Source organism: Uloborus diversus, chromosome 9 (assembly GCF_026930045.1).
Source record: "Uloborus diversus isolate 005 chromosome 9, Udiv.v.3.1, whole genome shotgun sequence".
In the NCBI taxonomy this organism is placed as follows: Eukaryota; Metazoa; Arthropoda; class Arachnida; order Araneae; family Uloboridae; genus Uloborus; species Uloborus diversus.
The window spans coordinates 20,164,598-20,227,863 of record NC_072739.1 but is presented as its reverse complement, the minus strand read 5'-3'; the positions used below and the strand labels follow the sequence as shown (position 1 = coordinate 20,227,863).

The window sequence follows — 63,266 nt, the reverse complement described above, 5'->3', positions numbered from 1 at the left end:
TGTTATACGAGGGACGAATGTACTACAGTAAATTTGTTAAAATCGAACGTCAATTACATTGATTGTATTATAAAATAAAACCTGCTAAGTGTGAAGCATATGCAAAATATAATGCTGTGGTTTTATTTTAATTTAGAAGCAAAATTACCCACTTATAATTGTAATGTGTGTTGTTTAAATGCTAACACTGAAAAACACAATTACAGCATATAACCAAATCCAGAATAAAACATTCTTAAAAATTGGATGGTATGATAAATTGAGGAATGTCTCCACATGCTTTTCAGCACTTATTCAACATGGTGCGAATATTTGTAATGCTCTTGCTCAAATGTTCTTGACATTGAAATATAAATATAGCTTAAAATTACTCCTCTGTTAATTTGAAAGGATGATCTTTTTAAAATCCATACGGAAAATACATGCCTAATGACTATCATACTAAACTTGTTACCAAACTACTATATTATTTTTACCATTAACTACTAATATAGTGCTTTTGTAGAAAACAATAAATTAAAGTACAAGAAAAATATATTTGACCCAAAGAAAGACAATCATTTTCTCTTTTAACTATAGCTTTGATATTTAATATTTAAATACATAATTGAAAAAACTATATATGTCATTGCTTTGACGGGATTTTTGAAACATATCAATAACATAAAGCATATATACCACTACTATTATACACTTAAGTGTTGCTTATACCTTTTACTTAAAATGCAATGTTGATTTAATGCTCATTTTCTTTTGATTCCCCTCACTAGAATACTTTGCTTAATTTCTACTTTCCTCATACCCCTAATTTCTTACACCATAAAATTACAGATAGTGATCTCCAACTTTTAATGCCAGCATGCCAAAGAAGTTTTGTAAATGTTTTTCTTTTGACATTTATGAAACTTTTGCACCAGGAAAAACTTTAGAGTACTGAGCTAACTACAGGAATAACTTAGAGAAGCATATTCATTCTTGGTATAATAACAGCAAGAATTTGTTTTAAAATAGAATAATACACAGATTTTTTTTAAGCCAGCTGTGTTATGAATACAAATTGAACATTCAACTTCGGGCCACATTGAAATAATTATTTTTATACTTATATTCACAGGAAGTTTGTGCATCAGATGAACTTAAAACTGATTTCTGGCTACAAAGCATAGCCCCACCATTTCAAAGATTCTAATGGTTGTTCTTGCTCATTGAAAGGTCCAGTTAAAGCATTATTACCAGCAAAATTAAGACTTTGCAGCAGACTTTAATAAAGTAAATGTCATGCAAAGTCTAAATTCAACTAGTGTCGTGCTTTAAGTTTCCATGAAATCATTCATCTTCTCGCTATTCAGGATCAAACAATTGCCATCTTGGTAAACTAACATGGAGGAACCCTTCTGAAAAATATACAATAAGCAAAAAATGTATTCATAATTCACAATACAAATTCAACATTCAACTTTGAGCACATTGAAATAATTATTTTTATGCTTATCCCACAGGAAGTTTGTGCATCAGATGAACTTAATACTGATTTCTGACTGCAAAGCATAGACCCACCATTTCAAAGATTCTAATGGTTGTTGTTGCTCATTGAAAGGTCCAGTTAAAGCATTATTACCAGCAAAATTACAACTTTGCAGCAGACTTTAATAAAGTAACTGTCATGCGAAGTCTAAATTCAACTAGTGTTGTGCTTTAAGTTTCCATGAAATCATTCATCTTCTCGCTATTCAGGATCAAACAATTGACATCTTGGTAAACTAACATGGAGGAACCCTTCTGAAAAACATACAATAAGCGAAAAATGTATTCATAATTCACAATACAAATTGAACATGCAACTTTGGGCACATTGAAATAATTATTTTTATACTTATCCCAAAGGAAGTTTGTGCATCAGATGAACTTAATACTGATTTCTGACTGCAAAGCATAGACCCAGCATTTCAAAGATTCTAATGGTTGTTCTTGTTCATTGAAAAGTCCAGTTAAAGCATTATTACCAGCAAAATTAAGACTTTGCAGCAGACTTTAATAAAGTAACTGTCATGCAAAGTCTAAATTCAACTAGTGTTGTGCTTTAAGTTTCCATGAAATCATTCATCTTCTCGCTATTCAGGATCAAACAATTGACATCTTTGTAAACTAACATGGAGGAACCCTTCTGAAAAATATACAATAAGCGAAAAATGTATTCATAATACAAATAGAACATTAAACTTTGGGCACACTGAAATAAAGCATTTTTATACACATGTACGCAGGAATTTTGTGCATCAGATGAACTTGGAACTGATGTCTGACCAGTGAAAAACCCACAATCTCAAAGATTTCAATCATTGCTCTAACAATGACTGCTCACTGAAAGGTGAACTTATACTTCAGGTTCTATTGACAAATGTACCAGGTGTCCTACTAATTTAATAGGACAGTGTTTCATGCTTAAATAATTTAGCTCTTAGCAAACTACAAAAATCTTTCATTTGTTGCTAGACAAAGTTCAAGTTCAGTAGAGATTAAAAATCTGGCATATAATTTTAAGTAATGAATTAAACAGCTAAATAGTTTGAATTATGTAAGGATTAGGAAATAAGTATTTTACTCATGATAAACACCTATTTGTTACACATATATAATGCTGGATAAGAATAATACATAAAATGCATGAATTTTGACAGTAAATTAAACAGCATACTGATTTCTGACACCAAGAATATGAAAATTAATAAATGTTCATTTTTGGCACACCCGGGAAGGCTAACAGGGAGAATATTCAACAAGAAGAAAAGATATGATGGTTGAAGGGAAGGGGACTTAACAGGAAGAACCTTTACAGAGTTAATTTTTGAAGGAAATATTTTGCCGGGAAATTGAACAGTCAAAGGGCTATTCCACGGAAAACTGAAATTTTTTCCCGCACGTGACGCTTCGTATATGTCATAAAAAATAATAATTTAAAAGGATAATGAACAAAGTTTTGTTGCTTAAGACATCACAAACGCATGTGTGACTTCTTTAGCCAAAACTTTCTTCAAAAATTATTTCTTTTTTATGAAATACAGAAACCGTCACGGACAAAATGACCATTTTCTATGGAATAGGCATAGACATTTTTTTTTCAATGGTTAAATAATTATTTCTAAACTTATCAGATATGTTTCCTTTACATTGGAACCATAGCTTTCAAAATCTGCAATTTGTTTCGTCATTGTTGTATCAATAGAGCAAAAATATTAGCTTATCCACAAGCAAGTTACCAGAGGTTGACTTTAGATGTCCCGCACGTGACGCATGTAAATAAATTTTAATTTAAATAACAAAATTGTTTCAGAAGTATCTTTGTATCAAATTTAAAGATTAAAAAAATTGCTTACCCCAGTTTCATTAAAATATTAAGAGATATGACGAAATGTTAATGAAATTTAAGCATATTTTTGTCCCACATGTGACGGAGGAATGGCCCTAAATAGTTTCAACTATGCAACAGGAAAAGAAAATAAATGTCAGAATGATGTCATTTGATGCTCAACTACACAGGAGACAGAAAGAATCCTTACTTAAGACTTGATATTTGAAAGAAAGTTAATTTTGGCAGAAAATTAAATTTGCTGCAAAATATTCCTAATTGTTCAAGGAACAAAAATGCTTTACAGTACAATTTTCAATAGCGTTCATTAGAAACACATCTTTGCACCCTAATGGCTAACAGGAGGAATCTGCCCTTAAGAATAGAAGACAAGAATAAATTTAATTCTGGCAGTAATTAAATTAATTATACATCAAAATGGTTTTACTAAATGTAGGAAATTAAACAATTTACTCACGATAACAGATTTCTAGTTGACGCAGATCTACGCACGCTAAAGGCTGACAGGAACAATTCTGACAAAAGTCAACAAGTCTGAGAAAAATGATTGTTAATTTTGGATAATTAAGCAACTCAGTAGCTTTAATTATGCAAGGAAAAGGAAACATCTAAATGTTTCAAAAGATAAACGTTTAATAATGTGAATACATGCACGCTTACAGGAAGAATCCTTAAGGACGTCTTAAAGAAATGGACGTTAATTTAGGCGGGAAATGAAAAGAAGCCTAATAGTTTCGATTATTCAAGGGGGGGGGGGGAAGCAAAAATCTCAAGCACACGAGAAACGTTTATTTAATGCACACCTATGCAAGCTAACGTCTAACAACAATTTCCCATATTATATTAGATAACTGAAAGACGTCTAATTATGGCATAAATAAATATCAATTTTGTCCGGATAGAAAGTACAGATGCACAGAATAATAATCTAGAAAAAAACCTAAGGCCTAGCCATAATAAATCTTAATACATGCTTTTAATTTCATGACCGTTGCCAACCACAGATTGCAAGGAATTTTCAAACGTCCAGATCAACGAATCTATGAATAAGGGGGGAAAGTAAAAATTTGATGCGCGTATTCCGCTCATTTGAATGAGACTCTGCTTCTGCAAAAGCTGACATCGCTAAAAAATAATAAATTTATCTATTTCCGGCTGTAAAATGGTGTTACTCATTCCATACAATCCGTGGTCAGACAGTAAGCATAAATAAAGGAACATGCTCCTTTTCAAAATAAAAAAAACAAAAAGATACAACTTAATATAGTCACATCCAAGAAAATGTTTCACTTACTCTCATGCATATTTAATTGTAAAAATCTCATCATAATAAATACATTAACACATTACTCATTACTACATTCTTCAAGCCATTTTTTAAACCACGCAGGAGGTACAGGAAGAATCCTTGTCGCCAAGTTTGAGAATGATATCATTTAGCGCCAAAATATAGGGTTGCCTCCCGTTTATCTATCAGGATCGTTCCTGCATTGACCGATTTCCAATGATGTCATGTTTGTTGTTGTAGTAACTTCTTTTGGTGGAATCTGATATTTTTTCGTTTCATCCATAAATTTATAAATTATATTTGAAATTTTTTGAATGATTTCCTTGTGTTCTAGCGTCTAGTGAAATATTTCATTTCTCAATATGAATCAGCAAGGTAAATACTACAAAGATAATGCCTTGATGCAAAAATGTTTCTTGTTTAAAGTTTAAAATTTATGGTATGGAATGTCTTCGCTTAAAATGTGCATAATGTTTTAGTTGTATAAATATTTGTTGATAACCCAATGAATTTGATTTTATAATTACTGTATTTTAACTTGTTACTTATTAAACCAAAGTGCTTTTCGTTTCTTTATTTTGACAGAGAGAGAACATAGTCCTTTATGGCTTTTCTTTAAAATTGTATTCAGGATTAGCATGCCCTAGAACAGACAGATCCTGGGTTTCCCTCCACCCCTAAACAGTTCTTACATGCATATAAAAACTACTGTGTTAGGTCATGTGGAGTTGTTTTTACCCCCTTAGCTATGCCACTGTTTGCAAGTATCCTATCATGGGTAAGGTGGCCATACGTCCCATTTTGAGCAGGACAATCCTCTTTTTAAATATAGCCACTTATAGTTGCGGGACATTGAAAGTTCTTGTTTTCTGATGCGACTCATTTGGAATCTCAATATGTTTCAGGGCTAGAAAAATCTTTAAAATTTTACATGCCATTAGGGCATGTTTATCTAAAAAATACATCCCCAAATGAAATATTTACTGTCACAGTTTTATCTATTGTATATTAACAGGGGTCTGGCCAGAGGATATTTGGGTCCGTTAACGGACCCTTCACAAAAATCCGATCAACCAAAACGGACCTTTCACAAAATCCCGATCAAACAAGACGGACCTTTCACAAAATCTCGATCAAACAAAACGGACCCTTCACAAAATTCTGATAAACAAGATCGGATCTGTCACAAATTGTTTATTGAAAGAGCAAATCTGAAAGCAAAATAACGCATATTTCTGTGTATAAACCGATAATTTTTGGAACCTTTTTTTAAGTCAAATTAGAGGAATCAGCTTATACAAAATCGGCTAATTTTGAAAATAAATAAATAAATAAATAAATAAATCGGCACTCTTGCAATGCTCTTGCAAGCGATAAATGATTGCCAAAGCCAAATAAATATAATGGTTGTTTGTTTTATCACAGCTAATTAGCGGTGGTGTTGTAAACTTTTCTGAAAAGGCATTGGTAAGCACTTTTCTCCTCTCCACTCATGATTTAATAAACAATAATAATATATATCTGCGAAAGGAACTTAGAACTGCAAAGGAATAGTAAGGATGAGGAAAAAATATGATCGCTTCAGATAGGGTTACCAACTTCAAAATTATCACCACTTAGGGTCTGGCGTTGAACCTTTATAATGACTTGATTAGAAAATATTCTCATCATTTTGCCAGCTTGTCAATATTTGCGTTTTTAAGGTGCGGTGCGATGTTTAATTGTTATTTTTGGAGAAAATTATATTGGTTTTGATTTTTCGATGCTAACAAGGATGATTAACTTTAAATAAACTCTTTTAATTACCGTTTTTTTTCTTCAGATGTCTACATTTTGAAAAATGTAATCTTTTAACATCCGATATGAGAATCATATTTTGTTCTTTTTTCAAGCTAACTTCGCTTTATTAGGATTCAAATAAATGAAAAGTCTCTTTATTTCTGTTAGAACTCTCATTTCAAGTTTTTAAAGCAAAATTCCATTTTCTGTTATGAGTCAAAAATTAAAAGCTGAATAGATGGTTTATTTTATTATTTTTTGGGTCAACTGTGTCCACAGATATTAATGATATGTTTATCATAGGACTCTAAAATGCAATTTTAAAATAATTTTATCAAAAACATTTCTTTTACAAGCCGTTTTTATACTTTTGATGCCTTCACTTTGAGAATTGCGATCTCTTTGCATCCGCTATTTGAATCCGATTTTACGAAATTTTGATGATTATTACGCTTTGTTAAGAGGTAAACAATTGAAATATCTTTTTATTTTTGTTAAAATCACGGAATTTATAAGTTTTAAACGAAATTCTGTGATTTTAAGAGTGTCTTTGGGTCAAAAAGTTGAATGCTGAACCCTATTCTGAATTTTATTTTATTTATTCATATTTTTGTTACAATTATTTTAAGTACTGTACAGAAATATATCTAGTTTAATTTACACATAATGTAGAATGGTAGATAAATATTGATACTTGAAACAACGATGCCCCCCCCCCCGGCCAAATATCAGAAAAAAAATCCAGAAAGATTTTCTCGGCATAGAAGAGGAAAACACTCAACTTTAAATTTAATTGATGCCGTTTGTGCCATCTCTAAATTCTAAAATTTTGTTTTGACAAAAAAAAATTTTTTTTTGCAAGATTTTTTGATTTTTCACAAAATTAATTCATTTTTCACAAAATTATTCGATTTTTCACAAAAAACGGACCCTGTGAAAAATCCTGGACAGACCCCTGATTAACTGAAACATTTGAATTTGTCTTTTAACACTAATGGAACAAAATATATTTTAAACAGCTTTATATGTTGTCTAATGATTTTATGTTTGTCCAAATATGATTTTAGCGGTACAGTTTGAGATAAATTTTGAGCTCTGGTACATTTTCAATAAAATACAAAACAATAAAGTTTTAGGAAGAAATATTTTAAATGAGCAATTAAATGCCCTCCCGGTAAGTAGGGATAAAAAATTCATGCACGATTAGAATTTTTACATGCCCTAAACATGTCAAGCAATATAATTTTCGAGCCCATCTAAGTTTTCTTGTTTTGATTTAACAAGATTGACAATACACAGTAGCTATTTTGAAACTGTCTTTCAGTGTCCAGCATAAGTAGACATCAAAACATGAACAGATATTACTGCAGGAGCCTCAATTGTCAAAGGTTATGTGGACCCAGAATACTATAGTCGAAAATTCGAAAAATATGAACTGTGTTCAAGTCGAGAGAAAACGTGAAAAAATTGATGAAAAAGTTAATGTTGTCAAAAATGTTATGTAAAAAAGGCATTTACTGTACATTAGGGCGGATCGATTTTAACTTTTTTTAAAAATCCAAATCGCCTGTGTTGCTATAAGTTGTGTATTGGCTTCAAATGTTCGGGCAAAAATGTTTTTGGAAATCAAATTATATTTAGATCCATGGCCAGCCCTTTGAAGTTTCGCAAAGTGTGTAAAAAGTGACATTTTTTAAAAAAACATTTAAAAATTTCGTATGTAAAAATTTTTCAATCTCCTATGGTGCAGGGTTGGCAAGTTTCTGCCAAGGCAGTTAAAACCACTGGTAGAAACCGATTAAAACCGGCATGGCAAAAACCACTTTCTGCCACATTTGTGGCAGAAACTGGCAAAAACTTGGAAAATGAAAAAAAATTAAGTTATTGACATGCAATAGGAAGTGCATGGAAAAAAAAAATCATTAAAAGCACAATTTAATTACGATATTACCACAATTCAAAATCAAATGTTATATTGTTTGGACCCTGCAGTTGCTTCTTATAAAAGGTGGTTTCTAAAATCTAAACAGTTTCTGAATCTAATAAGTACAAATGAGAAACTTTAGAATATTCCTGCAACAGAAGAGCTAGCAGGCAATGCATGAAGGAACAAGCAATGTTCGTGAAACTTTCATCTATTGTATCTTTTTTTTTAACTGGTCCACCATGTAGTAACTGGGGTAGTCGGAGAAATTCAACTGGAAAAATAAGTTTCGAGAGATAGGGCTAGTTTGTTTTGCAAAGCTATGGCATTAGGTACAAAATCTATGTTAATATTGCCAAGTAAAATTCTGGCATTTTCTCCTTGAAGCACGTTATAATTTCGATCACAAACAATTTAGATGAAGCATATAAGTGAGCAAATTAAAATCAGAAATGCCTTTTAATTTTGTATGTCGCTCCTCTTTCCTGAGCACCTATATGATTTTTCTTCCTTTGTTAGATTAATCCAAACATTACGAGCATCTGCAATTGAAAAGTTCCCTTCTCGAACTAAATCAAGGGCATTAGCATAGGATTTTATTTTTTTAAATAATGAAATGAAGTTTAATTTTTTAGTTTACTTAAACGAATATCTTTTAGCGATCACTTAAGTAATTAAAGATGCTTTTAAGTTTTTGCCAGTTTCTGCCACTGGCACAGCAAAAACAAGTTTCTGCCGTCAGAAAGCCAACCCTGCTATGGTGGGAAAAGTTGTGTACTGACATCTAATGTTCTTTTGAAAAAAGTGTGGGTAATCAAAAGATATTTAGAGCAACGGACAGGTCTTTAAGTTTTGGCTAAATATGTAAAAATTGACATTTATTTCCCATTTTTAAAATTTTTTACACATATTCACACACACACTCAAAAATCATCTAGTGAAAATGGTTGCCCAGCAAGATTTTTTGCTCATGAAGAAATTCTTTTTTCATACAATATTTAAGTCCCCCCCCTCAAAAATTTTGATCTTTTAAAAAGCAAAAACTTTTGCCAAGCAATTTCTTTTTTTCTAAATTTAAGCCATTTTTACTTTTTTCCCCCTATAATAACACTACATAATTCTTTTGAATTAAAACTAAAGTGCAAAAGATGAAAGCACGGGAGAACTATTGATGTGCCGCCTGCGTGCCGTCAGTTTTACAGTAGCTCTTCGCTTGTTTTCCGGAAATTGGGGAAAATATTTTAGAATTCGACTCGAGGAGGCGGCTGCATTTGAACTCCACCATAGTGCCCTTCTATGCACAGTTTTTTTTTCTCCATAGCTTGTTGCTGCACAAATAGATGAAGATGCTTCTTCCACTAACCTAATTACTGTTTCGACCTCTTGTGAAAATTCCAATGCTCTCTTTTAATAGTGTCACTTGTTTTATCCATTTTCTCTAGTTTCGCATTAGGTATCTGTTTGGACAGTGGAGGATCCTTGAGTACACAATTTTACCACTTGATCAATTTTATACAGTCTTTTGTTTGAAAGGTGAAGTAACAAAATCACCAACAGTTTCAAGTTAGGGTCTTCAGGATTGTTCTGTGACCTAATTTCTTCAGAGGATAGTGCGTCGTCGCTCATGGTAATCAGCAGGTTTATTGGATGACCATAATAACTTCCTTTTGAATAACATGATCAACTACTAATTTCAGATTATCGCTAAGATATCTTGAGTAGTGGACAACATTCCAAAGATGCTGTGCACCGGCTGTGCATGAAGACTCATTTTAGTGTGAAACCAAACTTTTACATACACTTTTACAATATATTCAACAATAGTCGAGCCTCTATTTCATATGATGGTTCTTTTGTACCAATATATAAACAAAACAATCTGCTGTTGCAAATCACCTTGCATGAGATATAGTCCAGTCATTTTAGCCAAAAAAAAAAAAAAAAAATGGGTCAACCTTGGAATGCAAGATAAGAAGCTGTAAATTCGTTTATACCTTTATTTTGATATTCTAAATACTGTCTCAAAAGTCTCATAAAATCTTGTGTCCGCGTCTTTAGATATTCAAGGTCAAAGGTCACAAAAATCAGTTTTTTGCAAATATCTCGTTTTCTACAGGTTTAATGTTATAAACATATATTTTAAATATTGTAGAACGTAAAATTCTCTACAACTTTTGTGCAAAACATTTTTTTGTACCATTAACCGATTTTGAGGTAGAGGTTGAAGAGCGCTCAACGCTTACTCATTTTCAGCATAATTCAAGGTCGACCATTAGTCCTCATAAACAATACGCCGTTTAAAGTCTGTATACCTTCAAAAATTTTATTATGGATGATTTACATTTTTTATTATGTATTACATCATATTTATTATTTCTTATTAATCAAATATATATTTGTTTAATAACACTTGCCTATTCGTGTAATTAAAAAAGAAAAGAGTGAAATATTCTCATTACAGTTTAATAATATTCTGACATATACTCATTACACTTCAAATCAGAAATAATTTAAAGAAGTAAATTTGTATTGTATATATACTTTTTAAACGCTGTTTAAAAAATTTATTACAATTGAATTAACAAATAGGGAAATGAGGAGGGTTTACAAAAACTATAAAAAGGACGAATATGAGTCTTAGCTTTCTTTTTTTTCATTGTCGTTTTCTGGTGGCTGGAAAATTTCTGATTCATTATCATTAGTTTCCTCGTCTACAAAATTTGTCTCCAGGTCTTCAAGAACTTTGGGGTCAAAGGTACTATCTTCATCAAGATTACTCTGATACGGTGAAGCATTGAAGCCTGCTTTCCCATTGCACTGACCACAAGCTGAAGAACATTGCAACGCTGATTTCTTGCATCCACTATGTGAACCACAACCATTCTTGAAGTTGCAAAATATTGTATTGAGTAATTCATCTGGAACTGGTGGTAATATTGTCGTAATCAGTTTCAGGAATTCATTCTGCAGCATCATCCCCATTTCTGGGGATCTAAATTGTTCCCTAACCAAGTTTGAATTCAACAATATCCTACACGATTAATATGTTGATGAGCAGCTGCACTTATTGGTGGAAGGGTGGATAACTGCACAGGTTTATTGAGCTTTGTTGACTTGACGAATTGTGTGACGAAAGTGATCGATACTCTCCTCTGATTTTGGAGCATATATTGCAAACAAGATGTGGACTAAATTTTAATGTAATGTTTGTGCAGGAGGGCAGTTTTTTGTTGAAATACTTGATCTAGTTGATCCAAATTGGGAAGTTTCTTTAGCATTTTAGTGAAAGTTTTTTTTCACTTCTTAAACAGCGCCAACATTATGTCACAGCCGCTAAATGCGTGCAGAAATAAGATATGTTTTTTTTAAGCCAGGATATTTATCAAAGCTTTTGGAGGAGTGTAATTCAGTTTCAATGCTTCTTTTTCCAACTTTTTAACAGAAAACTTCTTGTTATGTGACTGAGTACACCCAATTAAAATAACAAATAAATCTATATCCTCCCCTATTACGACGGCGATCTTTTGACATTTTGATTCTTCAAAAGCTGTTTCAATGATAAGAACATCTGCATCATCTCTGGCCTGTTTTGTAGTGATATCAACAGCTTCTGATTTCTCAATAAGCATATTAATAATTTTTGTGTTAAAAAATTCTTTTGGCTAGTTGGTACAATCATTTTTTCGTTGAAACAAACTTCATATGGTTTTGAAAGAACAGCAGACCTTCTTAGCTGTTTCATTGCTTTTATATTTTTATCATAGTCCGAGTAACCGTCAAATACAACAACAATTCTTGAACCACAATGTGTTATCTTACGTATATATTTAAAATAATCGAAAACGTATCATCCTTGCTCTAAACGACGTGATGACAGGTGTCTTACTATCATATAACGTCGATTTCATGGTTTTTCAGATTCCACCATTGTTAAATAAAGGTGTTGGATTTGGGCTTAGTTCATAATGAAGATATTCCTCAAGGTTTTTTTTCAAAAACTGCTTGCTATCCAGTTATTCTTTGAAAGAATAGCAATGGATCTACAGATGGTCTGCAGTCGTTAATCTTCAAAGATTTGTTGAAAATTGAAATTAGTAAAACTTTTTCAGAGCGTGTTAACTTTATTTCATTTGATTTTAAACAAGTTGTCATAGTATTAAATCAGCCATCATCACCATGAGGGCTGTGCGCTCTCTGCTCTCTATCTCAAAAACGGTAAAATGTAAAAAACAATTGTATTGCAAACAAAATGTATAAACAGTTTTTTAATTACACAAATTGGTAAGTGTTATTACACAAATATATATTTGTTTAATGAAAATAATAAATATGTTGTAATGAATAATACAAAATGTAAATCATCCATAATTATAAAATTTTTGAAGATATACAGAATTTTAACGGCATATAACGGTTAACGGATTAAGCTGAAAATACGTTAGCTCTTCGGCCTATATCTCAAAATTGGTTAATGCTACCCAAAAGTGTTTGATACAAAACTTTTAGAGAATTTTATTCTCTACAATATTTAAAATATATATATTTATAACATTAAGCTTATAGAAAACGAGATATTTGCAAAAATTGGATTTTTGTGACCTTTTACCTTGAATATCTAAAGACGCGGACACGAGATTGTATGATACTTTTGAGATAGTATTTAGAATGTCAAAATAAAGTTATATACGAATTTACAGCTTCTTATCTCACATTCGGAGGTGAAACCCCTAATATGACTGGACTAATAGCTTACTTGATTGTTTGGTGGACATTGATTATGGTCAATTTCCAGAACATATCACTTGAATCCAGATCTTATTGATTTCTATACAGTTCATATTTATTTGGATAAATGCCAAAAACGGGCAGGTTTATGAAACCGGCGGGGGGGGGGGGGGGTGATGAAAATAGCTTCATTGCATCAGTATATTCTGCACAATCGCACCAATCTGTCACTGACAGTCAAAACTAAGCAGAAAGAAGAGCTAAGAAGAACAGGAAATTTCAAAGGCCAGGCAAAAGCTTTAAGTATAGTATGATATAATAATGATTTTGATCAAAAAAACACAAGGCCTTACTATTCAATGTTTTTACACCACAGGCAGTTAAAAATATTATATATAAAAAAAAATTAGATTTTTTTTTCAATGTCAATTTTTACATGTTTGGAGAAACTTTAGGAACCTGGCAGGGGATCTAAATAAACTTTTAAATCATCAAAAAACATTTTTTAAAGAGCGTTAAAATGTCAATACACTTCTTTTTCCACTATAGGTGATTAAAAAATATGTACATAAGAAATTTAAAGAAAAAAAATTAAATTTCAAATTTTACATATTTGGCATTCCTTTAAGGGGCTGGCAGGAAATTTAAATATAGTTTGATTTCCGAAAATTTTTTTACATGAACGTTTTTGATTTCAAAAGTTAAAATCAGCCCACCCTATGTACATATAGGAAATGAACAAAGTTAGAGAGATGCAAATGCATAAAAATATAGAATTTTGTACAATACATGCTTAGAGTAGATGTTCTAGTTTAACAATTTCTTGAAGAAGTCTGAAAATAATTTTTAGAAACAATTTTTCTTTCAACTAATGTACCTCGGTTGATCCTGAACTCGGTTAGTCTGGGCTTGGTTAACATCAGCTTTACTGTCTTGTCTGTTGATAACTTTAAGTATCAAAAACATCTCATATTCTTAAAATTTATATCTACTATTGTCATTTTTAATATACTATGTTGCAGCTACATGTTAAAATAATGTACGCTAACCAATCTATGTAACCTTAACTTCAGAATCAATTTAGCTGTTTTTTTTTTTTTTGAGCAATCACGATTGCTTATTGCTTTCATTTGACTGTTTTGAGGTCCTTTGATTTTATGTTCCCGCCGCCACCCTCTGCAGCATCACCGTCGACCGGCCGCCTCACGATGCTGCTCCTCTAGCGAAAACCGTCTGCAGGTTGCTTCCATATCCTACACACACACGCCTACACACTCATGCCTGCACACAGACACAAAACGCACACTCCTACACACACACAAATGCCTACACGCACACACACACACATGTACACACACAGCACTGAATATACAACACGCACGCACACACATGCATACATACACACACATGCGCCTACACAAACACACACTCGTGATTGCGAAAAACATAATTTGAATTCAGGATGCCAAAATTCAAATTATTATAATTTTTTTTTTTTTTTAATTTTCTTTCTACTATCTTAAATCTGTCTTTTTCCTTTTAGAAAACCGACCAGAACTGTATGAAGAAGTTAAATTATATCGGACAGCTCGAGAAAGAGAAAAGTATCTAATATTCCTTATCTTGTTTTTCCCACTGTTACTACTTTTATTTATCATTTTCATGTGGGGAGTTTTTTCCCCTGCAATTTAAAGTGTTTCGCCAAATAAACAATGCTATAATAAAAATGTTATAAGGAACAATCACAATTGAATAATACGACAAATCAAATTATTTACTTAAATAAACTATCTTCAACTATAAAAACAAAAACAAACGTTGAAGAAATAAGGGAAAACAAAACCCTATGTAGAAAAAACTAACAAAATCAAATTTACCTGAACATTAAAAAAAAAAAAGCATTCAAAAATCTGTTCGCTGATCACAACAGCGTAGCATGGGCATGCAAGCAAGTTTAAATTAAAAAAAAAAAAAAAAAAACACTTATGCATTGCTACATCGCGATGTATCACAATGTAGAAATTCATACATCGCCCATTCCTAATGTATGGCACATAGCTTTGTGTTACTTCATTGTATAGCTTTAAAATCATTTGTTGAAGTAAGTTTTTCTCAATATTAAAATTTGTTTATGGGTATAACTTAATTTTATTTTGAAGACTCTAATAGTTGTTCACATGTCTTAGATCTCTTATAAATGAATAGTTTGAATTAAATATATATTTTTAATAACTGCACTAGTGTACTCATTTTTATTAGCACTAAAAATTGTAAAGCTATGCATTTCATTGCAGGTATGATAACATGGCTGATCTTTATTCTGTGATCAACACTCTCCAATGCTTAGAAAAAGCCTATATTAAGGATTGTGTTACGCCTAAAGAGTATGTATGCGTAGGTTCTTACCATTAGATAAAGTATTTAAAAAAAAAAAACTTTTAGGAAAAACTAGCTACATTGTTAAATGCTTTAAGTTGTTGTTAAATGTTTTGTGTTTTTTCCTTTTCTTAAATGATCATGATACACCATCTCACATTGTATTTTTTTAGTGTACTTCAATGTAAATCTTTTCGCTAAGTGATTTTTTTTTTTTGTAAATGTAATTTTTTCCTAGTAAATACCACAACGTGAAAAGTATCTTTTAAGCTGCATATTTTGTATAATAATTTTGCGTGATAGTATAATTTATGTCATTAGCTAGCTTGATTAGAAATATTGGAAGCTTTTTTTTTTTTTTCAAATTCTAATGAATTGTCCTTGTTGTGAGCAAGTAATCCAAATAGATTTTACTTTGGAGGGTAATACAATTTTAAGGGTGTTACACTACCAGATTCTCAATTCACCAAGCTTTATGACTATTCACATTTTGAACAGTATGCTATATTTCGATAAGCTGGGTGATAAATTTTCAATTGAACATAACAAAATTTTAGAATTTGTCACCGCTGCACACTTTAATGCCTTTGAAAATTGTATGTACTGGTGGTATGATTTGGGACTATTCATAAATGATCCACGTAATTCTTTGCAGTGTTGAACGTTATGAATTGAGAACTGTATTCTGTAATTTTCCAAAACTACCATTTTTTTCATTTAGTATTAAGAATGACTTTCAAGTTTGAAGCCAAATGGTCAGAAATTTGTTTCTAAAAAACAAATGAAAACTCAACATAAAATAGCAATGTAGCAAAAATAACAACTCTTGATCTTTAATTTTCTTCTTTACATTTTTTATGTTTTCCCATGGTATTTAGAGAAGATTCAATTGTGTTGAAACTGTATATGTGTTTTGCCTATGAGGTTCATCTTAACACGAGGTGTGAGTCTCAGGTAAAAAAGTTGTGGATCACTGATCTACAAACTAATCATAGCTTAAGAAGATTAATTTTATTTTCGTTTTTCTCATAGGTACACAGCTGCCTGTTCCAAACTTTTAGTACAGTATAAAGCTGCATTCAAACAAGTCCAAAGTGAAGAATTTCCAAATGTTGAAATATTTATGAAAAAATTTCGTGTAAGTGTTTTTAGCTACAAATTAATAAATGTTGAGTTTTTGTCCAGTTGCATTCCAGGGTTTCCACTCACTTTGGAAGCGGGAAAGTCTCGGAGAATTTTGAAATACCAATTGAAAACATGTGCTTTAGGAAATTTGCGTTCAATTCTGGAAAATATGACTGGCAAGATACTGCTAACATGGTCACATAATTTTCCATCAATAGGCTGTTTGAGTGCAACATTGGGAAAGTTTTTTTTTTGGATGTACAGTCGAGTCCCGACTTATGCGAGAGATGCGATCCAATACTCCTCTCATAAATCGAAATTTCTCGTTGTAGAAAAATGTACTTATACAATTTTTTTAGAAACATGCCAAATTCTTTTAGATACTGTTAAACTGGCTTTAAAGCATTTCTCAACTATACATTACAGTTTCTTACTTAAAGAGCTGAATTTTTACTGTTTTTAAAAAATAAAAAAAGCAATTTTATTCAATATAAAATAAGAGAAGGGGGCTGCTCCGTGGGTACAGCAGCTTCTGCTGTACCCACGAAGGGTTGTACCTGCAGACGTTGGTCGGGAAATTCTGGGTATCGTCATAGAGATCCTAATTGGGGTTCAACGTGTGTGTCACAGCCCTCTCCAATACCCCAGAAAGTTTCAACCCTATCAAACAAACATTAAGATCTATCATTCTATCACATTTTTTCGGTTTCAGTAGGATCTAAGTAAAAAATAACATGAGCAATTTCTTTTTTTTTTTCGCCCATCGTGTATTGTATTATTCATTTTTGTTGTAGGTATCATGATTCCCTATATTTTAAAGGTTTTGCTTCTGATTTTTAATGTTGTAAAACTGGTTCTGTCGATGTGACTGGCTTGCAAAACCAAAATGACGTACCTTTATACTCAAGGACACATAACCATGTGTATCCAGGGACGGCAATTTTTAGTCTTCTTGGGTCACACTTGAGTCTTCTTACAATGTGAAGTACCTCAAAATGGTGCCTTGTCATCAACGTTCGGAATTTGCTTTTAACAATAATGATGAATTTGAAGTAGGACTTGAAGATATAGTGTTGAAGTAACCCCCACCTGTTGTAGGATCTTCAGACAGTCAATCCCACCTGTTTTCATTTGAAGTCGACTTTTCTAGATTTTTGTTGATTTAATCTAAACTGAGTTTTTTGTGATGGGTTAATTTTAGTTAAGGTTTCAATTTGCATATAAATTGAAGTTATTATGTAGGTACTTATAGAGTCATACTACCATGAATCTTGTTATTTTTTTATTTAAAAACATATTAATTATTCATAACATCATTAACTCTCTTAAGACTAATAACTTTTTTAAAGAGTTCACCGATGTTAATGATTAAGGAAAATGTTTAAAAAAAAAGAAAAAATACTTCGATTAACTTTCAAAGTTTAATTTCTGTTGCATGTTTTATTTAAGATTATTTTCAATGGATGTTTGAAGTATTTCAACATAAAATGGCTTATGCAAAGGTATTGAGTATAATTGAGTTCCTCAGACCTAGTTATATATTATTTTTTTATATGTCCATGGGTACAAAGGCACCTGTTCGCGGGGCGAACGGGTTGTTGTACCCACAGACAAAAAAGATGATTTAAAAAAAAAAATGTTTTTGAGGTTGAAAGCTTTGAGATTTTCACCTGACAAAAATTGTCAAATTATGATAAGCTGTAGATTCTGCCAGAAAATTTTTATGAACAATTATCCATTCCTAGAGACTAGCAAAAATTGAAAAGTATATTTTGTCTGTGGGTACAGCAGCTTCCTCTTCTTTAAGATGCACAAAATGAATGATCAATGGGAGGGAAAGACATAAAATAAAACAAAACAGCATGTACATTATGTAGTAATAATAAAAGCTGCACTATTATGGTACTGTACTACAGTAGATACAGTAATGATATTCATGAGTTGAAAAATACAGATTATGATGATTTATGCTCCATGATCAGATTGTTATTCTTTTTATATACATTTTTAACATGTTTGCTTTGCCTTTTCTTTTATAACGTTTCCATTTATGCAACAGCCTCTTTTCCTGATCCCTTTGATACACAGTACATGAGCAGCTTCCATTTTCATAATACATATTTGCTTTGCTTAGACACTACTCTGCAAGCTTCAGTATTGAAACTAAGTTCTGAACTTTTACTTATCTTTTTGTTTTGACTTTCAATTTTACATATGGAAGATTCACTCATACTTATTGTTGTGCTACTCTCGATGTTTTGTATTTGTTCAAGCATATTGAGAAGAATCTTAACTTTTTTTTTGCAGAAACTTCTTTTTCCTCCCATCTTCAAACTTTTGATTAAACAGCGCAACTAAAGTGTCATTATATTTCATCAACTTTAATAATTAGAATGAAAAAACAATAAATGCACTAACAACGCGATGCGTAAACAAGTTTGGTGTGAGAACTTCCGCTGTCAAAGATGCTAAAGAGTTGTAATAACGTTTCACAAAATCAATATTTAGTAGGCAATAACAAAGCCATTATTTCCTTCCAAAAAAATTTATGTTGTCGATGAGGAATTCGAATTGTAAGTCAAATCACGTTGTAGCGGGAGTCGACTGTACTCGCATAAGAGTAATCCTTCTGCTTTCAGAGAAAAAATAAAAGTTTGTGGAAGTCCCCTCCATACTTTACGAAAAAATTGGAAGTGTTTTGCTTGGGAAATAAAACGTTATAAAAAAGGAAAAGGCACTGAAATAAACATTTATGATAAAAAATAGATGTGATCCTGTCTCTCAATTATATTTTATGTTGGTTTGGATTTTCAATCAAGAAAAACAGCTTGTATTTACAATTGAGGCATTTTTTATTTACTACTGTTATTCTAAATTAATAACGGTAAAATTTTGCTTTTAAATTTTTTGTGGCTTTATTGCAGTCATTGCTTTTAAAACAGGTGCTAATACCCACATGATTGATTAATTACATGAAAGATTAGCAAGTTTGGAGTTTCCCACATTTTTCTGCACTGTTGATGATACTGTTAGTCTTTAATCAACATTCATGCTATTTTGTATTAAATCAGAATGTGCCAGTATTTATTTGTTTAATGATTATTTTGGAAGCTTAATCAAAATCGGAAAAAAATCCCCTTTTTTTAGTTTTTGAAAAGAAAGAAAGATGGGGGAGGGGGGGGGCGGATTTTGCCTTGTCAGTATTGTTATGGAGTTTTCATATTATTTATTAAATTGTTGTGGAGAAAGCATGAACTTATATCTAGATAAAAACCTATATTTTGGAAGCATACTCATATTAAGTACATTCTTCGCGGATAATGTTTCTGTTTTTGAGATTTCAATCCTTTTGTATCCTATAGATATTTTAATTACTTTGAAGATTGAAAGTTATTTTAACATTTGCTACCAAACGTTGTTCTACTCTATTTCTTATTTTGTCAATGTTGTAAATGTACATTTCTTTCTCTTTCTCTCTCTCTCTCTCTCTCTCTCTCTTTTTTTTTTTTTTTTTTGACAAAATTAATCAACATTTAAAAATTTAGTGTTATTTAATTATAAAGTTGAATATTCTTTTTGTATTTTTTAATTCCTACCATTCGTTCCATCTCCCTATATTGTATTCATTTATTTATATATATCTTGTTAAAATACTGCTAGTTAATTTTCACTTACGCCTCTGATTAGAGTCTTTTGAAATTTGGTATGTGACCTCAGATCTGATGACAATACAATATTCTTTAATCAAATTAATAAATTAACTATTTATTATTTATTTTTTCATTATTATTTATGTGGTAATTGCAATGTTATCCCTTTTAATTTCTAAACTTATTTTGCTCATTGTATGACCGTCATGCCTGTTTGTAGAAAACCCTATATAATGATTAGCTGTAATGTAATAGCTTCTATTCTCCTTCATATTTTACTATGTATTATATGAAGGGGAGCTTTTTTAATCAAAATATTACTTTTTATTACAAAATTTTTTTGGTCTTTGACTTCTCTATAAATCTTTTAACAAATAAACTATAAAGTAATATTTTCTCTTCTATATAGCTTGATTGCCCTGCTGCAATTCAACGAATCAGAGAAGATAGACCAATCACCATCAAAGATGATAAAGGGAATACAAGCAAATGTATTGCAGATATTGTTTCAGTAAGTTTTAGCATTCAAAGATCTGCATTGTTTCTTATTTAACATTGCTTTACGAGTTAAAAAAAAAAGATTAACAATTTTCAAGTTGATTAAGTTTTATTTTTTGTAAAGGAACTACACTTAACTTTTGTCTTTATAATTTGCATTTCATTCTTTATTAGATTGCAAATATGTTGTACTTTCTCTATTTCTTTTTTTAATGTATATTACCCCTTGCTGACTTTCTTTGTATTTTACTTGAAATGTTTCAAAGTTCTGTAAAATTTAAATCTGTATTGGGGAGTTTACTGTACGAGGTCAGTTCATTTTTCTGATTTTTTTGTTACCTCCCCCCCCCCCTCAAAGTTTTTCTATTCAAGTGTTTCATTTTTAAAAAAATCCCCCTCTGCTCTCTACACTAACCAATTCTTCCATCTTGTTACGCGATTCCAGTTGAGGGTTTCATCCTGTGATAAAAAATACTATAATCCTTCTGTTCAAAAGCTTTGCTCTCAGATAGTGTTTAGTGTGAAGAGTTAATTTTAAACTGATATTACAAAAAAGCCCATTTTTGTCTCATTTGATGCTAAAATTTGTTGTCACTAAAAACTATCATTTTTGAATTCTAAAATATTTTCTTGGAAAATACTCGGCATTTTATGTGATTGTAGAAAGCGTAATAGGTAAAATATGAGAGGATAACTATTTTTGTATGGAAAATAAAGCTAAATAATTACCTGTCGTCATTTCAATTTGCTTAGAGATAGAGCTACATCCTTCATTGTAAAATAGAATATGACTTTAGTATAATTGTATGAGGTGCAACCAAATAATATTGGTTATGTATCAAAGGCAATTGGCATTTTAGCTGAGATATGTGAATGGTGAAATGTAATAGGCCTTAAAACTGCTGAATGTAAAGAATTTTCTTAATAATAGTGTTAAATTTTAAAAGGTCAATTTTTTTTTTGATCAACAACAATGTGTGTACTACAGGGTTCGCCAATATATATCAATCGATATATATCATGATATATATCACGTTATATAACCCATATTTTGAAAATATCATGATATTTTGATATTTATTTTTTCAACTACTTTATTTTTAATATAAATAGAATAACAATTGTAGTTTTGTTATTCATTTATTATTGAAAGTAACTAAAAAGGTATGTACTATTTTTATGATATATTAATACATTATTAATGTAACAAAGTGATGTAATATTCCTTTTTTATTTCATATTCATAAAATTATTATTAATAATGTCACAATTTTAATTCATATTAAAAGTGCAAAGTTAAATATTAAACATTGGTCAGAAAAAATAATATCTTATGGCTGTGCACCGACTAATTCTTTTTTTTTTAATTTCTGAATCATACAACTGTGTAAAAGTAGCTAACAGAAGAAAAATGAGTTCTGTTCAACTAATGCTGAATTAACTGCATTAAAATTGATAAAAATGTTAAATGAAATATTTGATATAAATAATGAAAGAAACCTTAATTTTAAGTCTACAAATTGTAATAACAATTTACTGTTTTGAAGACTTTAGTTTGAGCTGATTGAAAATATCGGATATATATAAAAATATCTGATATTTTTGATATTTTCGAAAATATCATGATATTTTCGAACCCTGTGTACTAGTAATAATCAAATAGTAGAAACTATTTTCTATATTTAGATATTCATTTTTTAACAACTGTACTTATTTTTATGGTTGTTATGAGTAATGTCGAATGCGAGAACTTTTGGCATTTCATACTAACCGAATTAACAGGAGGCAATTGGAAAAATCCTCATTGAGTCCATGTGTTTTGCAAAAGAAGATGGTGGAATCTTTTTTTCCATAGGAATAGTTTGCACATGATTTAGGTAAAATCTATTATTAGTTGGGATAAATCTATTGTGGAATAATGGTGAATTTCAAAACTAAGTACATTCCTTATGGTTTCAGACTTGAAACGAGTTTAATACATCTATGATATTTTTACTTTTGGGGTCTAAAATTCAAATTTTTGATTAGAAGAAATATTCTCCTTCAAGCTTGATGTGTTCAAAGGACCAAAAATTGTTAGCAATGACAAAAAGTCGCTATACTATTACAGTATTTCTACATTTTGTGTATTCCCATTAAAATATTTGCACTCAGTGTTTCACTTTTTCCCCCATGACTTTATCATATCCTGATGGCTTTTATTCCACTGAAAGTAGACAAGTATCCCTGCATTTGAATATTTTTGGTGCATTAGCATCACTATGCAATCAGTCTGCAGGCTTGCTTTGCAAGGGAGATTCCAGACTATTCAAGGAGGAGATCTGAAAAACCTCAGCATGAACCCAGCCATCCACCCTATACATAAAGTGCACCTCAAATTTGTTGGATGAGTTGACTTCAAAACTAGTTGAAACAAAAGCATGGGTTGCTATCATCAAAAGCCAGCCAAACAAGTTTTTTTGGTGCAGTGTTGTTTGTTTGCAATAAGGAAATTGATTTGCTTTTCTATGGTTTTGACTCTGAAGAGTACTATAATAACAATCATTATATCCATGATATTTAATAATGACAATCACTGGTTTTTAAAATAAAAATGTTTGGAAATATGGGAAAAATCAGGGAATTTGCCTCAGAGATTCTGTAGCCCACCCTGTTCAACTATTTGCCGTACTTTTAAAAATAACTTGTTTTTCTACTAAACTTGCATTCAGATAGCAGTAAGCAAAGATAGGTACAGTAGAGTATCGAAAATCTGAGTCTCTTAAGTCCGAGGTTCCACTTAATCCGAGGTGCTTTGTTGATATTTTTAAGGTATACATTTCATAGACAAAAAATGTTTTAATCTGAAGATTTAAATATTTTGCTATGTAGAACTTCCCAAACAATATACAATAAAGTAATAGGTAATAAAAAGAAACTGAAAGGTTTATGTCAATAACACTTCCCAAGTGACATGAAATATTCTTTGACTGTTAGAGGTGGATTAAGGAATTCTTTGGGAGAAAGTAAGCAGTAGGTTGATACAAAACATAACTTGAAATTAAAACATAGTTTTGCCCGAAAGGACGAACAAACAGCTCTTTTGGAATATCAGATTGCAATTTAAAAGGAAAGTGCGAAACTTGACGCTGTACAAAGCATATGTATGAAATTTTATCCTTCTATGACTAACGTTTTTGTCTTATGTGAGGTACATACGTACGCTCACGCATAGCAACAAATGTTACGACAACACTCATCAAAACTTATTTGAGGACAATCAAAGGGCAGTTTTTGATTGCCTGCAAGTTTACACATAAGTATGTGCAGACATCAAGAAAAAACTAATCAAAACTCGTTTCGAGTTAATTAAAACATAAATATGTGTTGATATTTCAGTGATAATTTTTTAGAGGAGACAGTATTTCCTTTTCATAGCGTAAGGAAGTACACAGCGCATGTCCTTATGCAGTCTAAAGAATTTTTCGGATAGTCAGAGTTTTCAGTAATCCAAGGTCAGGCAAGCCCCAATTACCTTGGGTTTTTGAGACTCTACTGTATTAATTTTTAAAATATAAAATAAATAAAAGTTCAGGTTTTGAATTTTAAATATTTATACATATACAGCATTTTTATTTTTTAACGATCTTTTGTTTTCTTTAGCTTTTCATTACAATTCTGGATAAATTGCGTTTGGAAATGAAATCAATGGATGAGGTAAGTTCTCAATGCACATTTTTGTTTTCCAAATTGAAGTATTTATTCAAAAGAAAAACCTATGTAATTTGATAGGAGATAAGCATATTTGTTTTTATGTATATGTAAAGACTAAGGAATGTTTTCCTAATTGAAAACTGTTGACCCCGCTTGAAGGAATAGCGTCGGTTTCGAGAAATATTATTTGATTAAGTGGAGTATTTGACTAGGCAAGGAAATTTTCTTTGTCTTTTGAGATTGACAACATTTGTCTTAAAACGTAATAATAATAAATCAATAGCTATATAAAGGAAGTAATTTAGTTATTCGTAAAAGGTTTTGAAATGCGCTAAGTAAACAACAAAATAATACAATCAAACCCCGCTATAACGAAACCTCAGCAGGCTGGATTAAGAGATCGCTATAACCCAGGGTTCCCTGCATACGATTTTTCGCAAACAAGACCACACTTGCAAAGGTACTTCTATAACGAATGTCTTTATTTCACAAATAATTCTATTAACGAAAAGGATGATATTAAGTAAAATATTAGTATTATATGTTGTGTTCAGTAAATGTTGTGAAATGTATCTTTTTATTTATCCATAATATAGAAAGAAAAATTTTATTTTTGGTTGCAAGCTTTTATGTACATTTCATCGATTCTTCTGTCAACTATTGTAAACAAATCTACGGCTGTTCATCTAGTTTCTGTCGTAAAAAATTTTGCTCAAACCAACTGAGAGCTGCCTTAGAATTGCAGTTCTGCCATATAGTGACTACAATAAATTTAGAAAACAAAAATTCCTTACGAATTGAGAATAGACTTTCAATGCTTTTCAGAACAAATTTAACTTAAATACCTACAGATTTTTTCTTTTGCTTGCCTAACTTAGCTATGGCCAGTGTGAAGTTAACAATGCAATATTATCAGAGAAACAATAGATGAGGAGTGTGTTTGTGAAAAGGGGATGACTGTTGGAAAAGATAGATCCTACAGAAAAACTAGTCAGGAATGTAATTGCGACAAGGGCTGAAATATTTAGAAATTTTTGGTTCACTATAGCCGAATCCACAGCGTTTAGCATTTGTTTCAAGCGTTTTAAAATACATTAAAAATATAGGTCTTCAGTGGGGACAAATTAAAAGGTTCGCTACAACCCGGGGTCGTTATAATTAAGTATGTATATTATAAGTGTGAATGAAATCTAAAAAAATGTAACTTACAACTTCAGTTATAATATTGTTGTTTTGGCACCTTTTTTTTCAGTTCATTAGCTTTTGCAAAAGTCCATAATAGTGGATTGCTTGTTCAAGTTCTTTTGGGAAAACTTTTTAAACTCTTTTTATGTATGGCTGTAAATATGGTTAAAAAAAGCATTCTGCTTGCATAGTAGTACTCTACTCACTTTCAACGTTACATTTATTCTTTTGTTGGCCACAATTTAAGACACGGAAGGAGTACCAGGATTGTTTGGTTTAAACCAAGTGTTTTTTTTTAACCATGTGGTTTTTTTCAATTTTTTTTTTTTGGAAAATTTCAATGTTTTTCCCCCAAATGTTTTCATAAATTTTACATATTATTGCAAAGAGTAGAATCTAATTAATGCAAATTAACTAGCAAAGCTTTATAGGTAAATTACAGATTTAATACATTTAGGAACTTATATTTTTTAAGGTAATGTAAATTTGCTGAATAGTTTCTATTTTGTTATTTTCTTTTTTAAAATCTATGCAGCTTTTCTATTAAGTACATAGATATACAAGGCAGACCAACCAAGTTTTTCTAAAATTACATGGGAAAAAAATCCATGTAGCTCTTTTATAATTTTTTTTAATTATCATTAATTTTCAGTCTTTTGCATTTTCAAAATAGCCCAAAAAGCATATTTCAACCTAAACTTCATATTCTACCTAATTTGCTTGATTGCTTAAGATTTATTGAGATATATTATGTAGTGTAAGAATATCTTAACACTAGAATATTTAAAGGACAAGAGAAAAGAAAAAACTAAAGAAGTCCAAGAACACTTAGAGTAGGCATAAAATTTTGTTCATAAAAAAGACTGGCATGCTTTTTGCATCCCCGAGAGACGATGCAGTCAGAGCAAGAAAAGAAAATGTATAAAATTATGGAAACAGAAAACATTCATGTAACTCTGTGCTCTATTAAAAGAATTTAATGCCAAATTTTCACCTTACAAAGAACTTTTTTGATCCCAATGTAATAAAAGAAGTTTCATGTATGAATGGTGGAAGAATCAATAAACATAATCTTTTATAACAGTCTTCATTTTAAAATATGTTAAAAGAGTATTTTCATTTAAGTTTGTACTGATTCTTTTAATTATTTTTTTTTTCTTTGATAAAAAAAAATTGTATTCCCAAATGCATTAAACCTGAGGAACACTGACTACAATGAAAAACATAACAATTGTCTTAAAACCTACTTGTCCTGTTTCTATAATTGTTGTCACTGATACATTAGGTAAATAAATTACATGATTTGTAACTTTTTTAGAAATCCTTAAACAAAATATGCGTGATGTTTTGATTTTTAAAGTTGTATAGTGTACTTCAGACTTATGATTCATTTGTAGATACTGCAAAATACTTTCCATGTTTAAGAATATGTGATTTTAATTTTACTTTTATTTTTTTATTTATTGTAGATAGCTATGATTATGAGGAAATTGATGTGCCAGAATCTATTCTTCGTTATTTAATTAATAATGTCTGAACTATCACAGTAAATTTTTTCTTTGATTATTTATACCAAGACCCATTTACGTATTGTATTTTTTATAATAGTTAAAGATTTTCAAACAAAATTCTCCTAACAATATCTCTAAGTATGAGGAAACTAAATTATAAGATTTTACTCTTAATTATTTACTTACGAAGAAATTAGGTACAAATATGAATGTTAAACATAAAAAAATAAATAAAAAAAAACGGGGGGGGGGGTTTCAAAAAAAAAAAAACTTTTTATACCAACCCTGTGGAGTACCACATTTTTCGGCAGAAAATTTTTAAACACTCGTTTGAGTTCACAGACAATTTTGTATTATATTTAGGTCTACTTAACTACCCAAACAGTAGTTTATTAGCATTATTTTATTTTTTATTTATTTATTTTTTTCAAAGTTTTACACCAAAGGTAATTCAGTTGAAAATTAATTGCTTTGGACAACTTAAGTGAGCAGAGCCTGAAATACTTTTTAGTCTCTTCTATTAAAATTTTTAAACGTGGATTGAGTTGGTTTTGATACTAAGTGCCCATCAGGAGAGTCAATTGACTCTTCCTGTATTTTAAAAACATAATAAAATTAGGCATTTTTGTATGTATTTTGTTTTTTCTCTATAAAATGTATTGAACACAAACCGTTTGCTCCCTGGAAAATTTTGAAATGATGGACCTGCTTTTAGTTAAATAATAAACAATGGAATCACTAATGAAAAATAGTATACTTAATGGGAAGTCATTTGTTTTTTGAGCTCCGCTGTTAGCTTGCCAAGAGCAGAATTGAATTTTACAATTACTTTATACTTTAGAACAATCACTTGAACTTACAGGCTTTAATATTAATTTTTAAATATAAGATAATGAGTTGCTGTTATGCTTCATTCATACACAAATATGCTAAAATTGTGTTCATTTAAGTGCGTCTTGCTTTGGAACTTTCCTTGATGTACATTGTACATGGAATAAATTCTTTATATCTTTGCAGGTTTCATGAAATAGGATTTTAATATTAAGTACCCCTTTTAATCATGATATTTTTTTACACTAAATATATATAAGAAGCACATCAGTTGTGATAAGTATATAAACTTTTACCACAATGTCTCTTTGTGATTTGTATAACATGTACACTGAAATAAGATGAAATTGGAGTTTTTAATTTTTATTATATAATTATTATATTCTAGTTATTGGAGTATTCTACTGTGGGAAGGTAGCTGTGGGAAGGATGAAGGGTATCATCTGCATTTTTTTTTTTTTTTTGCATTTTTGTATTTATTGCACTTTAGTTTTACAGTACAAGCTTATGTACTGGGTTTCCTCTAAAAATGAAGCCTGAAAAGAATGTCAAATTCCAACATTTCAGCCCTTTTACCTTCTCATGGTAATATTGGAGGCTCTTATATGAAGTGCTGTGCCTTTAATTACTAGTCGGGGGTTAAGCATTTTGAAAATTTGTTGCTCTAAGTTTTCATTCTTTCCTGCAGTTGCAACCAGACTTGAAGGAATTATATGAAACTATGTGTCGCCTTACACTAGTGCCGGCAGATTTTGATGGAAAACAAAAGGTGAATGAATGGTAAGTTGTCCATTTATATATATGTATAGATATTTAAACTAGCAAACATACCGAGCTTTGCTTGGGTCAGTAATAATATTGAGAAACAATTTATACTTTCCTTTACTTAATTTTAGCTGTGCCCTGTGGTTTCACCCGTGTTTATAAGACAACAATGTATTAAAAAACTATTTTAAGTACATCACGCTCAGGGTTGGCTTTCTGCCGGCAGAAACTAGTTTTTGCCGTGCCAGTGGCAGAAACTGGTTATAACCGGTAAAAACCGGCAGAAACTGGCAAAAACTTTAAAATGTCTTTAATAACTCAAGTAATTAGTAAATGATATTTTTTTAAGTAAACTAAAAAATTAAACATCATTTCATCATTTAAAAAAAAAATAAAATCTCATGCTAGTGCCCTTAATTTAGTTTAAAAAGGGAACTTTCCAATTGCAGAGGCTTGTAGTATTTGGATTAATTTAACAAAGGATAAAAAAGCATACAGGGTTGCTTAGGAAAGAGGAGTGACATAAAGAATTCAACAGGCATTACTGATTGTAATTTTCTCAGTTATATGCTTCCTCTAAATTGTTTGTGATTGAAATTATCATGTCACGTGCTTCAAAAAGAAAGTGCCAGAATTTTACTTGCCTAGAATTTTGTACCTAATGTCACAGCTTTGCAAAACAAATTGGCCCCATTTCTCAAAACTTATTTTTCTAGTCAAATTTTTACCACAACCTCAGTGACTATATGGTGGACCAGTTATACAATAGATGAAAGTTTCACGAGCACTGCTTGCTCCTTGATGCATTGTCTGCTAGCTCTTCTGTTTTAAGAATATTCTAAAATTTCACATTTGTGCGTAGTAAATTGAGAACCTGTTTAGATTTTTGAAACCACCTTTTCTGAGAGGCAATTGCAGGGTCCAAACAAAGTAACATTTGATTTTGAATTGCGATAATTTTGTAATAAAATTACAGTACTTTGGTTAACCATTAATTATTTTTTTCATGCATTTTCTGTTGTATATCAAGAATTAATTTTTCATTTTGTGAGTTTTTGCCAGTTTCTGCCGCAAAGTGGCAGAAAGTGGTTTTTGCCATGCCGGTTTTAACCGGTTTCTACCAGTGGTTTTAACCGCCTCGGCAGAAACTTGCCAACCCTGATCACGCTATAATATGTATATATCAGGCTTGGAGTAATCGCCGATTACGTAATCGTAATCTGAGTAATCGATTACGTTTTTGTGTAATCATAATCGTAATCTGTCGATGGGATACTGCCGTAATCGAAATCATAATCAGGATTTTTATGCTTAATCGTAACTGTAATCAAGGTAAAATAATCCGTAATTTCCCCTTGTAATCGTGTAGTCTTCTAAAAGACTACACGATTCTAAAAGACTTTCTAAAAGAGAAAACGTTTAAGCCTCCCTTTTATTAATGTATGGAAAGATAACATAGTTCAATAGTAACATTAAAAACAACTTCTTTCTTTAAACGATTATTCAGTGCTCGTCCCCACTCGTCCCTGTTTGCAAACGAGAGTCATAAATCGAGCCCCATCTTAAGTGTTCAGTACAATTAGTACCGTGTGGACGCTTTTGCATTTCAGGGCTTCTTGGGAATGTCTTCCCTAATCCTTACAATTGGTCATTCATCGGTTTCCCTTTCATCTGTCAATGTTAGGCAATCAAGCGAAGCACATTGCCGCTTCAAAATCGTATTTTAGCAGAAAAGTACAATGATATCAAAAGTACAACTAAGTTTTGCGCAACAAAAAGCTTTTGGGTTTTTTATATGTTTATGAGAAAGTAGTGAATGACTGAAAAAAGATTTTGTCAAAAGAAAACCAAATTCGCATTTGTGTTTCAGTGATTCTTTAAGTATTCTTGCCTTTACACATATTGCATTTATTTTTTGCTACATGACTAATCTAAAACCTGGTGAATAAGATCCTCGCATAGTTTCATCTTAAATGTATGTTTATATGTTTACAACTGATCTTATCTCTAATTAATGAGTATGTACGAAAGTAAAAAGTTTGTATTGACAGATGTTATAAATTTTGTTTTCGTTTTATTGTATCAAGGAATTAACACAAATTTTGAACTTTAGTTATCTTTTAAGTTACACTTTTAAAGTAAGAAAAATTGCACTTCACTGTTGCATTAAAACTGTGATGTATAAATATCATTATGAAATACTCATTTATGCAAAAAAAAAAAAAAAAAAAGCTGCATGACAAAAAAGTGGAAATCGTAGCAAAACATGTTATGTCCAATCTTATTTTTTATGAGTGTTAAGTTGAAGCCTTTTAGCACTTGTATAAGTACAATTTATATAGCACCTGAGTGATTCAAAAATGAAATCAAAGCATATGCAAATAGCTTATCAAATGATCATAAAATTGATCCTGTAGAGTTGTAGGGGGTCTAACACTCATAAGTATCCTTTTGCTAAAAATAATACTACCCAAGTATTTTTTCACCTCTGCATCATCTGCTCGAGTTCAATGTTTGTTTAGCATTACTGGAAATTTTTTCACTTCTCAAAGAATGAGAGAGAAAAAAAAACAACATATCTTTGAAGTATTAATTACACTTAAATACATTTAATTCCTTTTTTTTATATAAATTTTGAATTGTTTAGTTTCGTATTTTTTAGTTACACTTTCTGCGTATTTTATTACATTGCAAGGTTCTTTTTTTTTAAATAGCTGCGTATTAAATTAACTGATAATATACTCAATAATTGAGAATACAATGCTGAAATATACCACACAATTCTCAGAAATAATAAGCTCTAAAATGTTGAGCAGTTTAACAGTAAGTTAGCCCCTTAAGCCAGGGCTAAGGCAGAACTACCGCAATGGCAAAATAATAATGAACAGCCGAGTCAAAAACAATATGCACTGTGTATCCATTTGAATAACAGTGTGCCTATACCGTACAGTTATTATAGCATTGTGTAATGTACGCAATTTGAATTTTCCAGATTTTTTTTTATATTTCATATATTGTTCTTTCCCTGCAACAGCACAATAATACAAAATAAATAATCTTTACGTTAATACTACACGGTAGTTGCAATTATCTCTTTAATATGATATCAAAAATCATAATTTACAACTATCACGTTGTTGATGCAAATGATTGATATATATACATTATAATATAAGTCTGTAATCGTAATCAAAATCATAATCGGCATATTATAATCGTAATCGATTACATTTTCTACATAATCGGATAGTTGCTGTAATCGTAATTACGTTTTGCCAGAGGATTATAATCGTAATTGTAATCCCCCTTTTATTGTGCCCGTAATCATAATCGATTACATTTCCTCGTAATTGACTCCAAGCCTGGTATATATATAGTAAAAAATTAGAGACCCTTATCCACATTGATGTTTTCCGTTAAATAAGAAAATCGAAAAAAAAAATTCAATAAAAATAATTGAAATCCTTTGATGTATAAATTAATTTTTAAATGAGTCGGGTCGTTCATGCTGAAAATCTTTCCGTCTGCTGCAAGGTTCGAACCCGAGACCCTAGGGTTGCTGACCCAGCATTTTACTGAGCAACTCGGCAACAAATGTTCAAGCTATTGATGCAACAAAAAATGCATCATGATTATTTTTGATTTAATTTCAATTTATGGCTGCTCCACTCCTATTAGTCATAGCATGATATTATATAGCCTTCCTCAATAAATAGACTATTCAATACAAAAAAAAAAAAAAAAATCAATTCAAACCAGTAGTTCCTGAGTAAATGTAAATTACCTTCTGAGGCTAGAAAACTACATAAGCTAACCTATGTCTAAATGCAATCTCTGACAGCCTGGTTATTTTATTCAGAGACCTCAGATTTGCTCTTGTTATGGACTCATTAGTCTAGAATAGTCAATATAAGTGAGCTAAAAGCAGGTGTCCTCTAATTGTAAGTGAGCTGTTAGTGTTATAACAGGCTGTCAGTATATTGCTTGTAGTTCTGTCTTAACCCTAGCTTAAGAGTAGTAACTCAATGCTTATTAAGCTATGCCTAATTTGAAAAAGGAAAAAAAAATAGCTGTTGAAAATTTGTTGTCTATCAACATGTTTTGCATCGATTAGATTAGTTCTGACTTATTGTATAAGACAGTACTAATCCATACAACAGTTTTATCAATAGATTGATAACTTTTAAATCTTCAAAATAGGACATTTCTAATATTCATCTCTATTTATAAATGCATTGATTTCTTTTTTCTGAAATTAACTAACCGTTTTCAGGTTCTGAGTATGTTGCTAAAATACTTTTGAAATGTATGTCAATTTGTCAATTAATGTGTTGCACTTTTTGTTAACTTATTTACACACTTACAGGTTGCAAACAATGTCAGCAATGGCAGCCTCTGATGAATTAACTGAAAGCCAAGTTCGACAGTTCATCTTCGACTTGGAATCAGCTTATAGTGGTTTTAATAGACTGTTGCATGAATCCTAAACATCTGTCTCAGCATTTACAATGTTTCCTTCTTTGATATCTTAAGAATTTTAAGTATGTAAATGCTGCTCACTAGCCATTTTGTAAACTTCAATTATTTATACTTCCAGTTATGCTTTGTTACGCGTGTTTATTTTGAATGGTACTTACCTATTATTTTGCATCCCTGTTAGCAGGGACTGATTTATGGCAGGGCATTCGAGGCCCGGGCCCGGGGCACCAAAGGAAAGGGGGAACCAAATTTCTGTCATCAATTTTTTTTAGGGACCACTGTTCGGGGCCTCTAACTAAAGGGACCAAAAAAATTTTTTTCATTTGATAATTTTTTTATTAAATGAAAGCATATTAGCCAATTGTTGTAGAGAACGATCATTTTCGCTATTGAAGAGAATTAAGTGTCCTTTGTGTATTCTCATTTCTGATGCTAAATTATCTTTAATAGCTGTATTATCAATAGATGGAATTTTGACCTAAAACTTGATTATTAGGACATGAAAGATGAATTTACTACAAGAAAACAAAGGAGAAAATATATAAAGAATCTTTGATGTGCAGAAAGCACATTATGATTTACCTTTACCATTCGTATCAGTTTTTCATCTGGCAACTGTAAAAAAAATTTCTAACATGAAAACCATAAATTTATTTTAGATTTATAATAAATGATTTCTTTGCAAAACATCTTAATTATTAACTTTTTTGTATGAAATCGATATTTTAAAGTGTTCTTTCTATCAAAATAATCTCCAACACTTGCCTTCATATTTTTATGTGAGGGGGGGGGCACCATATTTGTCAGTGCCCAGGGCAGCCAGGTGTGTAAATCCGTCCCTGCCTGTTAGCAAAACAAAAAGTTGTCGCCATGTTCGAGATGATGGAGTACCCGAACTCATTCCACTCATTTTAGAAATGTGTCTGGTGGACATATTTGCTGAGATTTCAATGATCGTTAAACTGGCATTTGATGATAGTTTGTTTTGATGGAAATAATTGACAAGATAATACTTAAGTACCACTTCAATATATGAAATTGAATTGTTAGTGAACATATATTTTAGAATAAAAAATTATCTTATGTATATAAGTTCAATTTTTATATAGATGTACATAGCAAAAAGTATAAAAAGCATGTTACATTTGATTGTGATGTAATTATAATGTGGTATTGTTTATTGGTGTTTCAAGCGTTTCATACAAATTAATAACCATGTGTGCGTATGTATAAAATATATTAAAACACCTCCCAATGGTTTTATTTGGAATATTCTTTTTTTATAATGTAATTAAATTTTACATTATTTGTAAAAATGTTAATAATAAAACATTTTGAGGCAAAGTCAACATTCATGTCTTTTTTTTTTTTTTACTTGGAGTATATTTTCTGTCTGTGATTACAGATTAAAATTTTTTAAAAAATTATAATAAATTAATTGCCAACTACAGCCGACCTACTAGCCCACTGACATATTGCAATTGGCTCGGTAAATGCCGTCAAAACTCTTTAAAAGCTCTAATAGAAACAGTTGGTGTCATGCATTAAAAAAAGCATTTTCTCTCCTATTTTCAGAAGAAAACCCTTTTTTTTTAAAAAAATCTGAAAACACTTGTATTTCTTATTGAATACTTACGCCCATTGGGGTTCCAACGCCTGGCACACTGGTACAAATTGTTCTGGAAGAAGTAAAAACAATATTTATTTGAATTCTCTTCATTTAAAAGTTTGATTCCAATTTTTATTTCATAATGTTTTATGAAATAAATTATCTTTGACATCAATTTTTACATTGCAGATGAAAAGGCTGCTTTCTTTGTAAACATATAGTAGACTTATTATTTTATTTATTTATTTATTTTATTTTATTTTATTTTTTTGGTCTTGGAATCAATGTACACATAGTGGGTTTTCTGGACCAATCTGCAAAGTAAAATTGCTCATGAAACATAGGATAAACCCGTTTTGGAGATGCAATGACAATGTTATCCATCAACAATGTTGTTATAGTTATGAATGAGATGATAATACACACAGCAGAAAATTTGGTTCACTTGCTTCTACTTTGAAAAATGTGTGATTTGACAGGAATCATATTGTGTGTGTGACATGAAAATGTATAAATACCATCAGATGGAAAAAAAATTCATCAGCTACTGTAGTTTTTCCCCTTAGAAACAATTATTAGTATCAAAAACTAGAACACATCTTCCTTATCAAAGTTATCTTCTGGCAATACCTTGCCATGTCCAGCAATCCTGTCTTCTCCAAAAAACACCTTTTCTCACTGAAGGAATATATGTCAGACCGTCCTGTAGGGGGGGGGGGGGTTACTGGATGGGGCTTTTGCTATGGGGAAATTAACGTATTTCAATTGGTCATTTTTTATCGTTTTCAACCCAATTTGGGGGGGGGGGGGTCCTCCCTCAAAAGGAAAAGGGTTTTTCTCCTCCCGCTATTTATTATCTCCACCCAAAAAAGATGAGGTTGATTTTATAGTTGATTGTAGTATTATTTTCGATAAAATATTTGAAAAGTAAGATTTAAAATTAATTAATATTAATTTCAGATTTTTTTTTTAATATAACTTTTTTATTTCATTATTTGCTTGTTTGCATGGTGAGGTAGCTCAACAGTGCACTCTATTTTTATGTTCAAGTAAGTTTGTGGCTCCGAAACTCAGAGCTGCAATTAAAATAAAATAAGTTTCTCTCTTTTTTTTTGGAAGAAACAAGTGTTTAAAAATTTAATTTTCTTAAAAAATCAAAATAACTTTGATTTTTTATCAAAAGTATATCCTAAATTCCAAGACTGCAGGTATAATATACATTCAAATAATCTTTTTGAACACATTATTGAAGGATTATAAGTTGCAAAATATGGAGCAAAAGTAGTCATAGGAGACATGATTCAGTTGTTTGAATTTATCAAAATGAAATAAGTCAATCGATTAAATTTTTTATACGGAAAGCAGGACCTGGGGTAATGGTTTTAAGCTTTTTAAATCCAAGGCTAATCTGGAAATTAGGAAAAAATACTACTTCAGTCAGTAGAGTTGTGGTAACGCAGTCAGTAGAGTTGTGGTAACGTGGGTTACCGGGAGAGGTGAAATGAGCAAGGGGATAGAAAGCTTAAATAGGGCCATTGATCTTCATTGGGGACTAAATTGACTGTGACCAGCCTAGCTGGGCCCAGAGCCTGTTGGTGGTTGTCACATTTGTAAATAAAAATAACGAACTTTTTCTCCCCACTACATTAAAAACAAAACCTTCTTTTTTTCATATTTTCTTAATTGACTCTCATTTTCCAAACATTAACTCTATAACTTTTATTGGCATGAATCACAAATTTTCAACTGGCAGACTTTCTCAAGAATTTGCTAAAGGTGTTGCTTCATTACGCTCAGTGGTGGTCATTGATTAATTGACCCCCCCCCCTCCATTAATGGTTGGGGTCATTTAAAAAAAGGTTTAAAAAATGAAACAAAATTTTAATTTAAATATGCTGATATGAAAAAACTGGCAAGTTATTTTTTTAGTATGTTTTTTGTTAAATTTAATAATCTGATTTTAATTATTTATTTTGAGACAAACATTAATATTTTAACATGTTAGAGTAGGTCATTTATTTTTTCAATTGTATGCATGGTTGGAGTACTTAGTGTCTTTGCTTCGCTTGTTGTCATTCCTTTTTAGCCTACTTTCCCAGTAAAAGTCAGAAAAAGAAGAAAAAAGCATGAAGAAGGCTTAATGCATCTTAAAAATATCGCGAAAAACAAAAAAAAAGTCAAAAATAAATAAAATAATTGAATAAATATCGAAAAATTAAAAATTGGAAAGTAGTGTATTGAGATGGGGGGAAATGTCTGTCGGTCTCTCTGTTTGCCCCCAACCCCTAATACAGGGTTCGTACGCTCCTTACAAACTCCTTATAAACTCCTGTTTTTTAAGGAAAGAAAATAAGGGCCCTTAAAACTCCTGAATTTTGCTGTTATCTCCTTACAAACTCCTTATTTTTTTTCCTACATGACCTTAAAGATTTTTTGCTATCGCCAATCCATTACGAGTCATTAGTGATTACATTTTTCCGAATTTAAACCGGAATTCCGCCATTTTTTCGTCTGTTATACCGGAAATCCGATTTTTTCGTTAGACTATTTTCTTCCCCACTTCCGATTTCTTTTTTTCCAAATTTCTGACGATTATGTCGATAATTATCAATAATATAACATCTTGTAGACTTGTTAAAGCACCATATTAATTTTTTTTTCTTGCTTTAATAAATTTTTTTATTTGCCTTTTTTAGACTTTTGACGCTTTCATTTTGATTTAAGGAATCTCTTTGCATCGAATATGAGAATCGAATTTTTCTGATTTTTAATGCTTCTTATCTTTTTTTGGGAGACAAATAAATGAAATTTCTTTTTATTCCTATAAAAATCAAATTTAAAATTTACAAGCCAAATTCTGTGCCCTTTATGAGAGTCAAAGAGTTAAAATTTAAATCGCTGGTTTAATTTGATTTTTTCTTCAATTACGTCGATTGTTATTAAAAATACGTTTATTATAGAGCTCTAAAATGCAATTCTAAAATAATTTACTTAAATAAATTCTTTTATGTGCCGTTCTTTATACTTTTAGCGCTTTCACTTTGAAAATCGCAATCTCTTTGCATCCGCCATGGGTGTAAGATTTTTTGCATTTGTGATGCTTACTATGCATTGTGAAGAGGCAAAGAAATTAGGTTCATTTGTATTTTTATTAAAATCATTAAATTAAAAAGTTTTTTACGAAATTCATTCCCTTTAAGAGTGTTGAATGTCAGAAAGTTAAGTACGGAATCGCTGGCTGAAATTAATTTTTGTTTCAACTTCTATAAGTGTTTTAATACATATGTAACATCTGTAGTCGGTAAGGTTTGTGATTTTTTTTTATTTAAAAAAAAAGAACTTTTTTAAAATTTAAATCAGTTTTTTTTCATTTTAAAAATTTGCAGATATTAATTACTTAGCATGAGTAAACATACCATATACAATAGATGAAAGAGCAACTTAATAGCTAAACAGTGGTACCACTATTTCCTAGAAGTTATAATTTTCACTTTTTAGAAGAAAAATTCTTAAAAATTTGTCAGTTTTCTATGTTTATCAGCCTAGAGTCACACAAAAGTTTTGAAATGATCTACAAAATTTTGATCTATTTTGAAAATTAAAATAAATTGTACCTAAGGATCCCTATTACTTAAATTGAGTTTTCTTTATTTCAATCTTGTAAGTAACCTTATGTTTCTATGCCAAAATCAAACACAAGCTTAGCCAAAAATTGTTTGTTGTTTTGTATCCTGTAAATATTTCAATTATTTTGGTAGTTGGAAGTTATTTTGGCTCCTATTACTTTCAGTCGGCTTATTATAGTTCTTATTTCAGCAATTATTATTTTTTCAAGTCTTTTTTTTTTTTATTTGGTTAGGAAATTGATAGACCTGTTTTGTTTTTGAGAAAATACTAATTTTCAATCAATATCACTTATTTTTTTATTCATTTTCAAAGTAAAGCGGCTCAAGTCTAAGAAGCAGCAAATGCATATTTTACTATAAATTTTGTATGTTAGTGCATTCAATGCATTATATAAAAACAAAACTAAATAATATTAGAGTTGTACATATTTTTTCTGAAATACATTTTAAAAAATGCATCTCTAAACAAGAAACTAGTCCTTAAAAAGTAAAATGAACTCCTGCAAAAGTCCTTAAAAACTCCTTACTTTAAATTTTAAAATTTGAGTATGAACCCTGTAATAACTTTTGAGTGAATAGTCCGATTCAAACCATTTTTTTTTGTTCGAAAGATCTCAGCGAGGACACCACATTCCTACATTTCATTTTTTGATTTGAACTATTTTTTTTTTCAATTTTGAACAGTTCAAAAAAACTTAACATTAGAGCCTACGGGGAAATTCAAGGCAATTCCGAACTGTGAGGCGAATTTGCTTCCAACAAACTTTATAGGAAAAAGCTTTTTATGAAAAACTTGTATATGAAATATCTTTTTGATTCCGTTCAATTTTGAACAGTTCAAATCCCTTAACATTAGCGCCTACTGGGAAACTGAAAGTCAATGTAGATTCTGTACTTGAAAGCGGATTTACTTTAAACAAATTTTGTTGGAAATAGCTCTTGACGCCAAACTCCAGACTCCGACTCCTAGAATTTAGGGGCACCTGACTCCGACTCCTGTGATTGATAATTAATCGGACTCCGACTCCCTGACTTCGACTCTGATCTCGTAGCTTTGGAAAAAATTTATACACGGAGGACAAATGACCGACTCCGATTCTTGGATATTCAACTCCGTCTCCTTTATCTCAAAATGAGATTGACTCCGACTCCACAGCTATGTTTTTAACTGTGAAATAATTATTGTTGATATGAGTTGTTTTTTTTTTCACGCTAAAGTTTTAATTTAGGTATTCAGTTTTCGGCGGATAAACTCGAAGTCATTTATGTTTCTACATAAAGATATGCGCAGACGATTTTTTTTTTTTTTGACAGTGAAAATTATTTAAGTTGACATTTTATTAGTTTTTATTTTGGTAAGTGCATTAATTCATTTAAAAACTTTTTTTTTGGCAGCAGGGGAAAAAGAAACGATTTTTTTTTTTTGATATGATGTATTTATTTGAATGAGCTTATTAATTTTAATTATTATTCTTTCGTTTTAAAAGCTGTTAGAAAATTTTCTTTTATGGAAAAAAGTGTATTAGCTGCTTTGTTTAAAAAGTGCTGCTATTTTATTTGTTTGTTTTTTTTTTTACGCATCTAATTTTTTAGATGAGTGGGGAATATTTTATTCCTAGAAATCAGCTTAAAATATTTAAAAAATATGTTTGAAACAATTTGCGATTTTAGCTATTTTTGAGAATATTGATCGGGTACTAGAAAGTAGTATGGATATACAGGAAAGTAGGCTCGTTTAGTTCTAGATGGAACTTCTTGTTTCAATAGTGAGCATGATTGAGCGCTAAGTGTCTTTGCTTCGCTCATAATGTTTCTTAAAATTAGTAGTTAGTGACTTTTATACATGAAAATTAAAACTAAAAAAGGAGCCAATACAAGCCTTCTAAGATACCTTGAGAGTCCACCGAATTCATTTACCATGTCAGTTTTGTGAACACTTATACATGTTTGAGTTACAGCAAAGTTTAGCTGAGAGCAAAATATGGTAACCTTTCTATGCTCAGGGGAGCAATGAAATTGTGCAAGAAAAATAATATACAGCAGTGCTTTTCCTCTCTTTCTCGCCCATTTTTGCTGGTATAACTCCAGAAATAGCCTGATATAGTGTTTTTCAAAATTTGTCGTAAGAGAATCCCCAAACCAAAGTTTATAAAGATGGCCTGGATTTAAATCTTTAAGAATTAAGTTTCTGTTTTTTTTTTTCCCCCGCTAGGAAGAGTCACCTACCTTTCCTTCATCAAAGATACACACTTTTTTTTTCGATCCTAGATGCCCAGGATTTGAGTCTTGGAAGCTGAAAATTTGTATAAGTGAGTTTCAAAGGCATGTCTGCACCTCTATGAAATTTTGTTCAAATCGGAAAAGGTTGGGTGGAGACATCGAGATCACTTGAAGTGGAATGACAGCTTTTGACGCAGCTCTGCTATCTGTTTACTGCCAAGCCAGCACGACTCAGCTTAAATAATAGCAAACCTTTTTTACCTACTGGGATGTGCTTACACAGAAAAATTTCGGGCAACGTAGGTCTGGCACCCATGGGCTTTTATTCTATGAGTGAATTATTACACTATGGTGGGTAAAAACGCTTTATTATTTGTCTCCTAATTAAAAACTGGTTAAATCTTATAAATCAAACATAAACCTTGAGGTTATTTATCAATTAAAAAACATCTGGAATAACAAATAGTGAGAGTCTTAGTAAGAGGTATGAGACAGCTGCATTTTTGCCGAAGTAAAAGAAAAACTTTCTTGTCTGGTAAATGTAGCAATTTAGAATCAGGAAAGAGAGGTATTTTTTTATCGGTTTAAATCAGAGATAAAAACAGCCCGAAGTCAAAAAGAGGAAAAATTGCGAGACTTAAAATTTGAATATATATATATATATATATATTTACATTACGTGAAATTATATTGATACTATGCTGTCTTTTAAATATTAATAAATAAATGTTTTCTTTTTTTTTTTTACTAGTAGAAATGCTAACGAATGAATAAATAAAATAAGCTTGCATTTATTTAAGATTTTAACAGATATATCAATTCCATTTACCACTTTCAATTTCCCGTAGCACACAAATCAGGTGAAATTAAAACTTTATAATGTGACATATAATGCTATAAAACATCCATATAATTAAACACTTAATACAAGCTGAATCATTACAAAATGACATTATCATTGTGGCTAACCTTGGAGAAACAATATGAAGAGCATTTTGAAACTTTGAGGAGCAGCTGGGTATATTGTATCAGATTCATTAAAAAACTGAACCCAATCTAAAACGTTTTGAGCTTTGATGGTCATTTTAAGCACAAGCATTAAAAATGATAATTTTAAAATTGGTAAAAAAGTTTTAAACACTATGTCATGATTTGAGAATATAAGCATCTTTAATTTCCTGTATTTACATGTTTGTCATAATAAAATAGCACAGTAAATTAAAATAAATTTGAATTTATTAATATCTTCTTGAGCTATATCTCTGGTAAGCCTGATAAGCATTAAAACACTAGATTTAAAGAATGATGTTGCCTTAAATTAACTCGGATGGAATAGGATAAACATTTTTGAATGGGCGTGGCAGTCTTCATAAAAAAAATAATAAATAAATTATAAGAAGGGTTGAAAATATTAGTCTACAAAAAGGTATTAATATCTAAGCTGTAGAATGGCATAGCAGATAAAAATGAGAAAGTGTTACAGAAGCGCATGTAATCGGATTTCAAAAGCTACATCTAACAATTTCACCCACCATCACTCTCCTGTATTTCCCCCTTCACCAACAGCAAAAAGTTCCTTACTTCTTTTTATTCAAGAAAGAACGTGTGCCTCAACAAGAATCCTGATGGAAAGGTCGGGGCAGAAGAGAGGTGAGGAGGTATTTGCATGATCCTTAGAAAATGGCTGTAAAATGGGCGTGGCAAAACAATGAGCGTACAAGCCCTTCAGCAAAAAGTAAAATACATACAAGAAGGGTTGAAAATAATAGTCTACAAAAGGGTCAACGGCTTCATCGATTTGGTCTGACTCCGTCAGACCAAAGGGAGATTAAAAACAACAACAACAACAGTCTACAAAAGTTATAAAGGTTTAAGTGATACAATGGCATAGTAGACAAAAATGAGCGAGTGTTATGGTAGTGGATGCAATCTTATTTCGAAATGCATAAATGCTGACACTTTCTGCGTCATTCTTGAGCCTTTATCCCTCCCCACCCATGAAACGAAGTTACTTTCTTCTTTCCACCTTAGAAAGAACACATGAGTCAGCAAAAATCCTGACAGGAAGAACAAGCTCGCAATCGATCGCTTGAAAATGATCAGCGGCCAGGAAATGAAAAAAAAAAAAAAAAGCCGAAAATCGTGGGTTTGCGGAAGATTTTTATCCCTGTTAAATGCCTCTGTCCCTTTCCTCCTATCCCCCCATTCTTCCCTACTCTGCCCCAATTGGCACATAACTATTAATAATTAACAGTTACAAATATTCAGCATAATCCATAACAAAGTCTATGTAATAATAACAGGGCAAATTCATGTGTGACGAAATGAAATTTTTGATGAAAAACAAAAGTCTGAGGTATTACAGTGAAATATTTTTCATCAAAACTGACATTCTTCCCCCTTCCATTTCATCTTTTATAACTAAAATTCTAAAAAAAACAGAAAGATTAAATTTTAAAGCTTTATTTTTCAAATTTTACACTACTGTTTGTTTTGTGAGTGGAATGACATTTTTGTCACCCAAGTTTTCGGAATTCTTAGTACGAAATGAAATTTAATGTGAATTCTCAAATCTGTATAAATTAATTGTTTTAAATGATGAGTACTTTTAAGATACAGAAGTAACGACAAGAAACTTAATTTGAATAACTTTCAACATATTGGATTAAAATAATTGAAGTTAATGTGTTGTGAAAAAATGACCATTCCATTAATTACAAGAAAGTGACAGTGTTTTAAATGAAACAAGAAAAAAAAATGCACTAAGCTCATATAAAGTTAATAAATAAAATATAATGTGAAAATCATTCCAATAAAATTAATTTTAAAACAAAATCATACAGTTAAAATTTTAATGGAAATTTCCAACGGTACAGATGTGATATACCCCCCCCCCCCCATTTAGCGACATTCGATTTTTTTGCACAAAATTAAAATATTTTTCTCGCCAATGAGGCGATAATTTTTTATGCATGGCATCCCTGGCCAAACTAACCTGTGTTTAGCAACCCGAAGGCAATCTTACAGATCTGTTCAAACTTGTTTACTTGGGTTGTTTGGGTTTTGCGCAGGAGAGATACGTGGTGTTGTTTCGTGCAATATACCTTACAGGAATGCTTATTTTGTGTTAGTTTAAATTCAGTAGTTGTGTTTTGAAGTAAAAACATTAGAAAATGCCAGTTTCTTCAAACTTGAAGGTTAATTAAAAGTTAACTCCAATGTGGTGTGTATCTGTAACGTGCCATTGTCATATGATGTATTGTTTTAGACTGAGTGTGAATATTTATACCATATAAAAAGGTAAGTTCTTTATTTTAGAATTCAAAGAAAAACCTCTCACTTCCAAAATTCTTTGTTTTTACAAATCCTTGAGGGGTTCTTGTAGTATACATAACTGTGACCATACTCCGACTGTAATGTATATTAACAGTCGGAGGGATAATGGACCGAGCGGAGCGAGGTCCTGGCGAGCCAGAGGTCTCATATGTAATGAGACCGAGGCAGGGCCGGCGAGCCGAGGTCTCATTGCGAAAGTACTATGAGACCGAGGGCTCGTATCCCGGAGAAATGATGAAAAAAAAAATTAATGCATTAATTTCGACTTGTAATTAATACAATAATTTATTTCATTGTATTTTAATATGTTTACAAAAAACCCCGGCCCTGTACATTTTTAAAGCATATATTCGTGATGTTTTTTGTTGTGCTTTTATGTTGTTTTTATATATATTGTGTTCTGAAGTGCTTTGATCATGTTTTTTTATCTGATTTTTTCCTGTTAGCGCTAAAAAAGCATCGCTAAGAACGATGTATGACATATGTCGTCATACACCGTTTTCTTGGCGACGCTTTCTTGGCGCCAACAGGAAAAAGTCGCCAAGGGTGGGGTATATCACATCAGTTCCATTTCCAACATATTAAATGAACCATATTTAAAGTGATTGTCTCTTTAATGTAAGCATTTGGGCCCTTCCCGAAACAAAACCCTGGCTATGCCACTGGATATTAGTAAATCAATTGTTTTCCTTAAGCAGGCCATACTTGTTTAACAAAATTATTACCAAGCGCTAGTGACAGCTCAAAATAATTTGGGGTAAATAATGTAAGTCTAATTAATGTCTAAGTGTTTCTTCGAGGAGAGTTATTGTGCACAAAATTCATCAAAATCTTCAAAAAACATTGGGGTCATTCCATGTCAGTTCAACCACACCCCAACACCCACCATCTCAGATTTCAATGAAACTTTGTAGACTTCTATGGTTCATAGTCCTAAGTAACCTCCTAAAGTATTTCTTCTCTATTAAAAATAGTTTTATTTTATGACCCTTCGAAGTTTTGAGATTTTGCGTTAGTTGTCATTTACTGTTCTCTCAGAATGAACTGCAGCTGTTTGCAAAAAAAATTATTTCTCAACAACTGAAGATAAAAAGTTTTTGAAAATTTTCACATTATACATTAAAACTTCAAGCATTTTAGAAAAAAATATATCAAAAATCTAAATTTATATTCAGCAATTTAAAAAAATTAACAAACTGAAAATTTGAAAATTTTTTCAATGAAAAAATGATTTTCAAAATTTTAATTTTTTGGCATAAGGGTTTAAATTAAAATAATTTATATATTTTTTTAAATGATCAGTAACATGTGTGCTAACATATAAAATGAAAATCTTTAGGGGACTTTGAGGGATTCTGCCCCCTTGCCCCCCTTATTTTGATAAAAGAAAAATATCGATCACAATCTTACAAACTTAGCTAATTACTAATAGCATCAAAGAAAATTTGAATAATGACATACATTGGTGTTTGAAACCAAATTTAAACATTTTAATACTCAAGATTTTTTTGAATTGAAAGTAGTTAATTAAATAAATTAATAATAGACAATAAAAACAGGTTATCGCGAAATTCGAAATTTTCCTACAACATTTTATGCATACTAAAAATTGTTTAGTATGCATTAAGACAACATAGAAATTAAAAAAAAATCATCTAATTCTAATTTATAACTAGGCAATTAATACAAAGTATTACAAATTCTATAAATACCAGCTCATAGTTCTTAAATTCCTTCTACCTTATGTTTGTTTTTCTACTAAGAAGATTAGAAAAAACATATGTCATTCTAATTGTTGTGTTGTGTGTAATCAGATCTAGGCCAAATACAAGTAAAAATTTGATATCTGTCCAGTAATGATTTCTCTAACCAACAGGGGCAAAGAACGGACTATAAGACAAATTCGAAGCTAGACACTTCTAGTTCACAGAGCTTTTAACTTGTTTCATCAATCAAATATCGAACTGAAACATGGATTTGTTTTCCGCTTATCAAACAGATTACCCCAGAAAAGTTCAGTTTCCCGTGCCTTCGCCAAAAGATTTTTCTGTATTCACCCCTAAAGGGCAGTATGTTGTTTAAAGCCACTTTTTATTTTATACAAATGATTTATAAACATTCTACTCTAAATATTCCTGTTTAAATACAGTGAAACTTCAGTAACTGGACACACTGATAACCCCTGTAACTGGACATTTATTTTTCTTAGGGTTGGCCCAGTGCCAAATTCAATGGCTGAAAATCTATCTAACTTGACACACATTTGCGAGAACCCCCTATCAGTCTGCACCCAATTGCTATTCTAGTTCAATTTTTGCTACCAACATTCTTTCATATAAACTTTTTCTCAGAGTTTTAGGAAATCTCTTTTAGAGAATTCTACCTTTTATCCAGGGGAGTAAGCAACCACTCTGTGCTGTTAGTGCAATTTTAAAAGGATAGGATAAAATATACCAAACTGTAGAGAAAGAAGGCACCATTATATCTGTATTCTAAATAAGTGTGAGCAGGACTTTTTATCTTTAACAGACATGACTAACAAGAACTTTTATCTCTTTTCAACAACTATGTATTTATTCTTCACAATGTATTCAAATATATTATTGATTTTACTATATACTTTTCAAAGAAAGAAAACAAAAAGAATAGAAAATTCCTTTACTAAAATTAGTTTTCATAATGTGAATATTAAGCATCAGTAAGTAAGTGATACACACAGAAACTCTTTAGGAATTAAAATTTTGGAACCCCAGTAAGTTGACATCCACTTAAGTCGAAATTTTTTCATGTTTCCTTGGTTTGTCGAGTTATGGAGGTTCAGTTGTAGTTTGAATTAGCACATTTTATACCAATTTCTTTTCTCTATTCTATTTATTGCACTTAATTGCATTGCACTAGTGTACATCCCCAAAAGCAGTTGAGGAAAAGGTGCAAGTTATGTTGGATGAGGGGGGGGGGAGATCCAGACAAATATTGTTTTTTTCCCTTGCAAATACTAATTTGGTTTCTTATTCTCATTAAAAAATATATAAAATCCATTGAATATGAGAGATGCAATTTATTTCCTCATTTGTTATGAAGGGAGGGGGGAAGGTAATTTACTTTATTTGGAACATATTATTGCTAAGCAATCAGGCTATTAACTTTTAAGGGGTGTTAATTGTAATTTCAAGAAATGAAAAGGATGAATTTGTTGCTGTACAGCAGTAACACTAAAATGAAAAACAGTTCCACTATAGCAATTTTTCTCAAACATAAGGGTGGCGGGGATCCTGAAAGTGCTAGAAACTGCATGATTATGAATTGGTGTTAAGACTTAATTTTTGTTTTCCGTTGTCTTAACTAGAGACGTACCGAGTAGCACTTTGGCCGAGTAGCCGAGTACCGAGTACTCGGCCTTTCACTACTCGGCCGAGTACCGAGTTACCGAGTACTCGGCATTTCACTACTCGGCCGAGTTAACAAGTACCAATTATGTTTTAAGAAGAACCACTGACACACGTGATCAATTTTGAACTTATTGGAATAGTAGTATAGACCTCTTTGTCCATATAAAAGTTTTTAAAACTAAATTCCTGCTGAAATTTAATTTCGTATTATTTAAAAAGTTTTGTTTACGTCAAAAATTTTACAAAAAAAATTATTTTTAAAATTAAAAATAAATAAATAAAAGGTATGATTGATCAAGTTGGAATTAAGACAAACTATACCAATCTATTTTAGTTCTAGTCTGCCAAATATAAATAATTTTTAAAAGCAAATAAAGCAAATGTGCAGGAACACTGCACACATGTGTTTCTGCGTTAGAAGGAACGTCTTTATCAGTGCATAAAATGTGAGCTAAAGAATGTTAAGACATTCGACAAAAAAGTCCGACTTTTGTCGGATGCCTTTAAATCTACAAGCTCACATTTTGTGCATTGAAAAAGGAATTTCCTGTAACGCCAAAACACGTGTCTGCAATGTTCCTGCACTATGCTTTTAACGTTGTTTTATTTCCCTTTTTTCAAGCAAAAGAATTTTTATATTTCTTATAACTAATTTTTGTTTGTAGCAAAAATCTATTTTTTATGTAAAAATTTCATATTTTCTATACTTACCTTTTTTGCACAATTTTTAATAAATAAGTTTTATTAACTTTGGGGACATTAAAATAAAGATTTATTCCATTAAAGCATTAAAAACTTCATTATTCTCAAAATTTAAAATTGACTTGTAAAATGATTGCAGAATATTAAATATGCTAGCGCTTTTTTATAAATTTTAATATCTGTCTTGGACAATATTCAATTTTTTGCAACTACTCGGTATTGGCCGAGTATCTGATCAAAATTTGGCCGAGTACCGAGTACTCGGCAAATTGGCCGAGTATGCCGAGTACCGAGTAGTTACCGAGTACTCGGTACGTCTCTAGTCTTAACTAAAATGCAGTAATCTGCATGCAGATATTGTTGTCTGTAACTTTTAAATTTCATGATATCTTATTTTCAGAATGTCTAATATATTTTAAACAATTTTTAACTATTTCAAATTTAAAAAAAAAGCTTGAATATTACATTTTTATGTCTGACTTTAATATTAAACACTTTATATATATATTTTTTTAAAGTAATTGTTGGGAACTCTGTTTTCAATGACATAGAAGAGCTTTTCTCTATGATGCTTTCGTTTTTTTTGAAGGGGGGGGAAGGAGCAGAATCCCTAAAAGACCCATAACTTTTTTCATAGGGGAAGTTAGGACACATACCATGATCATTTTTCATTGTTAAACATGATTTTTAAAACTGACCCTGATGTTAAAAATTTGACAATGGCTTTTTTTCACAAAAAAAAAAAAAAAAAAAAATCAAAATTTTTCTTTTTCCACTTTTTTAAAAATTCTTAATATAAAACAAGATTATTATAATATTTTTGATAAAAATATTCAAAATCTTAGCATTTTTTTATGAAAATTATGAAATTAAAACAACAGTTCAGTTTGAATGTCTTAAAAATGCAAAATCAAAAAATTTGATATGTCTAAAATATCAAAATACATTGAGATTGAAAGAAAAAAAACTAAGGGGTTGCTTTTTACCACAAAATAAGGAAGTATACCAAGTTTCATCAAAATCTGAGATGGTATGTGTTAAAATCCCACTTTTACGGTAGATTTGAGGTGGAACCCCCCCCCCCCCCCAGTTATTTCAAATGAAAAAGAAGCTTAGATTTTTTTTTACATTTGAGTTCAATGTTCAACACACTGTATATTTGAATTTTTGTCGTAATTGCTGACAATTCTGTTTTTAAGAATATGGAAGAGATTGTCTGTATGATGTTTCCTGCTTTTTTTTCAGAATGGGGGGGGGGGGCAGAATCACTCAAAGTCCCCTAATGTTTTTCATTGGATAATTTAGAATACATATTCATGATCATTTTTAAAAAAAAATTATGATTTTTAAAGCTGACCCTCTTGTTGAAATTCATAATTATGTCAACACCTTTTTTTGACAAAAAAAATTTAAAATTTTCACTTTCATAATTTTTTAAAAATTTCTTATGTAAACTAAAACTATTAAGATATTTTGTATCAACATGTTCAAAGTCTTTACATTGTGTGCAAAAATTTTCAAAAAGATTATAGCATTAGTTACCAAGAAACAATTTTTTTAATAAACAACATCTTCTCAGTTTGAGTGTCTCAAAAATGATAAAAAATGCAAAATCGCCAGATTTCAAAAGGCTATAAAATCAAAATGAATTGATATTGAAAGAAAAAAAATTAGGGGGTTGCTTGTAACCATAAAGGGATGAAGTATACCAAGTTTTATCAAATTCCAAGACGGTGGGTGTTAAAATCCCATTTTTGTGGTTGATTTGACGTGGAATGACCCATTGGATAGATATTAGAGATCATGAATTTCCACTTATCTGCTTCAATATTCTCAAAATCAGCTCAAACCCAAACAAATTTTGAATAAATACTTTTTTTCATTTTTTGCTGTCGCTAAAAGTCCCATATTTTTTAGTTCTCTTTTTTTTTTGACCCCCCCCCCCCCCTCTTAGAAGCCGCTACTAATCTCAACATGAATGAATTATTCTTTCCCTGTTTAACATATTAAAGTCATGTTTATGGACAACATATCGTCGCCTCAGAGCAACAGTATGATATCTTAGTGTTATTTTTGGGATTAGATGTCTTACTGTTGCTCTGAGGCAAGGATATTAGGGATAAAACAAATATTACCACTATATCCCTTCTTTTTCCCTCACTGGGTGTTATACTATCATGTTTAACTAATGGTTTAAAAGTTGTACAAGTTATATTCAAATTAAAAGATTTTGCTTAGTGAAAATGAAAAGAGTTTAGAAAAATTAATGTTAATGGGAAGGATTAAGAATAGAATAAACAAAGCTCAAACAAATTGCTAATTCATCTAACAAAGTTAAAAGGAAGGAAAGTAGCAAAATATTACCATCATCCAGCCAAATATTTGGCGTTAGCCCAAATTGTTATCTGCTGCATCTCTAATTTATATGTTGTCAATTATTGTTATCAGTTAATAACTTCAGAGTTATCATTTAGTCAGTACCATTACTAATTAAGTTAAATATTTACTCTGTATTTAATGAAGTTACTTGTCTACATCATGGTATGTGACTTACATCCGGAGCAGTTTTCGAGAGGGACTCACTATGGGTTCATCAGGCTCTGATCATGATTCTAAAAAGAAACTACCTTAATTTTGAAACATAAATAGACAGCGACCATTTAGATGAATGTAGTGTATGTATTTCTTATCTATGTCTCTACAAAGGACATTTTTCGTCCAAGTTCACATTTAGCTCCTAAATACATATTTTGTTAAATGTTAGCACAAATAAGACATTTTTAAGCATTTACTTCCCAGAAATTTAAACTTGGGATTTAAATTTTAATACGTTTGAATATAAGGAACCATTAACTATAACATGTAGTACAGTGAAACCTGTGTAAGTTGACTGCTTGTGGTGCATTACTTTAGTACTTAACTAGAGCAAAGGTCAACTTAGACAGGTGTTCAACTTTACAGGTTTTAATTGCATAACTTTTAAAAACATTTTTTGCAGTTAATGAGTAATTATTTGCACATGTTAAGGGCATGGCCAAATGGTCGCACTCGCAACACGCTCAAATCATTATTTTTCAAGTGAAATTTTTTTTGTAAAGTTACTTGATATTATGAAACACAATGGTTCTTTGCATTGCAATATACGATTACCATAAGCTTACAGTTTAAAATTCGGGGGGAAAGGTGCAATTATAGATGTAAAAATTTCACAACCGTGCAAATGGACTGAGCACTTGATACAGATTTTTATGCACTAAGTCTAAAAGTGAGGCATACACACTTTGCCAGCAAATAATTCAGAAATAACAGTTATCCACAGAGCCAGCACGAAGAATATATATGACAATCCAACTTGATGACTGCTGGGCAGTTGATACGCTTCTCCTCCGATTTCTTCCATTGTGAATCCCATGGGGAATATGACAGCTGCGAGGCAAAACAACACCATCGCAGAAAACCCCATCCATCTTGCATACGGCACAACTTGATCATTCCAATGAGACAGCAGAAGCAAAGCAACAGTGGTTGAGACACAAATGCAGCCAATCATTATGCATATTAAGGACAGCATCCATTCGGGTTGTAAATTCGGTGAAAAACATAGTTGCTGTCTACCGTAAATTGTCATGCAGTTTCTGAGAAGTCCGAGTCTGGTATTTCCGCCCACATCAGACACAATCCAATCTGGCAGAGCCAAGCTTATGGCAGCAAATACATTCGCAGCAAGGAATAAAGCTCCAGATATTACTGTTAATCTATCCATTTTTTCACATCTTTGTAGGCTACAAAAAGGCGTCAAGCTTTTGCAAGAAGTTAGACCTCACTCAAAATAAAATAAGTCTAGAAGAAAATGACATTAACTCGTAAGTTTACCAGTATAAATCCAGACTAGAAGACTGAAGCTTATAATTGAAAGGATGAGAAAGAAAACTCATGTCTGGATGCAAATCAGTTCTTCTTTCCCTCAAAAAACGCGTTTATTTTGTTCCAAGTGTAAGCAAAAGTAAAAAAGAAAAGAGTTTTGCAATTTTTTTTATTCTTGACGCTACCCTGAAAGAAAACAATCAGAGTATTACATTCATCACAAATGCGCGAAGAAAATTGTCAGAACTATCAACATAAGTCTCTCCTTCGCAACAGAAGTTTTCCTATTTTCTAAAATCTGCTGGACTAGACTTTAATCGCCAATGGACTACTTTAATCATCAATTTGGCGAGAAAATAAATAGAGTCCTTGCGCATGCGTCACCAGCCGTTTCCGTAGTGAATAGAAGGGAAGCAGGCTAACTTGGTGTGTGTTATCTTTCCATTATTGTTATTTCATAGTGATTTCTTTTTTTTAATAGTGCAACCTAGTGTTGCACCTCAAAAGAAAACTGCAGTAAAATGAGACCTATCTGGTGTCGCTAGCTTTAATTGAAAATATTTTTAACTAGTTCAAATAACTCTGGCTTTGGTCCCTTTTGACAAAATTTGTTCCCTGAATATCAAGATTGGATACGCGTACCTTGGAAATGCTTCATAATTTTCCAAGTTTATACCAATAGAACACCTGCGCTTTATTTCAAAAAAAAAAAAAAAAAAAATCTCAAACTGTGAAGGCAAAAATTCTTTTTGCCTATTGAATTGACATCGAATGACTCAGATGATTAAAAAAATAATAATAATGGAAGAATACAAAAAGAAAAAAAAAGACAAATAGAATTCAAGACAAATAAAATCAGATTCTCAGATTCTCCAGTTGAGACAGTAACTAAACGTTTCATACTGAGGAGCACCGTTTTAAATTTTTCCTAAATACGACAGTTTTCAAATTCGCTTTATAACCACCAGTAATATTTTTAACAAGAACTTACGTTCTTTATATACATAGATAGTTTTAGGTAGCTTTGATTCGGTCCGAAATTCATGCGGTATCTCACACATGAACCAATTTCCGATAGTATGATTTGCATTGTCGCTGCATGACTGAATTTGACTGGACAATACTTTTTTTGCCGACATCCAATTTTTGTGTGCATGTCCCGTATATGCTTTAGCTCAAATTTATGACTGTTAAAGAATTTTTTTTGCCAGTTGTTATTTGGGGCATAAGATTAGCTTTCTGTAGCCTTGTTGTGTCCAGAACAGAAAAACCAAAGGTGATATTTTTTACGTTATTAGGCAATACTTTACAAAAAAAAATGATTAGATATATGTATAAATTTGTTTATTTAATTATTAATCTTTTATTTCACTTACTTATTTTTTATTTGCACGGTCTACCTTGAAAACAAAAGTTATGTCAAGTGACGTATGTTCAACAATCAGGCTTCAATTAGAGGGGAAAAAACTAAAATTTCCCATTCTAACACTTATTCTTAAAGAAAGAAAACGTCAAATAAAAATTCCCGAATAAATTTAACGCAATTTTCCTAGTGAAACGCAACTTGGTCTTGGTGAAAAGTTGATTGTCTGGAATATGATTTTCAAGCAATTCCCAGTACACACGTAGACTATTGAACGCTGCGTAAAACTCGTCACGGTAGTCTCAGGAAAAGTTTGTGGCGCTGAATCTCGAGACGGATTTATAAGAACCACCCTACTGTCCAGATCATCCATGCCTAGCTTCACCAACAAATAGGCCTTCAAAGTCAGGGATTGAGTCACTGTCGATGTGTGATCATCACTTATTTGTACCAACAATGGGGAAGTAGATAATTTACAGTACATCCAGTTGTCCATTTCTGAGTATTCTTGCCCACAGAAGTTGACTTTTGCGTGGATATTCTGTTTTTCTTCTTGATTCTATTTTTCTTGACTTCAGAATTCTTCGAGCCCAGAACATTTCAGTATTCATTGTCATCTTGAGACATGGCTAAACAGTAAGTTTTCTGGGTAAGCGAAAAAACCATTCCGTTCGATCGCAGGGTTGACAACATAAACAAAGGTTTTGGCAAGTACCTGATATATTGTTATTGCTTGGTAAACAAGTTTTGGGCCGTCTTAAAATTGTTTGATAGAAAACCACATTTTCATGAATGATTTCAATGTAAACTAGACTAATTCTTGAAGTTCAGATGCGAGGCTTTCTTCACTTATACACACAATCTGAGGGTTCTATTTGCTTTTGTCAACCACCTCGAATGTGATAAATGCCGAGGATTTCATGCAGCCAAATCTTTACAGGTTCCTGATTCAATCGCCTTCGAACTATCAAATTAATGTTTGTCTTTGCGGAACACGTTTTGTTCCATTTCTGGGACTACGCAACCGATATTCTGAAAGTTAACTACCAGAAGATTCTGGCCATAGGCGGCTGGTGCACCAAAAAAGGGGGGGGGTCAAAGGAGGTGCAGGGGCGGTAGGTTTGGGGGGAGACACACCCTTAAACCTAAATTTTTTCTTCAAAAATTGGGCAATTGAATTTTTACGTCATTACTAATGAATTGACCTTTTTCCAAAAATTCGAGAAACAGACTCAAAAAGCGGGACCAGATGGCCATAGAAGATTGTCCATCTGGTCCCGCACAGAAGATGCCCCCCCCCCTCAAAATCAAAGTTCCATTTTAATTTTTACGAAACAATAACATGAAAAAAGCATAAAACAAGCACTTAACGTGTCAGTTGTTTCTTTAAACACGGGAACAGATCATCACAATCAGTTTTCACTCGACCCTTAGCTTTAAACTTAGAAAAGTGGAGGGCAAAGTCCCTTTACTGTTGAAAGTGAGAGGGCATTTGTCCCCCTTGCCCCCCCTCGTACGAGCCGCCTATGATTCTGGCAGTCAACTAACTTTTCCTCTATTGACTCTTCAGAGGTACTAGACACCGTTGTTTTGCCATCTAAGAGCTGAAACATGTGGTGGAATGGCAACTCATTGAAATGGAAGAGACTAACTGCTCATTGCATAGTCATATATCATGACAGAAAACTAAAAGAGTTGCAGAACTAAAACAGCTAGATCGAACTAAATAATAGTTTAATGAGATCACTACTGAAAGATGCAGATTGAAAAAATAATGTTAGGAGACAGCTAACGTAGTTCTAGGATGGCGTGGAGTGGAGCGCTCAGGCGAGTCACGTTGTCTGGATTGCTGTCCGACGTCTTCGCTGGAGAGTTTCTAAGCCTTTGCGCTACCGGAAAACATTGACTGAACCTGACAAGTTTCTTTTCCATCTCATTTTCAGTTCGACTGAAAAAATACTTCTTCTATTAAAATATTTAAATACTGATTAATCATCAAATACCTGAAACCCATAAAAATGTAACTTTTTCATTATTTTGGAAACTTTTGGGGGCCCATTCGCGACTGAAAGATATTAGCTGATCGAAACCAAATTTAAACACAATGTTTTGAGGCTCTGTTTAAAGACGTTACAAAAAAAAAAAAAAAAAAAACATTAAGAAAACATCTAATTAAAAAATTTAAAAAAAAATGAAAATGATGTTTTTTTCATATTTCGTCAAACTTTAGGCCCCATGCGCAAACGGAAGATGTCAATCGATTTCAATAATTCTTTTTTTTTTCCTTTGTTCGTCTTTATAATTTTTAACTTTTCCGCGCTATTACAACTTCGAAATAAAAAAATTAGTTTTTTCGGTCCATGCTATTGAGTAGGGGAGTCTTCTGCCCTTTGCCCCACTCCTCTCCGGAAAAATTCGAAATGACGGGCTATACTAATAAAACTAATAATAAACGAATAGTAATATCATGATAACCCATACATAGTTAAACTTTGAAAAAGTGTTACTACGTAAACAAACATTTTGCCGAAAAAATTCCTGCAAGAATGAAATTAGAAATATTAATCACCGTTAAAATTCTCTTAAAGAAGCATATAAGTATTCAAAACTCGACTTATTCGTTTGTCATTCAGTAGGGTCAATTCATGACCTGAACTAAGACCAATGATGACAAAGGGTGATGATAATACTGAATTAAATCGCTCGGTGCATGGTAGCTTTCGCAACAGTTGCTGTGCATTTAGTCTGAGTCTTCCATCTGAATGGCAGACTGTTAACTCCAAGAAGAAACGTATAATTTTGGCAAGAGCCGGGTTATGGATTGGCGACGCATCGCTTTGCTGTAGCCTTTTAGGATCGGATTTTTCATTGTTGCACTGTTAGGGTTACAGCAAAACAACAATGTTTCAGATTTCGCCAAATTTGCCGAAAATTATATTTTACTAAATAAACAATTCACGTGTGCCGCTAATAATTGCTCACAGTGAACAATCATCAAACGCGATAACTCTCCAGAAAGACAACCACTCAAACACGCGCTCCGATCCAAAATGGCTAATCTTTAGCAGAAGCGTCGGCTCGTATATATAGGGGCCTTACCCCTGGCTAAATGACCCATGTAAATATTCCAGATTATTCAATTCTCCTGTCATTTCAATTATGTAATCCCTGTAATATGTATATAGTGTGGCTCTGAAAAGATTTCTTTTTTTTTTCTACTCCATTCCCCCCCCCCCACACACACCATTTCAAATCAACTCCTTCATGACTTTCCCTCATACAGGGTGAAAGAGATCCGCTCTGGCCCATATAAATTGCTATCTGTATCTGTAAATGACCGAACTCAATACTCAGGAGTGGGTGCCTATTAATTCAGTTCATCACTACCTTGAGAATTAGTTCGATTGAACAATTCATTGTTTTTTGGTTGGAAAATATCGTCCCATATTCTTTTCACAACGGCAATGTTGCCAAATATGCAGTTTTACTGCTCAAGGACTGGTGCTTAGGACACGGCGGATAAATTTTGCCATTTGTGGCTCTGCGGAAACTTGAGCAGATCAATTTTCCGCGTACAGTATACTCTCGATATCTCGAAAACCTTGATGTGACGAAAAAAAAATTACCTCCTTGATTTTGCGTATTTATCTAATGTTATTTTTCATTCTTATGTCGAAGAGTTTTTATCAAAACCTTGTTATGTCGAATATTTTTCAAAGTCATATATAATTTTTTTCGAAAATCTGCAGTTAATTGTTTCGAAACAACTAGAAGAATATTCAGTTTAGCCCTGGCTACAGGGCGGTAACTTACTGAATATACCTACCTTTGCCTTCAAAATTCGAGTTGAACCGAACCATTGTTTCGGTCACTCGTCTGGCCAGTGCTAATTCTGTATTAATACCAGTTTGTTTGGCACTCTTGGCTTCAGAATTCATTCAGGATTCCGAGCTGAGCGACTGAACCATTCAGACGTGTTCTTTCTCCGCTCCGTTTCGCAATGTCGAAGCACAATCCGCGGAAGAGAATGAACGCTCCCGGGGATAACGGCGTAGAGGCCCTTTTCAGGGCCGGCGGGGTTTCCCCCGTCATCGAAACCGTCCCCCAGGGCAGCGCTTCTATTTCTCCGGCGTCAACTACCTCTACGACTTCCTCTCGGAATGATAGACCATTACACAGATATCGATCCAAGGACCCATATTTCCAGGCAATACTCGACAAATATCGCTACGACTACCATTATATCAAGAAAAGACTCGATGAAGCGGTCGACGAACCTACTCTCGTAGGAATCAAGGCGTACCTCGAGAAATTCATCTTTGATATACCTCTGAAAGCGAACATCAATAACGAAGGAAACATCACCAATCAAACGACCCAACTCTTGAAGGCAGCCAAAGTAAAGATCCAGCAACTCTTTCACCCTGATGAACCATTGGACATTGACACGGACAGCGATACCGACAATGATCCAGACTCACCACTGCAGTCCCCCTTCAAGAAAATCAAGAAATCATCTCCCCGCAGGACAACGCCAGACATAAAAGACTATCCTACATTAGACCTCAGCAACAAATTCGAGCCTCTCAGCAGCAAGGTTGATGAGCCTCCCCATCCAGAAATGATGAAAAATCCAAGTTTGACTGAAGCACCAACCAAGCCCTCTACTCCCCCCTAAGCCTAGCCCCCCCCCAATTACGGTCGCCAATGCTACGGAACCTGTGAAACTCCTGGACACCCTCGCCAAGATGTGTGCCGGAAATCTGCAAGGAAAAATCTCCGGAGACGATCTACTAGTCTTCCCATCGCTCATTGACGACATTGAGCTTATAGAAGGATACCTACATGATAAGCAGTTTCAATTCCACAGCCGCACCCTGCCATCCAAGAGGCCCCTCAAGGTCGTAGTCCGAGGACTCCCTCTCACCCACCCTACCGAAGAGCTCAAGAGTGACCTGAAAGGCCTAGGCTTCGACGTCTCGAAGGTTCTTCAGATGCAAGCCGGACCCGAGAAAAGGCCTCTCCCCCTCTATATTGCCATCATTAACAAGGGGGAAAATTCCGATGACATCTTCGGGGTTAGCCACATTGGCTACCTCCGCATCTCCGTCGAGCGTCTCCGGCCCAAGTCCTCGCCCATCCAGTGTTATAAATGCCAACGTTACGGACACACCGCATCGAAGTGCTTCAGGACTCCCCGATGCCTTAAATGTGCACAGGAGCACCGCTCATTTGAATGCCGAAAGGACTCCTCCACCCCAGCCTGCTGCGCCCTATGCGGGGGCGCCCATACCGCAAATGCACCTACGTGTCCCGAGAAGCCGAAACCTCGACAGCCCAGGACTCCAAAAACTTTTCCAGCCCAGACGAATAACGCTTGGACCCGCAGGACCCGCAGTTCTACTGTTACGGACTTTCTACCACGACCAGTTGCTCTGCAGCAGATTACTACTCCAGGACAAGACATGGGGAAACTCATGTCGCTTATGACGCAAGTTCTACACCAACTCCAGGCCCAACAGCAGCAAATCAACGCCCTAATAAGCGGTCTCGCAGCCCTAGCGAGGCCATAAGCTTTTCCCCCCTCCCCCCTTTTAGAATTGGTTTTTCCCAGGCATCCTAAATGCCTGGAGGCCCAGTCAAAATTACTCATTCCCTTCCCCTCTCATTCTTCCATCCCACTGAATCCGGGTAAAGATGCGTATGCTTCATAGGCCCGATCAAATTGTTGAATCATCATCATCTTGGCTTCCTTAAGAGGTTTTCCACCTCCAGCACGGACACTCCTATGCCGGGCTGATGAGTGCTAATAAGCACGAAACTGCAGTCCTCGGCTGGAATTGACTGAGCTGGCGGTGTATTTCATGAACTCGAAGAATGTTTTTAAAAATTTCTCAAACCCTTCATTATTTCTCTCAGAGGTTCGGAATGATCTGCTGTCACTTTCATTCTAAAGCCTGCGGGTGTCAGAAAAGTTAAATCCTTAAAAGCCCAAAAAATGTTCCTAACACATTTCGCCTTCTTCTCACGCCACTTCGTTGGATGTTTTGACCCAATTTCCTTGAACGAAGAGCCAACCCCATTAGAGACACAGGAAATGGTTCTTTTGTACCGGAGCGCTCGGAGCTCGTTTGAAACCGTGGCAAATCGCAACAATTTGCTACTTTACTAGAGGGTTGTTTCTTTGCTTTTTTATATATTATTTTTGACTCATTTTAAAAATTAACATTTTTTTTCTCGCATTAAGGCATTTTTTCAACTTTTATTATATGTTTCCACGTATTTTTAACTATTGTGACCTATTTTTAGAATGTTATTTAATTATGATTATGACCTTGTTATCTCCAAAACTCGATATCTCGCATTGTCTTCACCGTCCCTTCGACTCTGTGATACCGAGAATAAACTGTATTTACTTCGTAAGATTTTTTCAGGGAAGGGGGCGGCGACATTTACTCTCTTTCCGAAAGTTATCTTCGTGTTTTGTCTTTAATATTTTTTAAAGCACCAATTCCTCCAATGCCTGGCACTCGTGTGCGCACATTGATTTACGGTTTACAAATCGTTTTGTGAACAAAATCAAGATATTTTTCGGTTCAATCATCAAAACTAACATTTCTGAGCAATGCATATGAAAACTACACCTCCTACATAATTGCTTCAACAGTCATTTCGTTCTAAATTTTTAAATTTTCTATTTCTACTTTCATTATGTCTTTACTTTCAACAGATGGCGCTGATTTACATTTTGAGCCTCATAATCCGGAAAAAGCCTTTTCGCTGATCCCAAACGTTATCACAATGCATTGAGAATGAGAGCAAATTTTTCGTTCGCGAAAACTCGGTTTACCTAAACTGCCGAAACCAATTCGTCCACAAACTCCAACAACTATAGGGGACGCAGCAGCCTCCGTCTAATGGCGGATGAAAAAGGTAAAACAAACGCATGCCGTAACGTATAAATCGCTCTAAGGTTAGTAAATGAGACAAAAAATCATACATACGAAGAAAAATTTTTGCACGTATGATTTTTTTGTTCTTCATTCTTTTGAAATGCTTTTTTAAAGTGTTTTAGTCATTCTGACCCATGTAGAAAGAGATGAGAAATCGAAAAGTATTACGACAGCAAGAAATTAATGCAAAACAGACAGTAAATTGTTCTCAACCAGCCATTTTCACGATATGTTTTTCGATATTCATAAATTTCTGGTTCCTTTCGAGCGACAATTTCCTTTTGCACTAATTTTTCTAAACATTAATACTTCTTATGGCCAGTTTCGCGACATTTCCGGCATTTGATTACATTTTCTCACATTGTGCACATGCGTGACCATAAGACTGTTCGAATCGGTTTATTTTAATTCCTGCTATTTCATACGTTTTTTTTTCTCAACTAAATGATTTAATTCTGTCATGCTATGCTGTGTGAATAGTCTACAAAATGCTCACGGATACGTAGTGGCAGTTTTGCTTTAAATTTTCAAGATGCATAAATTCATTCGTCATGGAAATGATTTAACTCATAAGCAAATTCTCGTCAAGATACTTTATTTCTTTTCACAATACTAAAACAATAACCATAAACAAGTTTTTGGGGAATCTTTTCACCGATAATAGCAGCTTTTGCAGAGCAGTGAAGTAAATTTGGCGCACTATTTTAGCCATAAAATTTCAATGTCTTCAATTTTTAATTTTTCAAATTCTTAACGTTCTTTCTGAATTTTCCATCAATAAAGTGATTCAGTAATAATTGAAATAAATGTTAACAATATCACAATTATTAATACACAATATAATTAATTGCGATAAATATTTTCAAGAAGGCATACTGTCCATTTGAATTAGATGCTTTAGTAATAAGGTTATTTAAATCAATTATTTGGAATAAGGTTAAGGTATTACAAGAAGTAGTTTTTCAGCATGGCCCCAGTATCCAGAACTTGTTATACTTGCTATTAAGTCCGCTTTTTTTTTTTTTTTTTTTTTTTTTTTATCGAAATGAAAAACTAATATTTATTTAAATTCACACAGAACAAGATAAATAAAATGTGTACTCACTGTTTTTTAGCAGCTGATGTTACGCTGTTGCGAATGACGATTCCAAATGATAAATCACACAAATATTAGAAAATACACAGCACAAATTTCTTGTATTGCTCAAAATGGTACACGTGAAACGCAATGTTTTACCTTTTTCGTCAATTTCGTAAATCACCGCCAGGTAGCGTATTGCGAATTTGCTTTCGTTAAGGTGCGAAAAGGGGAGGAAGTTCTCTGAGGAAAAAAATTATTAACATTAAAATCATCATTTGAAGTTAGTAAGCAACAGTACATTTAATTCCTAATTACATATTTCGTTAAATGTTAACACAAATAAGACATTTAAAGCATTTACCTCCCAGAAATTTAAACTTGAGCTCTAAATTTTAATACATTTGTATATAAGGAACCCTTAAGTATAACATGTAGTACAGTGAAACCTGTGTAAGTTGACTATTTGTGGTGCATTACTTTAGTACTTAACTAGAGCAAAGGTCAACTTAGACAGGTGTTCAACTTTACAGGTTTTAACTGCATAACTTTTAAAAACATTTTTTTGCAGTTAATGAGTAATTATTTGGACATGTTACGGGCAAAGCCAAATGGTCGCACTCGCAACACGTTCAAATCATTATTTTTCAAGAGAAATTTTTTTTGCAAAGTTACTTGATATTATGAAACACAATGGTTCTTTGCATTGCAATATACGATAATCATAAGCTTACAGTTTAAAATTCGGGGGAAAGGTGCAATTATAGACGTAAAAATTTCACAACCGTGCAAATGGACAGAGCACTTGATACAGATTTTTATGCGCTATGTCTAAAAGTGAGGCATACACGCTTTGCCAGCAAATAATTCAGAAATAACAGTTATCCACAGAGCCAGCACGAAGAATATATATGACAATCCAACTTGATGACTGCTGGGCAGTTGATACGCTTCTCCTCCGATTTCTTCCATTGTGAATCCCATGGGGAATATGACAGCTGCGAGGCAAAACAACACCATCGCAGAAAACCCCATCCATCTTGCATACGGCACAACTTGATCATTCCAATGAGACAGCAGAAGCAAAGCAACAGTGGTTGAGACACAAATGCAGTCAATCTTTATGCATATTAAGGACAGCATCCATTCGTGTTGTAAATTCGGTGAAAAACATAGTTGCTGTCTACCGTAAATTGTCATGCAGTTTCTGAGAAGTCCGAGTCTGGTATTTCCGCCCACATCAGACACAATCCAATCTGGCAGAGCCAAGCTTATGGCAGCAAATACATTCGCAGCAAGGAATAAAGCTCAAGATATTACTGTTAATCTATCCATTTTTTCACATCTTTGTAGGCTACAAAAAGGCGTCAAGCTTTTGCAAGAAGTTAGACCTCACTCAAAATAAAATAAGTCTAGAAGAAAATGACATTAACTCGTAAGTTTACGAGTATAAATCCAGACTAGAAGACTAAAGCTTATAATTGAAAGGATGAGAAAGAAAACTCATGTCTGGATGCAAATCAGTTCTTCTTTCCCTCAAAAAACGCGTTTATTTTGTTCCAAGTGTAAGCAAAAGTAAAAAAGAAAAGAGTTTTGCAATTTTTTTTATTCTTGACGCTACCCTGAAAGAAAACAATCAGAGTATTACATTCATCACAAATGCGCGAAGAAAATTGTCAGAACTATCAACATAAGTCTCTCCTTCGCAACAGAAGTTTTCCTATTTTCTAAAATCTGCTGGACTAGACTTTAATCGCCAATGGACTACTTTAATCATCAATTTGGCGAGAAAATAAATAGAGTCCTTGCGCATGCGTCACCAGCCGTTTCCGTAGGAATAGAAGGGAAGCAGGCTAACTTGGTGTGTGTTATCTTTCCATTATTGTTATTTCATAGTGATTTCTTTTTTTTAATAGTGCAACCTAGTGTT

General features: G+C 32.3%; 2 protein-coding genes and 1 pseudogene across 2 annotated transcripts; 1 reads left to right on the top strand and 2 right to left on the bottom strand.

Annotated features, from left to right (window-relative positions):
- Window positions 1-4,889: 4,889 nt before the first annotated feature.
- LOC129229343 (vacuolar protein sorting-associated protein 28 homolog) lies at window positions 4,890-34,525 on the top strand. Its single transcript, XM_054863633.1, has 8 exons — window positions 4,890-5,030; window positions 14,627-14,687; window positions 15,378-15,467; window positions 16,492-16,597; window positions 20,644-20,745; window positions 24,375-24,428; window positions 28,641-28,732; window positions 33,084-34,525. Exons 1-8 carry the CDS (start codon window positions 5,018-5,020, stop codon window positions 33,202-33,204), a joined length of 639 nt encoding a protein of 212 aa, XP_054719608.1. The 5' UTR covers window positions 4,890-5,017; the 3' UTR covers window positions 33,205-34,525.
- A 15,720-nt stretch (window positions 34,526-50,245) lies between these two features.
- On the bottom strand, window positions 50,246-52,116 carry LOC129229856 (uncharacterized protein C16orf52 homolog A-like). The gene has a single exon (XM_054864231.1). It carries the CDS (start codon window positions 51,839-51,841, stop codon window positions 51,338-51,340), a length of 504 nt encoding a protein of 167 aa, XP_054720206.1. The 5' UTR covers window positions 51,842-52,116; the 3' UTR covers window positions 50,246-51,337.
- A 10,051-nt stretch (window positions 52,117-62,167) lies between these two features.
- LOC129230098 (uncharacterized protein C16orf52 homolog A-like) lies at window positions 62,168-62,671 on the bottom strand (annotated as a pseudogene).
- Between the last annotated feature and the right edge of the window lie 595 nt (window positions 62,672-63,266).

Bases quoted from the DNA above. Each gene is read 5' to 3' on its own strand.
- LOC129229343 (XM_054863633.1), top strand. The intron at 16,598-20,643 runs GTAAGTGTTTTT...TCTTCTATATAG, and splicing joins TATTTATGAAAAAATTTCGT to CTTGATTGCCCTGCTGCAAT. The intron at 24,429-28,640 runs GTAAGTTCTCAA...TCTTTCCTGCAG, and splicing joins AAATGAAATCAATGGATGAG to TTGCAACCAGACTTGAAGGA.
- LOC129229856 (XM_054864231.1), bottom strand. From the start codon at position 51,841: ATGGATAGATTAACAGTAATATCTGGAGCTTTATTCCTTGCTGCGAAT.